The 56779-nt window shown below is 46.5% G+C and overlaps 1 long non-coding RNA gene across 1 annotated transcript; it reads right to left on the reverse strand.

Annotated features, from left to right (window-relative positions):
- Positions 1-1911: 1911 nt before the first annotated feature.
- Positions 1912-16960, reverse strand: LOC112547336 (uncharacterized). The gene is made up of 3 exons (XR_012896539.1): positions 16449-16960; positions 3167-5005; positions 1912-2926 (listed from the first exon to the last, which is right to left on the reverse strand). It is a non-coding gene; the product is annotated as an uncharacterized LOC112547336 (long non-coding RNA).
- Positions 16961-56779: the final 39819 nt, after the last annotated feature.

The raw sequence follows: 56779 nt of genomic DNA on the forward strand, positions 1-56779 counted from the left end.
AAGACATATCAGGGGACATTTCTAAGGCACAGATAGCAGTTAGGCTGGTAACAGCCAATGGCTTTCAATAGAAATTAGGCACCTAACTCATTTGTGCATTTGCAAATCTTACCTATAACCCCCCAGAGGGCACTTATGCCACATAACAGAGTCATTAGCACAGCTGGGGCTGCTAGACAAGTGATGCAGAGTGTTAAAAAGAACCAGACACATCTTCACGCATGGCAAGCAGTCTTGGCATCCAAAACTGGGCCTATAATTTTGTGGCTACAAGTTCAGTGAGTGTCTTTTTTCACCATTGGTGAAGTGGAAAGTTGGATTTGCACATGCAAATTGGGTAAGGTTGTTTGCGCAGCTGCAGATTCCATGCACTAATCCTTGATGATTTGTACAAATATTTAATTGCATGCCAGATGAAAAAATGTCGGGTGCAAAAAGGTAGATGCAGCTTTAGAGACCGTTTTTCAAAAAACTGGCTCACATAATCTAGTTTATTTCCCATTGGGCCTTGTAGGAGTCCCATTTGTGTGGTTTGTAATTAAGAAGAGATTCCAGGCTAGCAGGTGATGGGGAGGTGATCAATTCTTATTATAATGTTTCCCACTCTGATACATCAATGACTCTTGAAACTGGAATAATACGGCAACCAATAGTTCTCTGGTTTTAGAGTACGCTAGGGTCACTTCTACTTTTTTTTAATGATTTAGGCTGTATACCCCTTTCCAAATAATGTAGTCTATTGTGTACTCCTGAAACAGAGTTATAACATACCTATGATTAGATTGCCAAGTTTTACTAAATAAAACATGCTGTCTGCCATTACAGGATTTTTCTTGTATACCCCCTGACAAGCCCTTGCATACTCTTACTGGGTACATTTACCCCAGTTTGAAAACCACTGATCTATCCAGCTAGATTTTTACAGGCTACCCACTGCCATTGTATTTGTGGCTACGTCTAGACTGCACGCCTTTTCTGACAGAGGCTTTTTCTAAAGTATCTTTCGAAAAAGCCTCTGTTGAAAAAGAGCGTCTAGATTGCATTACGCGGATCAAAAAAATCGATCTGCTTTTTCAAAAAACAGCATCCAGACTGCTGGATGCGCTTTTGAAAAAAAAAAAAAAAAAAAAAAGGCACCTGGATGTGCTTCTGGCAGGGCATGGGGGCAGCCTTTATTTCCAGGTGCTGCTGCATGCCCTTTGCAGAGATGCGTGCTTAAAGGGATGCCCCTGGACAGCCATGGCTCTGCTCCTACTTCTGGCTTGCCTACCTCCTAGAGGGAAAGCAAAGCTGTTGCAGTTCTTTCTCTGGTTGTCCTGCTTCCTCGGCCAGCACAGCAGTTTATTCGCAGGGTTTTTTTTGCTGCTTTTTACCGTGTTTTTGGCCACGGAGCCTGAGCTGCCCCTGGTCAGGCGATGGCCCCATACTGCAGCTTCTGCTGCATCTGCATAACTCTGTCATGAATCTCCTGCCCCATATGGACCTGGACCGCACTGAGGAGACTCTCCTCCAGGCTGCAGGAGCTCTGACCTTGCCCCCAAACTCTTTTGGGGACAGGCAGATTTGGAGGCACGAGACAAGTTTGGGACCGGTTCGTCATGCAGCTCTGTGATGACGACCACTGGCTCCGCAACTTCTGGACGTGGAAGGCCATATTCCTGGAGCTGTGTTCCTGGATCGCCTCCTGCTCTGGAACACCAGGACACCCACCTGCGGCCCGCCATCCCCCTGCAGAAGCAGCTCGCAATCGCCCTGTGGAAGCTGGCCATCCCCGACAGCAACCGTTCTGTGGGACACCAGTTTGGTGTCGGGAGATCTACCGTCGGGGCCGTCTTGATGGAGGTAAGTCACTTTCGGGGGACAGGCCCTGCTGAGTGGGGGTGTTGAGAAAGGGGGACTGCCAGGCAAGGGCAAGGGAGAGTGGGGGATGGAGTGGCAGTTGGAGGCTGCTCCTCGGCCACCCCTGCACTGATGCGGGGGCAGGGGATGTCCTGACGAGGCCTTCCTGCCGGGGTGGTGCACAGGTGCTGATGGCGAGGAGAGGCAATTTCTGCAGCCCCGGACGGCTGCCATCCGCCAGGCTCACCAGGTTGGTGTCCAAATCTGAGAGGCCCTGAGGGAAAGATTCTCAGAAGGAGCCCACTGACTCTCCCTAGGGCCTGCTCTACCTTTCCCTCCACAACCCTCGCTCTCTTCCCTTTGAGAAGACATTGACCCGGGTTTGTTTGAAAACAGAATTTTTTTATTATTAGACACACTAGGAGTAAAGAAAATGTGCTCACTGTGTATAAAACACCTTTCTCTTGTTACCGTTGAACTGCTTATAAACAAAGTAAACCTGTCAGTCAAAAATAAAGATTTTGTAACATAACTGAAATGTCCTTTAACTGGGATGGTAGGGGGCTGAAAACCTGGAGGGGGGAGGGGACTCAAGTAGGCCGCTGATTCCCTGATCACAGGCCACCTTCCTGCCTCCTTGCACCGCCGCGGCCTTGGGATCGGGTGGAGCAAAAGCCAGTCCTGGCCTGGGCAGGAGCGGGGGCAGCTGTTGGGCCTGTGAGGGCTCGGGAGCAGGAGGGGCTGGGGGGGGGAAAGGGGAGGCTGGAGGGGCTGGAGGAGAAAGGGGGGCTGGAGGAGCAAGGGCCTGGCGTGCAGGAGGAGCGGTGCCCTAGAGGGGCAGGCAAAGCAAGGACCTCCTGCATTGTGGTACAGATGACAGTGCGTTGCTGGACTAGCTCGTACAGCAGCCTGTTGCAACACTCGGCCTCTGCTGCCGTCCTCTGCTAGAGGGTCCTGTTGAGGTCCCACAGGGCCACTACGTGCTCTCTCAACAGGTCCGTGTAGACATGCCAGTGCCTGTGGGTGCCACGGGTCTGGGATGGTGGTGGGGCGGCTGTGGTGCACCCCTGTTGAGTAGAGAGTCTGGCTGTGGAGGAACAGATGAGGAGACAATCAATGTCTGTGTGCACCCCTGCTGTCCCGGGGGCATGCCGTGGCTGTCAAGGGCTCTTCTTTGCACAGGAGACCCAGGGGTGTTACATGTGACACCGTATGTGAGTTGGGCAGTGGCCTGAAAGCCTCACAGGGGCCCCACAGTGGCAATGGGACTAGATGGCCCCCCACACTGCCAACCTACCCATGTGTGGTGACCCCTCAAAGCACTCACCTGATGTTCCCTCCCCAATGTCCACGGACGCCTGGGAGGCCTCTGGGGTCTGGAGGACTGGCTCCTGGGAGAGGGCCCCTGCTACCTCCTCTTCCTCCTCCTCCAGGTGCGCCTCTCCTGCCTCTCCTGCCTGGTTGTCCTCTGTCAGGTGTCGGTCCACGATGTGGTGGGATAACCCGGAATCCACCACACACAGTGGAGTCTGGGCTTCCCCACCGCCCAGGATCTGCTCCAACTCCTGGTAGTAAGGGCAGCTCTATGGGGCTGCCCCAGAGCAGGAGCTCTGGTCCCAGGCCTTGGCATATCCCTGCTGCAGTTCTTTTACTTTGGCCCTCACTTGGTCCACAATGTGGGGGTGATGCCCTTTGTTGGCCAGTCCCTGGACCATGCACTCATAGATGCCCGCATTCCTGCGGCGTGTCTGCAGGGCCTACAGGGCTTCTTCCTGGGACCAGAGCTCCAGTAGGTTTTTAATTTCTAGCTCTGACCAGGCTGGTGCCCATCTTTTGGTGCCCCTGGGTGGGTTCTCCTCAGGAGTGGCCCTAGACAAGCTGCCGGCAACTGGCACCCTAGGTAAAATGCGCGATCAGCGCACAATCGGCACCCCCGCCTCCAAAGTCCTCAACGGCTGTTTATCTTGGTACCCTAGGCGACCGCCTAGGTCGCCTGTATTGACGGGGTGCCACTGGTTCTCATCACTGTCCCAAGATGGGCCAGGGGGGCCTTGATGCTGGGACATGGCTAGCACGGGTGCTCTGGCTAGCTTCCTGGCAGCAAGGCCTGTCTGGGTACCTGTGCTTTTAAGAGGCTGCGGCCAGGGACCACAGAGGTGCTCTACATGTGAAGGCTAGACTGCCCACCAGGGCTTCTTCCTGGAGGCCTTTTTTTTCAACAGAACTGGCTCCCTGCATCCACACATGCCTTTTTTCAACAGATCTCTGTGGAAAAAGGCGTTCTTCCTCGTAAAACGAAGTTTACCGCTGTCAACAAAACTACCGCGTTCTGTCGACAGAACATGGAGGTAGTCTAGACGCACCCTGTGTGTCTCAGCATTACAAAATGTACACACATTTCCACTCTCTCAGCCCGTAGTAGCTGGATTTTGGGGTTGGTTTACTGTTTAAGTTTCAGGGAGGTTTCCTGGGTGTGTGTGAGGGGTGGGTAGGTGATAGTTATAGATAGGCTATTAGAAACAATTTATGTATTTGGCTGTTAAGGCAGCACTTAATTCCATTCATGAGCCAGTCCCTAATAAAGTGCTTGTGTCATGCCCAGATGTTGTGTCATGCCCAGGTGAGCCTCTCCTGAGGGGGGTGTTCCCTTGTTCCTGAGGAGCACAGCTGGAGCGGGGGGAGGGGAGGGGGAAAGGGGGACGTGTCATTATCACACAAGGATTTAGATCAAATCTCAGCAGGGCTGTTGAGGCTGAGGACCAAGTCTTTGCCTATGATTCAGTACTACCCGGGGAGATGGTGCAGTGAGCAGAGCAGGGGCCTGACAACGGTTTGTGGCCTGAGTTGCTGAGGAGATGCACTGAACCAACTGCTGCTTTTCCAAGTTTGGTTATTTCAAACCCCGTTCAGAGAATGGCCCTACGCTAACTCAGCGGTCCTGCAGGTAGAGATCACTACAGCTAAAGCTGAAGGTAAGAGGAGGCACTAAGGTCCCCGCTTTCTTCTGCGCAGCCTGCACCAGAGGACAAGATGGGGCTGGGGAGACAATTAAATTACCGTGCTTGGTTATAATGAAGAAACTGCAACCTCTCTTTCTTCAGTGTGTCTTGATTCTTTCCTTCACTTCTCCCAATAGAATCCTCATTACGGTATTGCCATAATGGACCTTAATGAGATTAAATTGCAGACGTGAAGAGGCAGCCGGAGCCAGATTCGTCAGACTCTTTTAGCTTCTGGGGTATTTGTAACAAAAGCGTGTGCGTGGGTTTTCTTTAGTAGCCACCAAAGGAAACAGCGGCTGTAACTGTCTCCAAGGGTTTCCTGGTGCCACATCATTACCTTGTTTTATACAAGCGGCTTTTTGCCTCTGGAACAATCAAGGGCTTTGAGCCTGGTGTTTCTTTAGAAAATGCTTTAAAGCAGTGATGGGCAACTAGGCTAGTGAGTGGGCCTCATGAGTGGCCCGTCTTCCTCTCAGTGGGCTGCAAGATTGTCAAAGGGTAGTTTTGCTAACTGTGCTTGCATGCCTGGAATTTGCGGGATGTGAAGATTGAACTCTAGCAGTGCTTCAACTGGACACAGAGGGAGGGCACGGCTCTCACAATCCTGTATACAATCAGTACACACCTCACTTCATGTGCCCTCGTGTGTGTCACTTTAGTAATACTAGTAGGGAAAAAAATTAAGCGGATGGAAACCAGTGGAATCTGACACCCTGCATATCTCATGGGCCGCATATAACCTGGGGCTGCCAGTTGCCCATCACTGCTTTAAACTCAGTCTCTCCTGTGTTTGCAAATCAAAGAAACTTCCATGCTCCCTTTGAGTAGCAGAACCTGTCTGGAGCCAATGACGGGAGCAATAGAGAAGAGAACAGAAGATTTCTTTCAAACTAGAAACCATACCACTAGCATTCTGAGGTCTACTAAGCACTTTTCCTAGTAGTCCTTGGGTTAGAATGGACCCTTCTCTTTTCAGCTAATGCCTAACAACGATATGTTTCACACAGTCCAAGTTCTTTTTGTACCTTATCATGAGGCTATGTCTGCACTGGGAAGACTTGGCTACAAAAGTGCTGTGGACATGCAAATGTTGCCCAAAGTGAAAACCGGTCAAACCAGTTTTTCTGTCTCCCATTGTTGACATGTCATGGTCATATTGCTAGATCCCCTGTTGACAGACAGAGCAAAGCAATGTGAGTAAGCACAGTGCAGTATTGTGGGAAGGCAGAGCTGATCCCTGCACTTCTTGGCATTCCGTTTTAGCCCTGTGAGCTCTCCGGAATGAAGAATGCTGAGAAATGTCAAAGCAGCACAGCAATCTCTCCAGCCTTCCCCCTGAAGCAGCAGTCTGCCCACTGCTGTGTTCCTAGCAGGGCAGAATAGGAATATTCCGGTGATTTGTCCTTTGTTCCCCAAATGGAGATACTGACAGATACTTCTCAGAGCTTTGAAGGGGGGAGGAGGGGCATGCCTGCAGGGCACCAGAGAACACAAAACACTGAGCACTGCCATCAGGATAGGCATTGTGGGATACTGGAGGATGCCAGTTCTCTCCACAAAACAAAGAGTAGAGTCTGCACTGGCTCTTTGTCAACAATAAAGGGAGGCAAGAAAAACAAAATTTTCACACAGAGATGGATTTTTTTTGTTGCCAAACCGGTTTTTCCCAGCAGAAGTCGCATTGTAGTGTAAACGCTCTCACTGTTTTGTCACCAAAAGGCAGGTTTTAGTGACAAAACATGCCAGTGTAGACAAGGCCTTAGTCTGAACAAACGTATAGATTCTGTCTCTGTCCCCTAACACAAGAAGGTGTAGTTGCCATAGGACCTGCAGGGGAGATTTCTGTAGAAGGGGTGAGTAGAGGATGAAGATGGTGCAATGGTCAGTTCAGAGGGTACATGGCAAGTGGAAAGTAGAGGCACAGGAAGAGAATGTATAAATTTAGAAATGGCACAAGTCTCAAAATTCAGATGTGGATTATGACACTTGACGCAAGCCTAGGAGGATGTTTGGATCTATGGCGATGTTTCTCATGTGATCCATGGACCCACTCTGAGGCTATATCTACACTGCACGCTTATTTTGAAATAGCAAAGAGTGCGTCTACACAGCAAGCCCATTATTTTGAAATAATTTCAAAATAACGGGCTTCTTAGTCCAACTTCTGTAACCTTCATTTCACGAGGAGTAAGGGAAGTCAGAGGGAGAGTGTTCTTCCTTCGACTCCCTGTTGTATAGACAGCTCCTAAAGCTGAGTTAAGCTACTTCGACTTGAGCTATGCAATGAACATAGCTGAAGTGGCATATCTTAACTCGACTTTAGCCTGCAGTGTTGGGAGTTGGAAAAGTCAAAAAGTCTGGCAAGGTTTTCAGAGGACAAGGGAGCAGATACTAAATGATGCATTGCAGAAGAATCTTGAGAAGAGAAGAGAAGAGAAGAGAAGAGAAGAGAAGAGAAGAGAAGAGAAGAGAAGAGAAGAGAAGAGGAGACGATCATTGCAAACACTTGTGACTCTTGGTAGCACTGCCACCTCGTGTCCCTGCCAAAATTTTAGTGGCTAAACAGGGTGCCCACCACTTACTGCAAATAGAGAATTAGATATCCCTTTTGCAAGGAGGCATTAGAGTTTCAGCTCTGAAACAGACTGCATTACAAAGGGTGGGGCCCGGATAACTACAGGCATAACATAAAACTATATTTGTTCGAATCAACTTCATTTGTCTTTGCTGACGTTACATTGAGCTGCTGAGACAACAAAACCAGAAACCAACTTTAAAAGGCCTTGCTGGATGCCAACCAGCATGTTCACCGAGCTGGATCAGATCCAGGCCAAGAGTCTTTGCTGTTGTAATTTGGAGCAGCTCCATTGACCATAAGGAAGCTGTACCAGTTTCTACTAGCAGAGAGTCTGACGCCCAGGATCTGCATAAGGCTGACCTTTCTTCCTGTTATATGAACAGCAGCTATCCTCATTCTGTCAATCAGTGTCAGCTGAAGCAGCAACTTCTATTTTTCTGCCACTAAATTAGGGATGGGACCAGATCTCAAACCCAATTCACTATGTTTTTGTTCATTTCAAACCTATATGGTACATTGCCCCCCCCCCCCCCCCCGGGTTTTATTTATCTTCCTTTGTGTTAAATGCCACCTACCAAACAGCAATATTAATTTTCAATTTTTGTCTTAACTAAAATGTAAGTATAACCTCCTTGAGCTCAAAATTTTGCTTGTAATTATATAGCTGAAGTAAAGTATGCAGGCAAGCACCATAATCTATCTGGGCATAGAATCATGCCAAGGATGGTGAGAGTTTTATCTGAGTAAGATCCAGCTCACATTCTTGCAGGAAATTGCCATTAGCTGAATGTATCCATTTTGCTCCATCATTGTACAGCTGCCCAGTTTATTTTTCACTGGTGTGCCTTGATATTACTTAACTTGCGCTGTGCATCAGCCAGAAATGCCTGGACTTCTTGGTTGTTTGGTAGAGGCTAACCAAACACCCAAGAAGAGCCTCTCTCCTTCACTTTTTTCAGCAAAAATTCCCACCTCCTTTGGCTGCAATTTACTAGGCCAGTGTTTCTCAAACTGTGCTCCGCGGAGCCCCAGGGCTCTGCGAGACATCTCCAGGGGCTCCGCAAGGTTGACAAACCGAAAACATCGATAAGTACAACACAAATAATCAGTGGATCGCTGGGGCGCCGCATAAGTTTTTACGCATGTACAATTTTTGGGCTCTGGAGCCCAAAAAGTTTGAGAACCACTGCCCTAGGCCATGCAGGAGGAGACTCAGGGTATGTCTACACTACAAAGTTAATTCAAAATAACAGCAGTTATTTCAAATTAACTTTAATAGTGTCTACACAGGCAAACTGCTATTTCGAAATAAATTCGAAATAGTGGAGCCCTTATTTCGAATTTGGTAAACCTCATTCTACGAGAAGTAACACCAAATTCGAAATAGCTATTTCAAATTAAGTGCTGTGTAGACACTTAATTCGAAATAGGGGGCCTCCAGCCCTTCCCAGGGAGCCCTGGTGGCCACTCTGGGCACAACCAGGAAAGCTTACTCTCCTCTCCCCAAGCCCAGGAGCCATTAAAGGGGTAGACCCTGGCCACAGTGCCTGTGCCAGCTCCAAGCCTGGCAGCCCAGAGCCAGCAGTGGCCATGTGATCCCTGACATAGTGCTCCCAAAACATGTCAGCAAGCCACTGGCAGCCAGCCCTCCACCGCTCCCCAGGAGCAGTCTGCCAGCTCCCAGGAGCCTGACAGGGGCTGGAGAAGGTGGGCGCCTTCCTGGTTCAGGTTGGAGATCATGGACCTTATTCAGGTTTGGGGGGGGATGCCCCCAACGTTCATGATCTCTGCACTAGATGGAGGAACGTGGCCGTCTATGGCAGGATAGCTGCCAGCCTGGCCACCAAAGGCCACATGCGAACGCAGGAGCAAGTTAGCATGAAAGTCAAGTTGGTCTGGTGAGACCCCCAACCCTGAGCCCTGAGCTTCCCCTCCCGCTTCTTCCCCTTGCTTCCAGCTTTCCCCCTCCCCTCTTCTACCCTCTCTCTTCCCCTCTCCCACCTCCTTTTCCCAGTCTCCCCAGAGGTTCATTCCCTCTCCCCCCAGTTTTGTTCAATAAACCCAGTTTCTATTTTTGAACATGCGTGTCTTTTATTTGACATCAGGAAGGGGGGCTAGGGAGGGGAAAGTGGAAGGATATGAGGGAGGAATGGGGCATGAGCCCCCAGTGGGGAGGACTGGGGAGGCTCTGAGGGTTCCTTGGGGTGGATGCTCTCCTTCAGGGCCTCCTGGATTCTGACAGCCCCCCCCCAATGGACCCCCCAGATGGCAGCCTGCAGCAAGTGCAGCTGGGCTGATGGCAACAACCCCACGAGACGCACCAGCATGCCCAGGGGCAGCTCTGGGCCATGTGGCCGAGTGCTGTGGTGTTCCGAGTGCGGGCACTCAGGACACTCCAAGCCAGGACTGCTTTGCTGTCCCTCATGGAGGTAGACAAGCAAGCGGGGAACCCTAAGAACTGTCTGTCCGGGGTGGGGGCAAGGTCCCTTTAAGCACGGAGCTCAGTTAGCCTCACACAGCAGCCCCACACACTAAGTCCTAACCTGATGCCCTGCCAGCACTGGTTCCGGCCAGCCTTAATTTCGGTTCAGTGTCCACTCAGTGTGGACGCGCTATTTCGAAATAGCAAAACGCTATTTCGAAAGTTTTTGTGTATAGATGTGTTATTTCGAATTAGCTTAATTCGAATTAACTATTTCGAATTAAGTTAATTCAAAATAGTGCTGTAGTGTAGACATACCCTCAGTGATCACCTTTCAGTTGGGTGAGTAAGGCTTTCCCCTGGCACCTAACAATGACATCTGTCCATCACGACTGTCCCTAACACAATAAATGTGTTAAAGTAACTTTCAGTTCACAATAACTTTTTTCCACTAAGGACTAACCCTAAGAACTTTGGCACTTTAAGGACTAACACATTTATGAGGGCACAAGCATTCATGACATACAACTTACTTCTGGAGATACTTGAAGAGCAAAGAAATGAAAACAAGAAAGGGATACAGAGATTTCTTTTCCTTTTCCAGCATTGGAAGAAGTGAGTTGTATCTCATGAAAGCTTATACCCTGATAGATTTGTTAGTTTTAACATTTAAAAGTGCCACCAGACTCCTTGTCTGTTTCAGCAAAAACAACTAACACGGCTACCCCTCTGGAACCTATGAACTTTGTACATCTAGACAGTGGAATTCAACAAAGCAATACGACTGATGTGGCTAATCAAATCTTTTGCTATCAGAAAGAATATAATATGCCTCAGGCATCCCTATTACCATAGTTTCTGAGCTTCTCTCAGTCTTAAATGCATTTATGCTCATCATAGGCCTGCATTGTTGGGAAGTGCGGTTATCCTACTTGCAGATGGGGAATTGAGACAGAATAAGTGACTTGCCCAATGTTACCCAAGAAGTCTTCCAGAGGTCAGGGACGTGAACACTGATCACCCTAATCATAGGCTGGTACTGTTACCATGGACTCATGAAACCATCTGAGATCAGACATATCTATTGCATGGGAAATATCCATCTTGCAAGAGATCAAGTTCTACTACTACAGATAATAAATAGACAGTGGCAGAGCAGCCAAATTATTACTGGCTTTCATTAGCACAGGCAAAGATGGTGACCTCCTTTACTTGTAGCTGAGTGGTACTTGCAAAGGGAGAGATTCTTTCCTGTTTTTTGACACCATCAAGGAGTATCAAACAAATTTCTTTCTGCCTGATCCTTAAAACCTAAATTCCCCACTGATCAGTCAGGGCCAGTGACTAAACACAACAGCTGGAAATGGCTTTTGGCAAGTGACTTTATCCTTACAGCTGAAAGACGCAGAGGGGTAGTTTGTCTGAGTTAGTCTGTAACTGGAAAAGCCTTCCAGCTGAAAGATGGTATTAAGTGAAAATCAAAAGCACAAAAATTCCCCTGCAGTGAGCCCTGATTTCCTCCCAGCGAAGCAAAGCAGGGACTCTGGTTGAGATGAACTAGTCTGCTGCCCACACATAGCTTACAGCTTAATTGCACAACATTTATGTGACGTTTGATTAACAAGCAGATTCTCCTAAGGCTTGGTCAGTATTTAAAAACTTTCACAATGGCAGTGACTCAGAGTCAGGGTCGGATAAGTGGTAGCATGTCATGATCAGGACATTCTGAGTCAAAGGAAAATGACTTGACTAAGTAAGTGGAACACAAGACACGTCAAAGGCCTCGCAAGAGCTGGACAACTTCTTGTAGCCAGGTGGGGAGTTCCCCTCCGAGCCAGCTGATACCAGAGCCCTTTCCTCTCGACAGAATAAGAATCACACAATGAGCCTACAAGCTGAGATTTCTCACTCACATTTCAGTGGAATTTTATTTATTAACTTTGGAGCAGAGTGTAATGCGGAAAAGCTGCACTGAGATCAATGGAGCCGAACCAATTTACAACAGCCAAGGATCTGCACTTTCTTGAAAATAACGATAACACCCATTGTGCTTTGCAAGCATTGTACAGACACTGACGCCCCCTTCCCCAGCCAGGCAGGTGTAATTCCCATTTCACAGACAGGGTGAGACAGAGCAGTGAAGTGGTTTGCCAGTGTCAACCTGCAGAGCTGGACCTAAAACAGAGTGAAAGCACAAGGATCCCAGGAGTACTGCACAGAGAGGGTGATATCTCCCTGTTTGGAGGGCTTACACCAATTTATTACTCCACTGGTTCACAGGGTGTGTAGACTCTGTATAGGAGTCGGCGAACAGGATACTGGTTTAGATGGAACTTTGGTCTGACCCAGTCTGGCCATTCTTATGTGAGCCACCACATCGGGGGTAGTGTCAGCCCACGAGGTCAGGGAGTGGGAAATCATAGAACACTAGAACTGGAAGAGACCTTGGGAGGTCATCGAGTCCAGTCCCTGGCCCCCATGGCAGGACCAAATAAGCCAACTGACCAGCAGTAAATGGCTTCCCTTTTATCAGAATGTTAACAAATCAGTAATTACTACAGAGAATTATTTCCCCAGGGATTGGTGAGTTTTGCTAAAATACTTATGATCTGACTGACCCCATGTTTGGGGATGGGAAGGAATTTTCAATGGCTCAGATTTGCAGAGATGTTGGGGGCTGAGTGGGCAAGGTTGCCTTCCTCTGCAGGATGGGGCATGGGTCACTTGCTGGTTTCACCTAGAGGAACTGGTGGATTCTCCATAACTTGATATCTTTAAATCATAATTGGGAGACTTTGGTAACTCAGTCACAGAGGGTATGTCTAGACAATATGCCTCTGTCAACAGGCATGTAAAATAGGCTACCTGACATAGTCAATGAAGCCGGGATTTAAATATCCCCGGCTTCATTAAAATAAAAATGGCTGCTGCACTGTGCTGGCTCAGCTGATCATTGGTACAGCTCGTGAGTCAAGACGCGGATCGGTCGACAGGGAACGCCTTTGTTGACCACTCCTGTAAACCTCGTTTCACGAGGCATAAGGGAGTGGTCGACAAAGGCTTCCCTTGTTGATCGATCCGCGTCTTGACTCGCGCGCTGTGCCGATGATCAGCTGGGCTGGCACAGCGTGGCATCCTTTTTTATTTCAATGAAGCCGGGGATATTTAAATCCCGGCTTCATTGACTATGTCGGGTAGCCTATTTTACATGCCTGTTGACAGAGGCATATTGTCTAGACATATTCAGACTGTGGCTCTATTACAAGAGTGGATGGATGAGGCTCTGTGGGCGGCAACATGCAGGACGTCAGACCAGATGAATGTGGTGGACCCTTCTGCTTTTAAAGTCTGAGTCAATGAGACCTGCCTTTTGATTTGCTCTTGAACTCCTGACCCCAGCTATGACCCATGTCTCTGACTGCCTACTGTTCTAACTACTAGGTATGACTGCCCAAGCTATGAGTCTAAGAGGGCTTTGTTTGGGGAGATGGTGCTGTTATGCTAACAAAAAAACCTCCTTCTGTGTGTGTGGGCTGAATCTTAGTTAGGAGGTTCTGCTGGCGCTGCTATGTCAACATAGGCTCTGGAGTGTAGCTGTACCCTCAGCTTTCATGTAAAAAGTGTTTCAGGTCCTCAGGGCTGCTGAAAACATGACCTGAGTGTGTCCTCAAGGCTGAGAAAGCAAAGACACATAGAAAGACCCCAACTTGAATTATTTGTATAATTCTCTTTAATCTCGTTTTCAGGCAGTCTCATGTTTTTTTATCTCCTGATGTTGGTCCACCTGAGGTTGGCTCTGCTCCCAGGACAAAGAATTTTGCATTGACATAGCATCTTGGGGGCTAATTTTTGTTTTTGCTATTCCAGAGGAGGCACCAGGCAGCAGGAGACTACTGAGTTAGTAAACGGTTGTATACCTTGTGGCCGATACGAAGTGGCATATAGACACAATCTTTTTATTCTTGGGTAAGGAACAGGTTTCTTTATACAAAGAAATATATGGCCTATCAAGGTTGTTCCCCATTCTGGCACTTCAAGTGCAGAAGGTGGAGGCCTACAGGAGATTTTAAAAATACCTTGCCTCTACCTTCTGCTTAAAAACTCCCCAAGGTCAGAGATTCCCTGACCGGGGCTGGGATGCTGCCACCACCCATGTGCAAAACCTTTTTCTGAATCCAGGAAGACTCACTTGGGAACTTCTTCCCCTGGGGTATCCCAGCCCTTTTACCCTCCCTCAGGAGAGAGATTGAAAATGACATGTCATTTCAAATAGCTGACATCTCAGTCATAGGCATATGTACACAGACCAGTGTTCCCTCTAAGCTACAGCAGCAGAGCTTCACAGGTGATTCATCCGCTCTGCCCAATCAGACAGCTCAGTGCATGGAGCCCTGAGCCTCTGACTGGGCAGGGCTGTTTAATCATCTGTGAAGCTGTGCTGCCCTGTAGCTTAGAGGACACAGGACTGAGATCATCCCCTTAAAAAAGTGATTTTATGAACAAAACCAAAAGGATATACTTGGTAAAGCATCCTTAGTTGTCAGGTGTTACAGAGTAACTGAGAAAACAGATTAAAACCCAGAGAATTGCTTCCTTGAGATTTAGCTTCAGTTACAGCGTATGGGGTAGAGGGCACAGGGACTCAACACAGAGCCCTGGTCTACACTAGGGTGTTATTTCAAAATAACAAACCTTATTTCAAAATAACAAGTGGAGCATCCACACTACCATAGTCAACACAGCTACCCCTCTGATACTTAAGAGTTTGATTTACCAGAAGATCGACAGCGGCAATGTTAATCTTTTGTGCAGTGTAGACGTGCCTAGCAGCCTGCTGACCAGAGTTCCTGTCTCCCGCCTGCTCACACCTCTTGAGCAGCCCTGCTGGACTACTTCCCTGCCCTTTGATCCTCCCAGCTGTTGTTAGCCTGCTAATCAGCAGTGATGGGCAATGCCTGGATTAGCCCTTTGGTTTCTGAGCTAGCGTATGGGCAGCTACACCCCATTACAGACTCCCTTCCTCAGGAGCAGGTTCTGCAGGGGCTGTGGGATGGGATCCTGCTGCCCCACACATGCTTTCTTGGGGCAGAAAGCCCATTGTGGAGGTTCTACATCCCATCAAAGGCACTCTAAAATATTCAGCTCCTGCAGAGCTGCGGGCACCTGGTGACAGGATCAGATGGAGTGGAACTGATGTATCACCATGGCCTCCTGTCTCAAGAAAACAAGGGCATGTCAGAGACTTGGATGCCCTTAGGAATAAGGGAGAATTAATGGCAACTGGCACCATGGGATGGACTCATGTTGCTTTCTAGTGACTTCCAGTGCCAGATCCCCCTCCCCTCCCATTGTGGGAGGATCTCCTGCCTCCATTCCCTCCATCTCTCTATGACAGCTGTTCCTTAGCAGCTTCTCACTGTCAGATTTCTCTGTCTGAGGCTGTCTCTACACTATGGAGTTTTTTCCAGGATACTGGACCGTCTCTGCTCCGCTTTTTTTGCGGAAGAGCAGATGTGCCCTTTCGGAAGCCGTGTCCTCTTCCTCCCATGAGGAATAAGGGCTCTTCTGAAAGAGGAGGATTTTACGAAATTCTGGAAAAGCTTCATTCAAAAAAAACTCAAAAAAAGGTAAATCATTTCCAATAAATCATTGTAGGGTAGGAATAGCCTGGGTTTTGGTGGCTGTGTTCTTCCATTCCCACTGGATTGCATCTCTGGCCCCAGAGAATTGCTATAGACTCCATACAGTGGATATATTATCCTTGGTACCTAGGAAGAGGGGTTGATCCTAAATGGAATAGGAGCGAGACAGACTCATCCTCCAGCTGGGGCCAGTCTCAGAGGATTTGGTGAGTTTCAGCAGGGCTCTCTTTACCTCATGTGGACAGTCTCAGATAGGAGGTGGATCATTTCTTTAGGGGACTGTCAGGGGATACACCCCTAACAGGGGTTGCAGCCCCCTTCTACAGGCCCATGTCTCAGTCCAGACCCTTCTCTCAGGGCATTTACAGTACCCAAAGTCCCCAAGAGTCTCAGCCCCTCTCTCAGGGCAAATATGGTATTCCCCAAATTAACAGCCAGTCCAGGCCCCTCTATCAGGGCATATATGGTACCTGCAGCCTAACTCTGGAAAAAGCCTCTCCTGGCCGGCACATTTGCCCTGGTTGCAGAAAGAGGTGGTAGGGGGACCCAGGCCCTCCCTCTCCACCAGGTCCCAGCCCAGGGCCCCGTAGGCAGGGGTTCTTACTCCTGCCTGCTCAGTGGGGAATCCAGCCAATACACACCAAGCAGAGTTTGCAAGTACTTGCCCTGGGCTGCTGCCTACCACTCAGGCTTCAGCTGTCACAGAAACACCATGGCTGCAACCTGGACCCTCCTGCTCTCAGACTGCTTCCTCCCTTGCCATGCTCCCTCAGCCTTTATATACTGGCTCTGCTGGGAGCATGCCCAGCAGGGCCAGAAGGGCGGGGCCCTCTCAGCCAGCTGGGCCTGGGCTACTCCCAGCCCTGCAGTGCCGGGCCTGCTCACCCCCTCACAAGGACTCATTGCCTGGCTTCTGTCAGTGTCACTTTTCTATTAGGTCCTATTTCCCAGCTGGGTTTCCTTACCTCTGGCGTAGCGGCAGTTTGTAGAGCTGGTAAATCTCCCTGGCCAGATGGCTGATGTTTTTGGCTGCGTCACTGATGGATAGTTGAGCTAAGCCACCAAGATCTCTAGTTTGGGGAACTGTGCTGAGTTCTAATGGAAGGGAAAGAGGGATCCATCAGCATTCTCCTCTCAGCTCCCAGTCTCCTCAGCATCAGGGGTCTTGCTCCCCCAAGTCCCTCCGCTGGTGACACTAAGGGGGAGGAACTTGAGTTAGACCCTGAGCTCTTTCTGCCCCTCAAGGGGTTCTAGAGCAATGGGATGTGGGCAAGGCTTTCCATGAAGACTTGCACCCCCAGCTGCTTCAGTGGGACAAGAAGGGATGCAAAGCCAGGCCCAGGATCACCACTGAACCAGGAGAAGATGAACTTGATTCAGCCTATCTCATTCCCTGCTCTGACTCTGCCTTCCCAAGGGGAATACTGCTAATCTACAGCCCCTGCAGCTGTAGATACTATAGCCTGTCAGAGCCAGCCTGCTTATGCCTGGAGTCAAGAAGCAGGGTCAGAGGTCACTCACGCTAAATTCAAGAAGCAGGATGGCGAATCAGAACGGGGCTTTGCTGCTCCTTACGGTCGTGGTTCTCTCCTCAGACACTCTGGACCTTGATACACGAGGGGATCAGGATCAATAGACCCGTGTGCATGCTGTGCAAAGGAGCCCACCCTCATTGTCAGGACTGAGACATTTGCATGAAGCTGGCCGGCGCCATTTTTAAATGCCAGCTAGTTCGAACTCCGTGCCGCGCGGCTACACGTGGCACGGACTAGCTAGTTCGGATTAGGCTTCTAATCCAAACTAGCTGTACGCCCCATGGAACGAGGTGTACAGCTAGTTGGGATTAGAAGCCTAATCCGAACTAGCTAGTCCGTGCCACGTGTAGCCGCACGGCACGGAGTCCGACCTATTTGGAACAGCCTCCCACAAAGCCAGGAAGCGGGGAGCGGGGGGTGGGGGGAGATTGTCTCTGCCTTGTACCTCTGTCTTGCCTGGCTGATGTCAGGGTCTCTCTATGAAGTCACCACCATCCCTCCACTTTTCGCCAATAGGCCAAGGTCCTGCAACAGGTCTTTGTGATGTCACTGCCACATCCACCCCTCCCCTGCAAGGCTGGTGTCCTGACCCTGGGCAGCCGTTGGGACTCATTGACTGATCAGAATAAAATGCTCTCAAATGAGCTACAGACAACAATTGCTCAAAGTCATCATTCAGCAACTATTTCAGAAGAACTGGCAAGTTCGAGAATCAGGAACTGTGCAGAGACCATAATTGCAGAGAAGCAGCATGATCAATCACATACATGATGGTTTGTGACTTCTTAGTTTGATCTTAAAAGAGAACAAAAGCACCTGAGTCTTTCCTGTCAACAGCTACCTGCGCAGCCAGTCAGCATCGACAGCTGGGAGGTGGAGGGGTCTTAGCAGATGTCAAAAAGGATGGCCCATGTCACCCATGGAGGGGATCAGCCTTCCAGCCCCACTTCTTTGTGAGGGCTCACACAGTGACAGCAAACACCACACACACAGACATATACACACACTCTCTCTCTCTCCTTGATGGAGGCAGGGAGGAATGGAAAAGGGGGAAAAGAAGCAAGAGAAGAAGAGAAAGAGGGAGGGAAAGAGGAAAGAGAAAACCTAAAAGGACAAACTGCCAATGCTCCCAGTGATGCTAAAGGACAGAATCTTTGATAGGAAGTTAAATCTCGTTAGCCAAGTGATTTCTATGCCTAGAATTCAGCTGGTCCCAGATGGATCAGACCGAACAGGTTCCAAACCTCTCTGGGGCTGTTAACTTCTAAACAGGGGCTAGAAACTCAATAGTATGGAAGGAGAAAACGCCGATGAGGTTCCTCCCAATGATCAAATACATTACTCCTAATCCACTCGAGTGCTGAGGTCAGAAGAAAATGGTCTGTTCTCTTGCAGGGTGCGGGCCATTTGGCTGGCTGAGCTCTGCTGTACATGTTGGTTCCTTTGTGGGTAATTTGAAGGCTGCCAAATTGGAAGAATTGGTTCGGGCAGAAGCAGGTGGCAAGGATTCCTAGTGCTAGATCTTTCCTTTCGGAAAGGCCTAAAACAAATAATAACCCTACATATAGTGGGGTCGCTGGCTGCCCACGGGGAGCACATTCCAACCTCAGGCATCTGACTTGGACAGAAGAGCTCTCCATGCGCTTTGCTTGAGGCACTGCTGTAATGGTTTGCTAGCCTGCAGGAAATATGCCTTTGGAAAGGATTTCTAGTTCAGCTGACAACAAATCTTCCGCCCACATGAGGACCCTTTTCACTTTACTGCTATTAATTTGCTGTTTGGCTGCTACAAAAATGGTCGAAAAGTTTCACGACATTCAGTCTGCAAACCTTCATCATAGCAGCTTGCCTATTTATTGCTACAGCAAGTCTCATATTCCTTCATGTTAGGTTTTTTGTTTGTTTGTTTGGTCTCGTATGGCACATTGCAGCAGAACTAAAAGTGAGCTAGCAACTGGAAATCTTTCAAAACTTATGCTTTGCCTTTAGCCAGCGCTGTGGACAGACTTGCCAGACCTCAGTGCAAGGTGGGAGGGGGCCTGGCTGCATGCCCCCTTCAGGTAAATTGCAATGGACTTTGCAATTAATGAATCCTCATAACACTCTGAATAAGGGAATTGTTTTCCTATTTTGTAAAGAGGAAAATGAGGCACGAAGCAGTGAAAAAAATGACTTATTCCAAGTCACTGGTTGAGTTGTGAGTAAAGCCCAGGGCTCCTGACATTTGAAAGCCATTAGTGATAGACACCCCATAGAGGTTTATCTCTATATTTTTGGCATGGCAAACTAATGTATGAATGGCTAACGTGGGATGTTACCGACTCTGTTGTATCTACTCCAGCTTACTAAGCATTGTAAAAAGAGGCTGGCTGCTGTTATTGCACCTGGTTTGTGTTTAGAATGATACCGCTGTTCAGGGAAGAGCTGAGCAGGGCAGTTAGTTAATACTAGAAGACTTACCTGGCATTGCCCAGGTCTGGCCCAGGGGCTGAGAGGAGGCTGTGGAGACCTCTCACAGGCAGTTCTTGGTGGTGCTCTCTGGGCCTGGCCTGGGAGTAAGAGGGGGCTGTGCATGCTGGCTGGGTATGACCATGCTGGGTGGCCTGGCAGTCCTGGGGAGGGGGGCTGTGACTCCTCCAAAGGGAGGGAGAGGATAGAGGGGGTATGTGCTACCCAGCCTTGGTGTTGCTCCCAGGGAGGGGGGCACAAAAATGGGATCAGCGGGACTTTTCCCCCTGGTCTAGCACTGCAGCTGAAGGCTGGGGGGAGCAGTTTGGCTCAGGGGGGCCACTTACCTGGGCAGGTGGCCAGCAAGATGGCAAGCCCTGTGCCCAGCTGGCCACTCCCTTTCTTGTGCTTGCTGCCCCCAGGGGTCACTGTGCAGTATCACTGTCCTTCCAGTCAGCCCCCTCCCGTTCCATGTTATGGAAAACAATCCAGGCACATCCCATTTTCCTGGTACAATCAACCACTGACCTTGCCTAAATTAGAAAAGGAAGCAGACGCCAATTTCAAGGGTCCAGGGCTCTGTCTGCTACTGTTGCACTTGTAGCAGCAGTGGTGGCCAGGAGTCATCTTCCCTCTTACACCATGCTTTCTAGACTGCTACTCTTTATTGTTGCTCTCCTCTGAACTTTTTCCAAGTCATCCATATCGGTCCTAAAGCATGGTGCCCAACACTAGACACGCTACCTCTGTTGAAACGTGATCAGTGCTGAATAGAATGAAAAAAAACAACCCTTTTTATTTTGTGTTTATAACCAGAGAGTTGACAGCCAGGCAGGCCACTGGACAAAGTGTGGGGGGCCCCAGCTCTGTTTTCCTGGAAGGGGCAGGGCATTGGGTGGAACGGGTGGGGCTAGGGCAACCAGCCCTCAACCCTGCCTGGAGCAGGCCGTACTGTGCCCCCAGCCCTTAGCGCTGCTTGGAGTTCTGGTGGCAATTTAAAGGGCCCTGGGCTCCCTCTGCCCCCTTTACTGCCCCCTATTGGTGGGCCTGCTTACAACACTGCTGCTAATACATTCAAGTAGGAATAAGAGATCCTCCGGAGGATCGCGCCTGTCTAGATGCTTTTTTCCGGCTTTTCCCCAAGCCGGAAAAAAAGCGACGGACATGTTTATTTAAATCCCGCGGGGGATATTTAAATCCCCCGCGGATTTCCCTATTCTGACTTACCTGCTTTGCATGACTTTTCCGGAATTAGGGGCCAGTCTAGACGTAGCCAGGGTGCGTGTAAGACTACTTGGCTCCGTCGACATAGTCAATGAAGTTACTTGACTTAGTCAATGAAGAGGGGATTTAAATAATCCCCACTTTATTAAAATAAAAATGGCCGCCGCACTGTGCCGACAATCAGCTGATCTAGCACAGCACGGCAGTCTAGACAGGGCGCGGTCGACAAGGGAAGCCAGACAAGTGAAACGAGGTTTACCGGAGCGGTTGACAAAGGCTTCCCTTGTCGACCGTGTCATGTCTAGACTGCCGTGCTGTGCCAGATCAGCTGATTGTCGGCACAGCGCGGCAGACATTTTTATTTTAATGATGCGGGAATTATTTAAATATTTATAGTCATATAAATAGGAAAAAAAACAAAAAAAGAAGAAGTAGGACCGCTAATTACTAAGGATGGAGTGGAGGTTAAGGATAATCTAGGAATGGCCCAATATCTAAACAAATACTTTGCTTCAGTCTTTAATGAGGCTAATGAAGAGCTTAGGGATAATGGTAACATAACTTATGGGACTAAGGATGTGGAGGTAGATATTACCATATCTGAGGTAAAAGCCAAACTTGAACAGCTTAATGGGAGTAAATTGGGGGGCCCAGATAATCTTCATCCAAGAATATTAAAGGAACTGGCACATGAACTTGCAAGTCCATTAGCAAAATTTTTTAATAAATCTCTAAACTCAGGGGTTGTACCATTTGACTGGAGAATTGCTAATATAGTTCCTATTTTTAAGAAAGGAAAAAATAGCGACCCGGGTAACTATAGGCCTGTTAGTTTGACATCTGTAGTATGCAAGATCTTGGAAAAAATTTTGAAGGAAAAAGTAGTTAGAGACGTTGAGACTACTGGCAATTGGGACAAATTACAACATGGTTTTACAAAAGGTAGATCGTGCCAAACCAACCTGATCTCCTTTTTTGAGAAAGTAACAGATTTTTTAGATAAAGGAAATGCAGTGGATCTAATCTACCTTGACTTTAGTAAGGCATTTGATACAGTACCACATAGGGAATTATTGGTTAAATTGGAAAAGATAGGGATTAATATGAAAGTTGAGAGGTGGATAAGCAACTGGTTAAAGGGGAGACCACAGCGGGTCATATTGAACTGTCAGGTTGGAGGAAGGTTACTAGTGGAGTTCCTCAAGGATCAGTTTTGGGGCCAATTTTATTTAATCTTTTTATCGCTGACCTTGGCACCAAAAGTGGAAGTGTCCTGATAAAATCTGTAGATGACACAAAGTTGGGAGCTATTGCCAATTCAGAAAAGGATCGGGATATCATACAGGAAGATCTGGATGATCTTGTAAATTGGAGTGATAGCAATAGGATGCAATTTAATAGTGAGAAGTGTAAGGTTATGCATTTAGGGATTAATAACAAGAATTTTAGTTATAAGCTGGGGACACATCTGTTGGAAGTAACGGAGGAGGAGCAGGACCTCGGAGTCCTGGTTGATTATAGGATGACTATGAGCTGCCATTGTGACATGGTCGTGAAAAAGGCTAATACGGTCTTGGGATGTATTAGGCGAGGTATTTCCAGTAGGGATAAGGACGTGTTAGTGCCATTATACAAGGCATTGGTGAGACCCCATTTGGAATACTGTGTGCAGTTCTGGTCTCCCATGTTTAAGAAGGATGAATTCAAACTGGAACAGGTACAAAGAAGGGCCACTAGGATGATCTGAGGAATGGAAAACCTGTCTTATGAAAGGAGACTCAAGGAGCTTGGCTTGTTTACTTTAACCAAAAGAAGGCTGAGGGGGGACATGATTGCACTCTTTAAATATATTAGAGGGATAAATACCAGGGAGGGAGAGGAATTATTTAAGCTTAATACCAATGTGGACACAAGAACAAATGGATATAAGATGGCTAGTAGGAAGTTTAGACTTGAGATTAGACGAAGGTTTCTAACCATTAGAGGAGTGAAGTTCAGGAACGGCCTTCTAAGGGAGGTAGTGGGGGCAAAAGATCTATCTGGTTTCAAGATTAAACTAGATGGGTTTATGAAGGGGATGGTTTGATGAGATAACATGATCTTGGTAACTAATTGACCATTCATTATCAGTGGGTAATAGGTCAATGGAGTTACTATAGAGAACTTTCTGGGTGTCTGGCTGGTGAGTCTTGCCCACATGCTCAGGGTTTAGCTGATCGCCATATTTGGGGTCGGGAAATAATTTTCCTCCAGGGTAGATTGGCAGAGACCCTGGAGGTTTTTCGCCTTCCTCTGTAGCATGGGGCACAGATCACATCTTGGGGCCTTCAAACTATCTGAAGGCTTCAATATCTGAGATATAGGTGAGAGGATTATTCTAGGAGGGGTGGGTGAGATTCTGTGGCCTGCACTGTGCAGGGGGTCAGACTAGATGATCATAATGGTCCCTTCTGACCTTAAAGTCTATGGCTACGTCTACACTGGCCCCTTTTCCGGAAGGGGCATGTAAATTTCACCAGTCGTAGTAGGGAAATGCGCGGGGGATTTAAATATCCCCCGCGGCATTTAAATAAAAATGTCCGCCGCTTTTTTCCGGCTTTTAAAAAAGCCGGAAAAGAGCGTCTACACTGGCCCCGATCCTCCGGAAAAAGCGCCCTTTTCCGGAGGCTCTTTTTCCTACTTCAAAGTAGGAATAAGAGCCTCCGGAAAAGGGTGCTTTTTCCGGAGGATCGGGGCCAGTGTAGACGCTCTTTTCCGGCTTTTTTAAAAGCCGGAAAAAAGCGGCGGACATTTTTATTTAAATGCCGCGGGGGATATTTAAATCCCCCGCGCATTTCCCTACTACGACTGGTGAAATTTACATGCCCCTTCCGGAAAAGGGGCCAGTGTAGACGTAGCCTATGAGTCTATAAATCCCCATTTCATTGACTATGTCGAGTAAACTACTTTACATGGCTCTGTCAATGGAGCCATGTAGTCTAGAAGCACCCCTAATGAGGAAAACTGTGCACTGGGCTGGAGTACCCCAAACCCTCTCAGATCCCTTCAACCTCCCCAAAACAGATCTCCCCCTCCCCTGAACAAGACACATATACATAGTGTGGTGTGTTTTGTTAATTACACATCATTGCATTAACTGTCATAATAGAAATGTATTTGCGGCAAAAAGTATCTTTTAGAACAAACACATTATAATTAAAAACACAAAGAGGAACACAATGTCAGTTTTTTATTATTATCATCACCATCGATCTGTTTTAGGGACTCATGGCAGCTTAATAAAGCAAAGCACTTATTCAAATGTAAATTGCATACAGGAACAACACAGTATTTTTAGGTTTATGAATCATCAGCTGTTGATTAGATGATTCTTTCTATGGCATATTATTCCCCACTAAAGAGCGCTGTGATGCAAATCACTTCACACAGTCGATAGTGCCCAAAGTCCACTTATTGATTTTTAAATTCCCATATTTTTCTCATGTACAGTATTGTCAACTCATGTTCAGTGCTGACCATTAAAATGCCCATTCCTACTAAAAGAGCCAGCATTCTAAAACATGTCAAGTATTGTTAAGAAAACGAGAAGATGGGGGGAGAATGGCACAGACTTGGGGTCCAAGACATTCAGTCTGATTAATTGGTGTGTGTGTGTGTGTGTGTCCCTCCTCTTGAGGTGTTTTAGCAGGTTTTATGGCTCCCCTTTGGAGTTCTGTATATGTATATCTATATATCTATATCTCTTTATATATAGTTTTAAAAAATTTGGTGGGGTAAAAATATTTTAAATAAAATAATAAATAATAAACAATAATAATTCTCTTGCACTGTAGGCCAGAGATGTAAAGGTACTTAGGTGCCTAAAGCCGCAGACTGATGCTTAACAGGATTTTCATGATTGACTAGATGCCTATGTCTCACTAAAATCTAGGCACTTCTAGAAATTCCATTACGCACCCATCTGCACCATTTGACATCTAAGTACCTTTAAAAACTGTCCCTTTGCATTTAGGAAGCTGATAGGATTCAGCAAACCCCACTGTAGATGTACTGCAGCAGAGAAGTGGGCTTGTTCAAGTGCAAACTACCTTAAGGTATACAAGCCCAGACAGACTGAAAGGCCAGATCTGGAGACAAATTCCTCTTGAGAATGCCAGGGGTGCAGGTGACTGATTGGTAAGAGGATTTAACAAAACTCTTCAACCTCACTGTTGCAAGCAGGAATCCAATCCAGTGTGCTCGTTACTGTTGGATGACTGTTTGGTGCCCCAGTTCTCTGACAAGCCACAGAAAACTCATTGCTGGAAAGGACACCACAGCTGACAGTGTCAGGAGAGAGGCCAAGGCCTGACTGGGCCATGGCAACTGAGTGCAGGTTAGATTGGGGAAACCTGAACTGTCACTGCCCATTGCTGTACCTAGTCTCTAGGTAACAGAAAGGGCTTCATCCTTTGGCCCTCTCAGTCTTGTAAGTAATTAGAAGATAATGAGCTGATAGGCAACAGTCAACAAGGATTTGTCAAGAACAAATCATATTAAACCAACTTAGTATCCTTCTTGATAGACTAGACTTGTGGCTAGGGAAGAAGCAGTAGATGTGATATACTTTAACTTTAGTAAAGCCGTTGATACTTTTTTGCATGATTTTCCTATGAGCAAACTAGGGAAATATAGTCCAGAAGAACCTACAATAAAGTGACTGCATAACTGGTTGGAAAACCATACTCAGAGGCTACGTCTAGACTAGCATGATTTTCCGCAAATGCTTTTAACGGAAAAGTTTTCCGTTAAAAGCATTTGTGGAAAAGAGCATCTAGATTGATACGGACGCTTTTCCGCAAAAGCACTTTTTGTGGAAAAGTGTCCATGCCAATCTAGACGCGGTTTTGCGCAAAAAAAGCCCCGATCACCATTTTAGCCATCGGGGCTTTTTTGTGCAAAACAGTACTGTGCTGTCTACACTGGTCCTCTTGCGCAAATGATTTGCGCAAGAGGGCTTTTCCCCGAACAGGAGCAGCATAGTATTTCCGCAAGAACACTGACAATCTTACATGAGATCGTCAGTGTACTTGCGGAAATTCAAGCGGCCAGTGTAGACAGCTGGCCAGTTTTTCCGCAAAATCACCTGATTTTGCAGAAAAACTGGCCAGTCTAGACACAGCCAGAAAGTAGTTATCTATAGTTCACTGTCAAGATGAAAGGACATATTGTGAAGAGGCCCACAGGGATCTGTTCTGGGTCCTGATCTGTTCGATATCTTATTAAATTTGATTTGGACAATGGGATAGGGAGTATTCTTACAACATTTTCAGACAATACGAAGGTGGGAGGAACATGCATAACAGGTATAAAAGGCAGGGGAAGTCAGGGGTAGACATACCCTGACTGAATTGACCTTGTTATCTTTAACCTTACTCTTGATCAGTACTTTTTTCTTATGCCTGAATATTTATACCTGCCTCTGGAATTTCCACTCCATGCATCTGATAAAGTGGGTCTTTGCCCACGAAAGCTTATGCTCCAATAAATCTGTTAGTCTATAAGGTGCCACAAGACTCCTTGTCGCTTTTGCAGATTCAGACTAACACAGCTACCCCTCTGCTACTTCACACTAGGGCTGTTCTTGCGCAAAAACTTGCCTGATGTCTGCACTGCACAAGCGTTCTTGTGTAAGTAAATTTACAGTAGAGCATTGTAAAACAAGGCTTCTTCCAGAAGAATTATTCCTCTCCCCACAAGGAATAAACCCTCTTGTGCAAGAGCTCTTCCACAAGAGGGCAGTGTAGACAGGCAACACGAATTTCTTATACAAGAAGCCCCTATGGTTAAAATGGCCATGAGAGCTTTCTTGCACAAGAGAGCATCCACACTGCCATGGATGCTCTTGCGCAAAAGCACATCTCTAGCTCCAAAGGACATGTCAGTGTAGACGCTCTCTTGTGGAAGAGTTTTTGCGCAAGAAGCCGCCAGTGTAGACGTAGCTTTGGTGTGTGGGTTACAGTTACACAGCTACTGCAAAGTAACGCAACAATCAGCATAGGCACAGCAAGGCATATAAGAGTAACAGGCACTTGGAAATGCTTATGCCCATTTAGTCTGTGGGAAGTCCCGTTCCTGTCACCTCACACCTGGCCGCAGTGGGGTGGCTCCAGCTAGGGGGATTCAGGACACCTTCTGAGGTTCGGGTCTCTGGTGGAACTCACAGGACATGAGATTCCCTCCACTAGTTATATTACAGTTGTTTATCGGGTGTGCATGTACCTGGCTCAACGCCATTCTTACCACTTCCATGAACTGAGACCAAGGTCAAAGTTGCTTACTGCTCAGTAGTTTCCCAGCTCAAGGCATGGTAAAGCCCAGCTGTTGTTTGGGCTTGCAGCATCCTACACTATGCTACGCTGGATACAGCAGGGATAGAAACTTCCATCCTAGGCCTGCTAAGCTGCAGGACCCACATGACTTTGATGTGACAGTTCCCAATCATGAGGATTGGATTTTTAATTTCAAGAGATCAGGTGCAGGTAGTTTGTAGAAGAGGAAATCTCTGGGAAAGGCTCCTTGAAAGGCCACACCTGTGAGCTTTGCTAGAGGAGTTATGGTTGCCCAGTTGATGCAAGCATCCGGAACAGCATAATCCAGTGGATTGGCACTCTGGAGACCTAGGCTCCTGTTCCTGGTTGCCAATGTCTTGGTGCATGACCCTGTGCACATCACTTCCTGTCGCTGTGTCCTGCCTTCTCCCCTGACTGATTTGTCTACTTCAATGGTTAACGGAGGCAGGGCTGGTCTTGCACAGTATGTTTGTCAGGGCTTAACACAATGGAGCCTGGATTGCAGTGGGGTTTCAAGGGACGACTGCAATAATTAGCTCTGTTGATACTCATAGCAAGGCATGTGGGCTGACAAAATGGGCAAGTGCCATGTGCAGTCTCCAGGGCCCTCAATCACCCCTTTGGCACAAGGGGCGGGTGTTGAAAGGGCAGCTTATTTGGCAGCTTTAAGACAAAGCGGTGCCTTAGGACCTGGCGTACGCTCTTTGAGGACTTTCTGCAGGGAGGGCTTTTTAAATCAAGAGTCATCGGGCAAACATCACAAATAAGGAGCCGATGCTAAAAGGCGAAGCATTTGAAGGGATGTCAATTGAAATGAAAAGTGTCACAGCCCCAATGTGAAATCCTCTGGCTTTCATGAGACCCAGTACTCTGCGTTATTCCAGAGATTGCTCTTCTTTCTGCAGCTAAGGAACAAGTGAGGTCAAAACTGGGTCATTTAGCAGGCAGCCTGCTGGCAGCATCATGGATCGGCATGGGGAGAATTTCCAATGCTGTTGTTTTTCTGACCAAGGAGGGGGCTGGGAAAAGTGCCAGCAGAGATACGCCAACTCTGTTTCTTAATTTGGGAGACAACAAGACTGATGATACCCCATAGGCATGACTATCTCACCTGCATTCTGCGGCTAATCTCTGTCCTCTGTGTCTGTTTCTAGTATTCCAGACACCCAAGCAGCCGCAGAGAGCCATTTTGTGGTATATTTGACATATACGCATGTTCACACATAGCATTTGAACCATTAATTTGGAGAGGAGTCTAGAACATGCCAGCAGTATGAAAAATGTCCAGGGAACTGGTTCAGTCTAAATTGTCTCTTGTTTGTATTCTGGGACTTAATTTGATGGTGAAACATTCTGAGAGGTTTAGGCTGCCCACGTAATGAGCAACGTTGAGTGACATCTCGCTTCATATTGAGTTCTGCCTGATAAGCACATGACACACACTTACCACGCAGATGCTGAAATCCATATGCATCGTTTTCAACAAATGCGTTTACTTCTAAGACACAGAAAGTGCATCCACTCTCAAATTAAATGCAAACTCCTTTATAGTCCTTCTGTATTCATAGTGCCATTATGTGCATCACTTATAAAACTGCGACAGTGAGACTGTGTCCTAAGAGCCCAAAGGAAAAGATAAGAGTCTAGCATAATCATTTAATTAGTCCAGAGACTCCGCACAAAAGCAGGTGGAGGAAACAGCCAATTAGTCAGGCCGGTATTAATAAGAGGCAACACGAATTCACTAATGTAGTTGCAACCAGACTAATTTCAGAGTATTTAATTACAATTAAATCATAATATGGAATATGAGCACTTGAAAGCTTACTCCCTGAAAAGGGAATAGTGCATTCAGCACTTACCACATTAAGACTTGTTCAAGGAAAACAAAGCCTTCGTAATCCTTACAGTATCGATCTAGGAGTAAGTTCTAACAAGAGTCAATGGACCAAAAAACAAGAAATTCAGTTCGTACTTGAAAGATTGCATTGAAATAAAAAGCACACATTTTGTAGTTTGGAGATGGGATTATTGATCCAAAACTCAGAAAATAACTTATAATTCATCAGGGCAAGGAAAAATAACTAAAGCTTAATCAGCTTGTGCTAAAACCCCATGCAAGAGAACAGTGAAAATTAACAAACAAACAAAAATGGAAACAGCACTGAATACAATAACTCCTGAGATCAAATGAAGGATGTCTCATGGATCTGACCCAAATATGATCTAGTGAGTAGAGCAACTTATGAGTAGAGGAAGAACAATACATGTTTGGTTTGCTGTGAATTCAGGGGTGGGGGAGAACCACAACTTTTTAAAATTTTCAGCGACTCAAATACTATTTAACAATACTGGGTCAAATGTAACATTTTATGACAATATTACACTTCATTTCAACCATTTAAAGCACTGATTATTTAAAAATAAACAATGGAAATTTTGACAGAGTTTGGGTTCTAGATGCAGGCTGTGGGCTGGGGCAGGGGATTGGCATGCAGGAAGGGGTCAGACTCTAGGAGGGAGTTTGGGTACTGGGTGCAGGCTGGGGCAGGGGTGGGGGTTCCAGAGGGAATGAAGGGTGAAGGCTCTGGGAGGGAGCTTGGGGAGGATAGGGTGCAGGAGGGGGTGGGGGATGATGGGTGTGGCATTTACCTGGGGCACCCCCCCTTTCACCATGGCTCTGAGGTGGAATGGCAGGCCCATGCCCCCACTGTCCAAGAGGGCACTAGGGGCCTGGGAAACACACAGAGACATGTCCCGGGATGTGCTGGAAGCTGTGCACAGCATGGGAACAGGCCGGAAGCCACTTTAGCCTCACTGTGCTTACCTGGGGGCACTGCCCTCTGGCTCCAGCTCCTAGGCGGAGTGCCAGGAGGGTGTCTGTGTGCTGCTGCCCACAAGAACCATCCCTGCAGCTCCCGCTGGCCAAAGGGATACTCAGGATGTGGGCTGCACACAGAGATGCCTTGGGAAGTGCCGGCAGCTGTGGGACAGCAAGAGGAGGCTGGAAGCTGCTTTAGCCCCACTGCACTGTCAGCAGTGGTGTTGGTGTCTGCATGCCCCAGGGCCCTTTTAAATCTCCTGAGGGAAGCAGGGGATGCACCAGGGGAGGCACATGGGACTGAGGGAGACCCAGCCTTGAACTTTGCTGGAGCTGGGCCCCAGGCCAGGAATATTCCTGGAGCTTGGGTACCTTGGCTCCAAAGAACTCAACTCCACTGATGGGGGGGGGGGGGGGGGTGTAGACCCAATGAGGGAAGAAACACTAACGGGTTAGAAAAGGGAGCAAGTCCTTCTCCATCTGTAGTCTGTGAGCCAGCTAACAACAGCAGAGCTAAAATGCTGCTGCCCACCCTGTGGGCACATGACATAAAAGGGAAAAAAATCCTGTGACGTATGCCAAGTCCATTGAAAATATTGTTGTAATTCAAGGCCCCGAGAGGAAGAGCAAAGTGGGCTATTCAGAACTTTAACAGGTCATTGTGGGCTAAATAGTCATTTGTTTCTAATAAACAAATATAGGGATGGATTATGTGATACATGTAAGGTGCAAGGAACAATAGATTATCTCTTTTATAATGAATTGTAAAGGCTGCACCAATGAAAGGAAATTTTATATGGAAACACAGCCAGCTTGGTGTAACAAAGTTACAAAGTTCCCTTTGCAAAACCTATCCAGAATACCAGGAAAATGGAGCCCAATTTAAAAGCTGTTCTGCAGGATCGTTCTGTATGAACACTGGGAAAGGTGGCAGAGTTTAAGACATAACCTATTTACAAAACCCGGCGAAAGGCTGCCATAGACTCAGGAAGTGAGTCCTCAAAAGCTAAGAAGAACAGGACGAACAGGGTGGCTGTGGAAAAACAGAGAACCCCAAGGAAGGTCCAGAGGAAGCTGCGTAGAGAAACCAGTTTTCTGCCAGAAGTGATCAGAGATTGCCCACTAGGAGGTCCCTGAAAGGCCCAGGAGATAGGGAGCAGACTAGAGAAAGAGTAGACGGTTTAAACAAACAAGTCTCTGATTGCCTCATCCAGGGTCCCTGGGCTGGGATTCAGGGGAGAAGCCAGGCCTTTGCTACCCCTGTATGGGTAGGGATAGAGATTGCTAGGAAACCTGAGCTGAGGTGGCAACAATCAGAGCTGTCCTTTCCCCTATGCAGAATATGCAGCTGCATAGGGCGCCCGAAAATTTGGGGCACCATTGGGTCTTAATGTCCACCCACCTGCCTCTTCCTACTCCTGTTCCATGGCTCTGCTTCCTCTGGAGAGGATCCAGTTTACTTAAAAGTGAAAAAGCCTGTCACAGCTATTAGCAGAACACGGAACCTGTGAAAGAGCCGTTCGAGTGCTAATGAAGCCTTTTACCAGGCATTTGCCAACCCCAGGTCTATACCCTCTGTTTCTGAATTTACTATGTTAGTTGACAGGACCTTCATTTAAAATGTGTTTTAAAAATATTTCATTTGTGTGTTGCTGAAGATTATAACAACACAGCTCTAAAAAATTGCCCCCTGCCTCCTTGGCTGCTATCGGGCAGAGGGGCGCCCGTTTAATAGTACTATGTAGGACCCCATAAATCCTAGGGACATCCCTGGTAACAATAATAGGAATATCGGGCTTTGCCTTTGTGTTCCTGCTTTCACATATTTTATTTCTGCCCTGTTGAAGAGAGAGGGGAAGAAATCTGTCCAGGGAGTATCACCAGAACAGAGGTTAGGAAATGTTGTGAGATGGAGGCCCACACTTCTGGGACTATTGCGGGGCAGGTAAAATTTTGGAAGGGGCCAGACTCCTTTCCATCCCAACAGGGGTGACACCCAAGTGACCCAGCTGGCGGATTGGAGTTATGGACAAAGACAGACAGACACAAGTTCCATCCATGATCCAACAAAGGGAAACTGAGGCAGCGACAAATGTGGTTCTACAGCAGACTGCCTGGTGATGCTAATCCCTCAGTTACAGAAGAATTTGCTCACAATGTCTGTGCAAAGAAGACAGACGTGAAAATGATGCTTCAGGAGTGATATCAGAGGGATTTGATCAGTACCAAAAGAAGGGCATTTTAAGGTTTGGTATTATGAGGAAAACAATCTGGATTACCTATTGAGATTACCTACCTGGAGCTTTCTGCAGTAAATGGAATTGTGACAGGGTGCAGTCATAGAAATCCCCTTGGAATTATTCCCCAGTGTGTTGATCATGGCACTGACCTTCTTGCTCTCTGGGTCTCCCCACCACTTTGTCCTACTGGGCCAGAGCCTCTGGTCTCCTCCAGACAAGGCATAGAGATTGGCTAACTACCACCCTGCAGAGCAATGCAGATAATGAGTTACTTCAGCTCCTGGAGGACTCAGTTCTAAGGGCTCAGCACCCAGGAAACCAACCCTCAAATGGGACCCAAACCCCCCAAATAAATCTGTCTTACCCTGTGTAAAGAGAAAGCTCAGAGCTTAGCTCGTTTTTATCAATTAAAAGAGAAATATGCACAATGGTTGCTCCCACAGGTAACAATTATTCACACTGGGCCTGATAGTAAATGAAAGTGTCTTAATAAGTGCAAAAACTAGGATTTAAGTGGGTGCAAGTGAAAACAGACAGATCAAAGTAAATTCCTAAATTAAAATGAATAGAAAATGCAGAGCTAGTTCTAATTTATTAAGAAATTTGTTCCATGAAAATTCTGAGCCTAAACAGCTGTTCTTGCTTCAGGGATAAGCTTCAAGTCAGAGAGAAACTCTTTTGCTCTGACTTGGTTCTCCAGCCTTTCCGCATTCTTCAAGTATCCTCAAGGTGCAGCTACACAGCACAGTTATTTTGAAATAACAATGCAAGTCTCTCCACAGCAATTCTGTTATTTTGAAATAAATTCGAAATAATGGACAGCTTATTCTGACTCCTGTAAACCTCATTCCACGAGGAATAATGCCCATTCCAAAATAGCTATTTCAAAATAGCTGTAGTGTGGACGCTCCACTGCTGCTATTTCGAAAATCTCCTCGCCATGGCCATTCAAACTAATTATTTTGTTTAAAGCATCTTCGAGTTATGCATGTTCCTATGCACAAGCCAATTTTTATAAAGCATGGGGAGAGGAGTCACAGGAATAAATGTTCTCTCTTTATATAGTCCCCATGATGGCACTTCTCAGGATACTTTAGAAAAGTAACCATTGCTAGTAAAAAGTTAATATGATTAAATAAAAGTGATCACACATACATGGTGTGGAAGAGGGGCGATGAAGACCGGAGAAGGGCAAACATAGTACCTTGTTTAAAGATAGTGGACATGTGATCTAAATGAAATTACTATGAGGTGGGAACTTAACTGGATAAAAAAACATCATCAGAGAGTAGTTATCAATGGTTTGCTGTCAAACTTGGAGATTGTATCTAGTGGGATGTCACAGGAGTCAGTCTTGAGTTCAGTTGTGGAGTGGAGAGTATACTTATAGAATTTGCTGATGAGATCAAACTGGGAGGGGTTGCAAGCACTTTGGAGGACAGGATGCGGACGTTTACATAGCAACATTATTTCAAAATAACTAGTGTTATTTCGAAATAACTTAGTCCGTGTCTACGCAGCAAGCAGTTATTTTGAATTAATGTCTAAATACTGTCAAGCTGGAGGACTTCTTATTCTGACTCCTGTAACCTCATTGTAAGAGGAGCAAGGGAAGTCAGAGGAAGAGTACTCTATTTCAAAATAAATCCTGCGTAGACTCTCCCAAATTTGAAATACACTACGTAATTGACATAATTCAAGTTGCATAGCTTATTTTGAGTTAAGCTCTATTGTATAGATGCACCCAATTAGAATTCATCCTGACCTTCACAATTATGAGAATTGGTCTGACAAGTTGAAATTCAATTCAGACAAAGCAAAGTATGACCATTAAGAAGGAAAAATTCAACTGCACCACTACAAACGGGAATAACTGGCTAGGTGGTAGTTCTACAAAATAGGATCTGTGGGTTCTAGTGGACCACATCTGCATATGGGCTGCGGCTGCAAAAAGACTTATATCATTCTGGGGTGTATTAACAGGAGAGTCATATGTACGACGTGAGAGATAACTGTCCCGCTGTACTCCACCCGAATGAGGCTTTAGCTCAGTGGTTCCCAAACTTTTCGGCATCATGTCTCTTTTTGATTTTTGAGTAACCTTCATGCTCCCCCACCCACCCAAAAATAGCAGCAAAACTTGTTGACCAAAAAAAAAAAAAGGAACTGGGAAACAAAAACAACAACAAAAATTGGCCTTTTAAGAGCACAGCAGGCATTGTCCTTTAAAGGTGGCCATTTTGAAATCTGCCCCAGCCAGCCTGAGTGGACGGATGGCCTGGGCTCTTCCGGGGGGGGGGGGGGGGGAATTGATAGGGGGACTGGGTTACTTCATGCCCCCCCCCCGGAATTTCTTTGTGCCCTCCAGTTTGGGAACCCGTGCGTTAGCTGGAGTATTGTGTCCTGTTCTGGGCACCACATTTTAAAAAAAAGACGTAGACACATTGGAGAAAGTTCATAGGAGAGCAACAAAAATGAGAAAAGGTTTAGAAAAAACTGACCTATGAGGAAAGGTAAAACCATGCAAACAAACTGGATAACATTCGTCTTCAGAAAAGAAGATGGGAGAGAGGGGATACCTAAGAACAGTCATCAAATATTGTAAGAGCTGTTATAAAGAGAACAGTGATCCATGTCCACTGAAGGTAGGACAAGAAGTTGTGGGCTTAACCTCAGCCGTCTTGAGGTTTCTGTTCCATATTAGGAAAAGCTTTTTCACTATAAGGGTCATTGGGATCAAGAACAGACTTCCAAGGGAAGTTGTGGAATCCCTGTTCTTGGACGGTTTTAATAACAGGTTAGACAAACACCTGTCAGGGAGGGTCTGGGTATACTTGGTGCTGATTCTACACTGGGGGCTGGACTAAATGACCACTTGAGGTCCCCTCCAGTCCTACATTTCTGTGATTCTATAGTGTAGCCACTGACTCATTATAATTCCTCCAGTGCATATTTGCATCCAATTAATTCCTTCCTTAATTATAGCTCATTGATTATTTTCATGCTGCACATCAAAACCCTCTGTTTCAATACACAAGAAAAAAGTATACATGCCAGCTGTATGACATTGCCCTCAGAATTCGAGAAATTCATTAAACATTAATCCCCTTAATTAATCAAACAGTTTGTTCAATAAATCCTGGAAAATCCTTAGACGATGGCTCTTTCAAGTGTGAAGTGTGAAAACATTTCTGGCCCTGTTTTCCCATTCTAGGAGGGACACAATCAAGTGATTAACCTTTGCCTGTGGATGCTCTCACTTCCAGCCTTATGGCCCTCATGACCGGCCTTAGGGCTGGGCAAACTGGGCCTATGCCCAGGGCACTGTGGTCAGTGGTTGAAGGGCAACTGGCCATGGGCATTGTTGGGCAAAGGGGATGGAGGGTACTGGGCAGGGTGGGGCTGTGTGGCAGGACATGCTGGAAGTGCAGGGCTGGGAGGGAAGTGCAGGGGTTGTGATGAAGAGGGCATAATTCAGGGGCTAGAGGTAAAGAGAGCACAGGATATGGATGCAGGTATTGGGGAGCCCATGAGTGCTGGGGGGAATGGGTGGTGCTATGCACACAAGGGTCAGGGCACCAAAACACAGGTTCACTCAGGGCACCATTTCCCCTAAGGCCTGGCCTGCTCACATCAACTGAAGCCCAATTTCTATTGGTTTAGTTAGTGTCAGTAAAACTACAGGTACAAGCAAAACCATCCTACCTCATCTGAAATCAATGTAATTGCGTCCTCGTAAGGGGCTGCACGCCATCAGTTTCCAAACTGATTGAAATTAAATCAAGGCAACTTCCTTATGGAGCTATGCCCTAATTTAACCACACCCCCACAGTGCTGAAGGACCACACGCAATGGCATTGTGTTTCGCTAGTCAGAAAGAGAAATAAGCTAAAAGCACAGAGCAGATAGTCTCGTTTCATTGTGCAAACCTAGCGAGGACTAGAATGTTCTTTCAAATCCCTGCTCCTCCAGCACATTTAGCACCCCGGGTTAGCACTTATTCACAAGATTGATTTCAATCACACATGACTTCATCAGGACCACTTGTGTGCCATGGAAGTAGCGGCTCTACAATTAAGTCCCCGTGTCCCATGATATCATAGTCACAAAAATATAGACATTCAACAGCTTTGCTTTTAGTGTGTCTGTGGGAGCAGGAAAGATGTATCAGAGGAAATAACAACTCATCGGCTTGGCAACTGATAATAAGTCCTGATGTTCCTGCTGAAAAGTGCTGGAGTTGTTAGCATGGAAAGATGTGTATGTATCTGTCTATGAAGCAATTTCCCAAACTAACTTAACAGGAAGAAAGAGGAACAATTGAGAGAGAGGCCACCTAGGTTTCTATGGGGGAGCTTTTCCACAAAATGTTGTCAGCTGTATATAATATCTTACCTTGCTCAGAAATCTATCCCATTACTTTCTCCTACTTTATACTGGAGGATAGCCTGGCTTACCACTCTGTACTTAATGGTAGAGCATTGACAAATTTCTCTGACTTAATGACTGGGCAAATCCAATATAGGTGCACTGGTTTAGTAAATGGGATCAATACAAAGGCTTTATTAAGAGCTAAGGAATTTCCAGTTATTTCTTTCACATTTGTCTTTTAATTTATGCCCCTTGCAGAACTCTTGCCCATCCCTCCCCTCTGCTTCGTTTTTACTCAGCATGGATCCTTCTGTCTCATACACAGAAAATAATTTGGAGAAGCGGGTCACAATATGATGATACCTTTTGCAGCTTTTGGCTCCTGCTCTGTTATATGCAGGCATAGAAATGGATACCAGACTAAGGCAGGGGTGGAGAGAGAAAAGAATTCCTTAAGAATTGTCAGACTAAACAATAGTCGCTAGTAGGCTATTAGATGTAGAGCTGGGCAAAGGAACCATTCTGGCACAGACTTTAAGTCTTTAAAGCAAGGGTGGGGAACCTAAGGCCCGGGGACCAGATGCGGTCCCCGGTTTGCCTGATTCAGGCCCCAGACGTTCTGGGTCCTGCTCCAGCAATGGGGAGCTTGCACTGGTTCTCCACTTTTCACTCATGTGTGGCTCCCCAACTGATTTTTCTGTGGGTCAGTGGCCTCCAACCCCCAAAAGGTTCCCCAACCCAGCTTTAAAACTTTCCTTGATGAGGGCCACAGTATTTAGCTCTTGTAATCTTTTCCTCATCACTTAGCCCCTCCAGAACTCAGTTCTAAGAAAAAGTAGTTTCTCCTTCTTCCTCTTCTTCATTTTTCTCTTTGTCTTCCTCTTCTTAACTCCCACTGTCCAGTTAATGTCTTTCTGTTTTATACACACACACACACACACACACACACTTAATTTTCCAGTCCGCCAAGTCAGCTTGATGCCACAGGGTGCAAAATGGATTTAAAGCATCCAGAGATGGTCAGCAGAGGGTTCCCCAGGGAGACCTGACTAGTGGGTGGCTGGTGGAATTAGCTCCCCACTTCCTACACCAACCCCATCTCCAGCCTACGGAGGGAAAAGCGGGGCTGTCAGAGCATTGCATTGCAGGGGCAGAATGAGGCATTGAGGGTGCAGAGTTCTGTCATGCTGTGCCTTGTGCTCCATTGGTGTACATCACTTTCCTTGCAGCATTAACTTTCAACAGGGCAGCATAGTGCTGAATCAGGGAGCCACAATGGGCTTCCTGATGCCCCCCATGTCACTGCAAGGAGCTCACACACAGAAGAGCAACAGCCCTGAAGCCTCCAGAGTGGATTCTTCCATGTTTGCACCTCATGCCTCTGCAAAGAGAGTGAAAATGGGTGTAAAATGCCAGAGTATTCTCCCCCTATGGAAAACCGCTGCCTGATAATGGAGGACCCTGAAGTCCTGAGATGCAAATTGGCACACAAACAAAGCCTTTTGGCCAGTTTATGACACAGCCCTAACCCTAAATCTACCAGAGAAAATGCATTTTATATTTTCCCCAGGAAATAGTCATTAGTCATTTTAAATCCAGAATGCTTTTGGGGTGGGGGGGTTTTCATACAATCTAAGTTATGTGAATTGAAATGAAGAAGGTAATTATTATGGCCACCATACATTATTTTAAAAATACTTCTCAATATTTAATAGCATTTTGCACTTGTTTGTCAAGACCTCCTCTATTCCCATTGATGTCTAATGTGCTAAAATACTGCTAGGAAAAACCGCTAGAGAAGTCTGTCCTCAGAAACCTGCCTTCTTAGCTTAACAAATTAATGTAGCTAGTGCCTTTTTGTACGGATGACAGCTGAGTAATTAATAAGCTATGTGCTTGGTTGATGGGACTTACCTGGAGACCACAGATAGAGCTACATGCCAGGAGGAAGGAGCTCATTGACATGGTGAGGAAAGCTAAATGGGGATAATTATATCACTGAAGATTAGTGATAACATTTAACTTCTGCACTCAAAGATCTTCGTTCTTCCACTCTCCTGGCTTTTGAAAACGGAATTAATTGGGCTCTCATCAACACTGAAAAAGGAAAATAATATCTCACGGCTGTTTCAGTGATTTACATGTAATGAGTTGATGGGTCTCAGTCCGGTTCCTATTGGACACTTCTCTATGTCATACATTCCCTCCCCAACAATCACTACATGCATTCCATTGTAGCCAATGTAAGATTTAATTCTCCATTTTATCACCAGAGATCATCTTTCCAATGCAGGAGTGGGGCATCCATGGGCAATATTTGCATTACAGCTGTGGAATTCCAATAATAATAATAACATAGATCTCCTAGGTTGTCAGTCAGCACTATCATTCTATTGAACAGATAAGCCAAGATAGTGTGTTCCTTCTAATTTTTTCCATCCATGAATGGAATAAGTTGTGTTGTGTGCACCGAGTTGTGTGTGGATGGGCACCACCAATAGAAACACATGCTTCCATTTGTGGGTGGCTGTAAGACTCTGCTAATCAGCTGGGTGGCTGCCCAAGCGCTCAGATTACAGGGAATACTGGTCATGGAGCGCTGCCAAAAAGCCTCATGCCCATGAAGTCTGGGAGCTACTGGAATTTCTCAGAGTAGGGAGCTGATTCATTTGCTGCAGATTTTCCAGATTCACTTGAGTCTCAGATTCTGACAGACTGTGTCACTGGCAGTGCTAGCCCTTCTTTTGCTGCTGTATCTGGCATGGCTTATGTCCTGGTCAAAAGTCCCCAAATTGTTACCAATGCCATTTTAGTTCCCTCTTCATTAAAGAGGAAAATATTTGTGAAAAGTGTCTCTCTGTGGGAGAAGCTCTGTACGCTCTCTGTCATGTGAGGAGCCCACCGACTCTTACCTTGAGAAGAAGCTCACTAGGGTTAGCCCACTCAGCAGTAAATAAAAACCTGCTTTTACTGTCACCTAAATTGGCCAGTAGCATAATTCTACTCAACTGAAGCCAAGAGACGAACTAAAACTAAACCAAAATTAAAATACAAAATACCCTACAGGGAGCAATCCTGCCCCAGCAGAATGGGTCAGATATAAAATAATTTTATATTCAATCCATAATTTCTATAACTATGGGTACGTCTAAACTACATGCTTCCGTCGACGGAGGCATGTAGATTTGTGTATTCGAAAAAGGGAAATGAAGCCACGATTAAAATAATCGCGGCTTCATTTAAATTTACATGGCTGCCGCACTGAGCTGACAAACAGCTGATCAGCTGTTTGTCGGCTCCGGGCGCTAGTCTGGACGCTCCCCTGTCGAAATGAAAGCCTTTTATCGACATCCCCTGTAAACCTCATCCTACGAGGCATAAGGGGGATGTCGATAAAAGGCTTTCAGGTCGGCGCGGTGCATCCAGACTAGCGCGTGGAGCCGACAAACAGCTGATCAGCTGTTTGTCGGCTCAGCGCGGCAGCCATGTAAATTTAAATGAAGCCACGATTATTTAAATCGCGGCTTCATTTCCCTTTGCCTATCTGTCTAATCTACATGCCTCCATCGACAGAGGCATGTAGTCTAGACACACCTTATATGAAGAGCTCCACACACAGAAGCAATGAGAATGGCCTACAAAGAGAACTGTTGCTACCATTAACTATGCTACAACCGTGCCTGATTAGGAGCTGTAATCAAAGATCGGGGGCCACATTGCACAGGGCTCTGTACAGACAGGGAAAAACTGTAATATTTTATCAGCTCTTTCAGTTAAAGTTTCAATCTAAAGACAGTTTATTATGGGCATCATGGTAGCATTTAGAGGCTCCAATGTGCTCAGTACCATACTGAGAAACAGTCTTTGCTCTGAAGGGTTTGGCCAGGTCGATACTGGTGGGAAAAAATGATGCAAGATACGCAACTCTTGCATCATTTGATGCAAGACATGTGAATTTTCTGGGGCAGCCCCACAGTGGGAGGTCAATGGCAGACTTCCCGATGACTTCCCTTACTCTTCGCAACTGTGAGGAGTTCTGGAGTTGACAGGGGCACCCTCAGTGTTTGATTTAGGGTCCTTACCAGATCCACTAAATCGAATGCCATCAGATTGATCTCCAGAGCATCGATCCTCCATTGACAGACAAAGGGTGGGAGCAGAAACAGATATAGAAAGGAGGAAAGTTTCTGGCCCCCAGCAGGTCAGTAGCAACACCAGGGCTATGACACAAGTCTTCTAAGGCCAGTGGCGTAGCGAGGATATGATGTGCCTGGGGGCAAAGGCAAAGTTTGTTACTATGTATATGATATTTATTTCTAAGTCAGCAAAAATAAGAATGTAATTTAAAAAAAGAACAAAATTACAAAGTTTCTTCTGTAAGCTTCCGCATCTGTTGTCAGTCTTGTGTCCTGTTGCTTTCGGTGTTGAACTTTTCAGTCCAACATTTTGTCCAGCTTGCTCCAGACATTATCAGGGTAGTTCTACTATGATCTACTAACTGATCCCAGTATCAATGGATATTAGTAGGTCAGTTAGTAGATCATAGTAGTTACAGCACTTGCCCATGGTCTGGCAGTGGATCCCCTGCTGCTCTAGGGAGGCCCAAACTTTTCCTCATGTCTGAGTGCTCCAGAGGCTGGGCAGTGATGCCTGGGGGAGATGCTGCTGACTGACATAAGAACTCTGCTCGCATGCTCCTCAGCCAAGGTGGCAGGGAGTGGCTGGCGGCTGTGGTTGCCGGAGCCGTGTCGGTGATGGAGCACTGAGGGAGCCAGGAGCTCTCCTGCTTTGTTGCCGCTGCTGCCTGGAGACACCAGGAGGTGAAAGAGCAGGCTCAATGGTGCTCCAGGAGCAGCCTGGCCACCCCAAAGCAGTGGAGCAGCTGGGTGGTGGTGCCCGAGCGCAGGATTCACCACTGTGGAGCGAGCGTCAGGCTCGGCACTACCTGGGGAGCCCCCCGGATTCCCACACCCAACAAGAAGCTGAGAAACCAGCCCTACGTGCTACAGTCTAGCACCCTTCCAGCCGGGCTGGACCACAGTACCAACAGCCAGGAGTCCTTTGGCAGCTTTCGGCAGCTAAAAGTCTTTTGGCAACTAAATAGGTGCCCCCCTAGCATGGTGCTTGGGGGGCAGCTCCCCTCCCCCCTCGCTACACCACAGCCTAAGGCCCAGCATCATGCCATTTCATTCTCTGAAACTTTTGGTTGCTGCTTAGTTTTTCTGCAGGACTGGTCTAAGAGCCCAAAGCCAAAGATGCATGTTTCAACAGCTCGGAGCTAAGGTGTCACAATCTCCAGCGAAAGTCACTAAAGAAGCTGCAGATTTGAGACAGTACCACAGAAACAGGTGCCAACACTGCATTATCCTTCGATGTGCTCCTCGAGTTCTGCTGTAGGGGAAAATTAAGGTCTCTCCATTAGCAGATGATGAGAATGAGGTTCTATAAGCAGGTATGTTTTAGACTGCAAGAGACTTGCAAGGTGTGCTAAGACTGCACTGGGTCTCCTGACAGAAGAGTATAGAAGGCTGAGCTATTGCTCCTAACAGCATCCCTAGGGTGGTGTGTCAGGCACAAAGCTGAAGGGCCCCACTCCCAAAGCCAAGAAGAGCAGCATCTGAGCTCACAGCACATGCTGAGAGCGCAAGACCAGTCCAAGGCTGAGTGCATCTGCTGCAGCTCAGCAACAAAGTCATTGGGTGTGACAGTTCTTCTCATTAGTTTGGGAGATTATTCCTGTGACAGTGTAGAAATAGCACAAGTCAGCTGAGTCAGGGACAGCATCTGTCTGCATTGTTCCCTTGGACAAATGAGGTACCTCCCCATGGTTCTGGGTGGAGAGTGCAAATCCAGCAGCAAAACCTTGCCTCTTTAAACCAGCATAACCCTCCGAGAGAGAGATCACATCCATGAGTGCTCTAGAGCATCAGACCTGGCTCACTGCCCTTGCGGATGCCTCGGGGATACTGTCAGAACTGTGGCCATGGAGACATACTTGGAGATTTGCAGGGTGGAGATGCAGACACTCACAGTGCTCCTTCCAATTGTACGGGCTGGTTGGAGGGGTGTGGGCCCCCACATACCGAATCCTGCCGGGTCCGTTGGGAGGATGCGTATGGGATTGGGTGGTTCACCGAGACATCTGGGAGATTAAACCGCTTGGTATGCCCAGCCATTTTATAATTGGTGTTCCTGGAATAACACCTGATGTTTGGATAGGGAAAGGGACTCAATGGACACTTTGGCCTTTAGAACCCCTGCAGCTTCAGTGAGTACGAAAGCTGAAGCCTGGGGAAGTTGTCACTGTTCACGATAGAATTTGTTGGGAAGACAGGACACCTGCTCTTTCAAGCCAATAACAGCTGCATATATGTTGACACTACCACCTTGCAAGACATACACTTTAATCTCATCACTGCTGTGGGAAACCATATAATCTATTGGACAATAGACAAAATCCTACAAACAGCCTTTAGGTTCCAGATACCCTTTAACTGGACTTCCCTAGTACCTGACCGATTTCAAAATTTGCTTTCACTCTTGCCAGAGGTCCAGAAAATCTCTGAGCTACAAGGCCAAATTCATGTACTTCAAACTACCTATCAAATCAAGAGGCATGCTTTCCACACAGTCTATAGAGCATCTCTCCTGTATACCAGTTATGATATATCGTGTTATATAATCAACGCTATGAGGCAACCCCCTCACAGAATTATAGTGGGAATATTAATGATATTATTGCTTTTGCTTGTTTTAGGATTAGCTTATTGTTGTTACAAAGGATGCAATAATAGAAGTAGCTTTCATGTTTATACTAATCATGTATTACTGTTACAAACAACCAAAACCTGTGGGGCCGATTCCCTTGATATGAAAACAGAAATACAATGCCTAAAGAATATAGAAGTTTAGAAAGTTAATTGTGCTGGAAGCACAAAAGCAGGGAATGTGGAAGCCAAGGGATTTGTATGTAGCCATTTTGACCTTTTGGTTAGCCTAACTCATGCTAACTCTGAGATCTAACAATGCAGAGTACTGTGAGAGACGCTGTTTTCTCCTCTCGACTCTCTTGTGCTTGAGATAAGGATAGAATGCTGACTCTAGTGAAGATCTTGAGATAAGGTGGTGTCTGAAGGGAATTGTTATGGAAAGGGGAATAATTGTTTATTGTTATTATATATAAACAGACAGTATATATATATTGGCTTCTAATTGTTTTGTATTTGACAATGTGCCTAGCAGCAGCTTCTTCCCTTGCAATATTGCTCGAATAAACTGTCTCTGACTACTTGTTGCTCACAAACACAGAGTGAAGGCTTGTTTTCTTCCCCACGCTGCATGCCACCAACTGCTCACAAAAATAGAGAGGCTTCATAGCATGTTAGTTACAAAAGGGAACATGTTCAGGTTTCTTCAGACCAAGGTGGTAAAAAGGGAGAAGTGAAGGGAATGTCTATAGATAACAACCCACTGTCTCTTAGACCATGGTTGTGCCATTTTCAACATCTCTGTAGACCATGGGTTCCCAAACTGGGGGGGGGGCATAAAGAAATTCCAGGGGGGGGGCGCGAGGCGACCCAGCCACACACACCCCCATCAATCCCACCCCAAGTTTTACTGCTATTTTTTTGGGGAAGGGGGGGGCGTAAGGGTTTCTCAAAAATCAAAAAGGGGGCATGAAGCCAAAAAGCTTGGGAACCACTGCTGTAGACTGTAAGGGTACGTCTAAACTACATGGCTCCGTCGACGGAGCCATGTAGATTTGTTTGTTCAGCAAAGGGAAATGAAGCCGCGCTGAGCCGACAAACAGCTGATCAGCTGTTTGTCGGCTCAGTGCGCTAGTCTGGACGCTCCCCTGCCGACATGAAAGCCCTTTATAGACTTCCCCGGTAAACCTCATCCTATGAGGCATAACGGGGAGGTCGATAAAGGGCTTTCAGGTCGGCGCGGGAGTGTCCAGACTAGCGCGATGAGATGACAAACAGCTGATCAGCTGTTTGTCGGCTCAGCGCGGCAGCCATTTAAATGTAAATGAAGCCGCGATTATTTAAATTGCGGCTTCATTTCCCTTTGCCGATCAGCCTAATCTACATGGCTCCATCGATGGAGCCATGTAGTTTAGACACACCCTAACTGTGGCAGGATGAGACAGTGAGAGAGGCACCCTTCTGGTAGGGAGATACCAGAGTCAAAGCCAGTGAGGGGCAGCCTAGGCTAGTGAATGGCCATGGGCAGTTGGTACAGCTGGGGCTGGTGAAGGCAGGACCCCAGCCCCACCTCTAGCCCCGCCCCCTTTGCTAAGGCCCCGCTCCCACCACGGGGAGGGGAGGAGACAGAAGAGGTCAAGCATACATGAGCACCCAAACCTGCCTGGCCCCCAGAGCACTGGGGAGGAAGGAGGCTGTGCGGCTCCAGCCTGCCTGGCTCCTAGATCACAGGGAGGGCAGGCCCTGGGGGCAGCAACACTCCGCCCCAGAATGCCTAGGCTACCGGATGCCCATGTGAATGGCCTTCCTTCATCTCAGTCGGTCACAAGATTGTTGTAATCAAGACGATCTCCCACGATAGGGTTGTTTTGCTAACTGTGCTTGTCTACCTAGAATTTGTGGGGTGTGCCGGTTGAACCCTAGCAGTGCTTTGGTTGGCTAGTCCCTTTCAATGTCATGTGATCACTTTCCATTAATACAAGTTCCTGGAAAGCAAATGGCAAAGCGTGGTTGATGGGAATTATTTTAAAAGGTCATTGAATATTCATGAGACAAAGCTTTCCATGTTTCCATGTGCTATACAGGGATAGCTCTTATTTCATGAAGAAAGAGGGAGTGTCCTCCCAGTCCCGAAGAGGTACTCAAACTTTTCTGGACTTGTTTGGCTTTTCGTTGCTCTTTGACCACAGACATGTTCAGTGTTGCTAACCTAAAATATTCAAACACCACGAATCAAGCCTCCCCCCACAACCTCCAAGAAATTGGCTTCAAGGAATTGGGAAACTTTAAAAATTAATTAATTTTGGGTTCCTAGTTACCTGGATTTTGATCCTTTACGGTTCACATTTTCATACATTTCTCCACAATCATGAGGGCTAGTAATGTACTTTTTTGTTCATGAAAGCTGAAATGTTCAAACAATCACATCATTCCAGCATCTGGGGCTTTAAGAAAATCATCAAATGTCATGAGATTCTTGATACTGTTGTCAGAATTGGCAGCACTTTGAAAAAAAAATTGTGTCAAGAATAAGACTCTCAAAGACAGATTTTTCTAACTATTTCCAATGGCAAACCAGAAGTTTTAATGTCAGCCTGAGTCTTTCAGCAGCTGCTCTGAGAACAGGATCAATTTGCATTTCACCAACACAACAGTTCCTGTCATTGCAGATCTTTTGAATTGAGATTTCTACTTGAACTTTGATGTTTGGCTGTTGTGTAGCCAAAAGCTAGATCTGGGCTGTGGCCATTGGTGATGCATAATGTACACATCCTTTTGACCTTTTGAGGAAATGAAAGAAAGAGGAATAGCAACACACAGTCACATATTACACAATATTTAATAATAAACTGGGGCAGTTTTTTCAAAATTAGCTAATCACATATTTAGGTGCTTAAATAAGGAGCTTGTCCAAAGGGCTTAGCAGCTCTGCAGCTCCCATTGACTACAGTGGGAGGGCTTGGTGGTGCTGAGATGTTTTAAGAATCAGGCCAATTTCTAGGTGCATAGCAAAGGACTGAGGAGTCTAACTTTAGGCTCCCAGTTTTTTAAATCATGGCTCCGGTCTGCTGTTACAGCACCAGAGTGCATCAGGGACCTAAAATCTGCTGATTTGAGACTGTAAACTTGACTGTGTAATGTGGTCATGGCCTGGACTATTTTACAAGACCCTTTGATAACTTATGAATGATTAATGAAACGAGGAGTAACGGTAGTTCGGACTAGGAAGCCTAGTCCGAACTACCTAGTCAGTGCCACGTGTAGCCGCGCGGCACGGAGTCCGCACTAGCGGACATTTAAAAATGGCGGCGCCCGGTGAGATGCAAATGAAGCCCGGGAAATTCAAATCCCAGGCTTCATTTGCAACTCCGGTTGCCTACATTACCACCCTAGTTCGAACTAGAGTGGTAGTGTAGACATACCCTTAGGTATTACTTTGCAGCACAGTAACAAACTATTCAATCTTATTTGTGGACAGAGAGAGTGTAAACAGACTGGAGCAAGATCAAAGGTGGCTTTCTTTACTGAACGAAATACACACTTCTCCCCTTATTCATATGCTGTTGCTGTCTAACCCTTACATATAAATCACAGGCAGAATGTGCTCCACTACTCAAGGGAGAACAATTTCTCAGGATCGATAGCAAGCAGCTTTGTAGGTTTGTTTTCTCAGAGAGATTCTGAAAAGATAATTTAATTTGAGGGAAAATTCCACTTGAAAATAGGATGAAACTTCCCACGAGGGAGTCAGGGAAAGGCAGGAAAATTCTAGAGGAGAATTGAAAACCAAGATACTGGAGGAGAAATATCCACCATCAGGGCAGTGGACGGGGGGGGGGGGGGGGGGACAAAAAAGGGGCAGTTGCCCCAGGGCTGGGCTATTTAAAAGGCCTGTCATGGCTCCTTCCCCACTTTGGCATGATAAATGTAGAAGAAGGCACCCGCAAAATACCCCAAAATCTTATCTTTCCAGGCTTTGGTAAAAAACTTCCCCCCAAAATCTTAACAACCTAGATTTTGGGGATAAAACTGCACTGCCACCACCCCTTAGTTCCCAGGCTTCTGGCTAACCCCCATGATCATGACATGCCCCCCAAATCACAGACGGTGCTGGACAGTCTCTGGCCATACTGGCTGTGATTTCTTCTTGGAGGTCTGAGATAAAACATAGTAAATAAGTACATGCACACTTTACATTCCTTACAAAGATATGAGAGTTAAACAACCTCTAGCACATCTGTGGATTACTCTGACTCACATACAGAGAGTGTTCTAAGTAATTGAGTCTAGAAATGCCTCTTCGGGAGAGGGCGTCAGCCACCTTGTTAGAGGCTCCTGAAATGTGCTGTACATCAAAGTCAAAGTCTTGGAGTGCTCTACTCCACCAAAGGAGTTTCTTGTTGGTTGTTTTGACCGAATGAAGCATTTTCCGAAAGATCCCTTATTCCATTTTTTAAGAGGAATAAGGGATCTTTTGGAAAAGGCTTTATTTTCTGAAAGATCCCCGTCTAGACTTGCACTTTTTTCCGGCAAAGCTCTGAGCCAGAAAAAAGCGGCAGCCATGTTTATGCAAATGAAGCAGGGGGGATTTAAATCCCTGCTTCATTTGCAATTGCGATGTGTCTAATTTGCATCCCTTTTCCGTAAAAGGGATGCAGTCTAGACACAGCCCATGTGTATGAAAAACTCCATCTCTTTCTCAGTTAGAGGTCTGCCTGCCTTTAAGGCATAATCCCATATAGAAGGCACTGGTAAGGGGAAAGTAGGGTGGCTGCCGGCTGCTTCTGCCCCCTCAGGGTTATTTCCCCCTGGACTCACAGGGACATGCTCCTGTTTCCCTGTGGGTATGTCTACACTACCACTCTAGTTCGAACTAGGGTGGTAATGTAGGTAACCGGAGTTGCAAATGAAGCCCGGGATTTGAACTTCCCGGGCTTCATTTGCATCTCGCCAGGCGCCGCCATTTTTAAATGTCCGCTAGTGCGGATTCCGTGCTGTGCGGCTACACCCGGCATGGACTAGGTAGCTCATTTCACGAGGAGTAACGGTAGTTCGGACTAGGAAGCCTAGTCCGAACTACCTAGTCCGTGCCGCGTGTAGCGGACATTTAAAAATGTCGGCGCCCGGCTTTATGCAAATAAAGCCCGGGAAATTCAAATCCTGGGCTTCATTTGCAACTCCGGTTGCCTACATTACCACCCTAGTTCGAACTAGGGTGGTAGTGTAGAGATACCCTCAGGGAGGTATGAATCTTCTCTGAAGCTGCTTTGCTCTGAGGCTGTTTCTACCTCAGGGTGTTGTTTAGGAAGGGTTGGTTGCTCCCGGGCTACCTTGCCCGACCACAAAAGCATGCACTGGCTGTTTCCTTGCCCTAGTCTAGCCTAGCTGTCCAGTTGCCCTGAAAGCTAGTTAAAAAACAATTAGTTGAGTAGGATGGTGTGTGTTTGGCTTAAGCTTAACCTTCTGTCTGCCCCTCCCTGAGGCAGCACAGAAAACAAAAGACAAAAAAAAAACAAGAGGAAAAAACCCTGCAAAGCTTGCAACTCAAAAGAAAAACCTGTGTCCTTTTAAAAATCCTGGGTTCTCAAAATAATCCCACTGCTATCCACCATGTCATGGCTCCTTCTCCACTCTGGCACGATAAATGCAGAAGTGGGAGCCTGCAAAAGTACCCCAAAACCTTATCTTTCCAGGCTTTGATAAAAAAACTTCCCCCTAAAATCTTAACAACCTAGATTTTGGGGATAAAACTGCGCTGCCACCACCCAAGTAATGATAAAGAAACCAGGGAGAGACTACTTGGGAAATCTCACCCCTAAAGTACAAACCAGGACACAAAAATTAACCAATACCCTGTTAATAAACAGAAAAGAGAAATAACTTTTATTATCACCACAGTGTTCCTGTTGCAAGCATAATGACTAGATGGAAAAGTCACAAGTAATAATAAAAAACCTCATTGCAGGAGGAATAACAGGTATTTCGAAATAGGGCTTTATTTCAAAATACCATTTCACTGCCACGTGTAGACGCGGGCAGTTACTTTGGGCTTGTAAGTTTCAAAAAATGGCGCCCGGCCGGGAACATGCAAATCAAGTGTGGGATATTTAAATCCCGGGCTTGATTTGCAATTTCAAATGCCTACATTTGCAGCCCTATTTCGAAATAGGCTGCAAGTGTAGACATACCGGCTGTGTCTACATTGGCACCCTTTTCCGTAAAAGGGATGCTAATGAGACACTTCGGAATTGCAAATGCCACGGGGGATTTAAATATTCCACGCGGCATTTGCATGAACATGGCTGCCGCTTTTTTCCGGCTCGGGGTTTTGCCGGAGAAAAGCGCCAGTCTAGACGGGATCTTGTGGAAAATAAACCCTTTTCCGCAAGATCCCTTATTCCTACTTTAAAGTAGGAATAAGGGATCTTCCAGAAAAGGATTTATTTTCCTCAAGATCCCGTCTAGACTGGCGCTTTTCTCCGGCACATGTCTGGATAATTGAAATCCCCCATCACCAACAAATCATGTGCTTTGGATAATTTTGTGAGTTGTTTTAAAAAAGGCTCATCTATCTCTTTTGCCTGAGTAGGTGATCTGCAGTAGACCCCTAGCATGACAATCACCCTTGTTTTTTTACCGCTTTTAACCTAACCCAGAAACTCTCAACAAGTCTGTCTCCTACGTCCATCTCCACCTCAGTCCAAGTGTGTACATTTTTAATATATAAGTCAACACCTCCTCCCTTTTTCCCCTGCCTATCCTTCCTGAGCAAGCTGTACCCTTCTACACCAATATTTCAATCATGTGTATTATCCCACCAAGTTTCTGTGATACCAACTTTGTCATACTTGTGTTTATTTATTAGCACTTCAAGTTCTTCCTGTTTATTCCCCATACTTCTTGCATTTGTATATAGGCATCTAAGATACTGATTTGATTTTGCCCCCCAGTTCTGCCTTGTCCCTCCCTTATCTCTGCTATTATAGCCCATGCTCCCTCCCATTTCTGAGCCATCTTCCAGATCAGTTTTTCATCAGAAGCATTCATTTGTAACAGATGTTGACATTTTCACTCGGATGTCATCTCTGGCCTGATTTGTGTGTGGCAGACTAAGTTTTGCATTCAAATCTAGATTCTAGTACGAGCCAGAGCAAAGAAATAATAGCTGTGAGTTCCCATTCCTCAATAGCAATATTAATCAGCAATGTGTCTGGTATTATTGTACCAAAGTGCTTGTTGTAACAGTGTTAAAAGGTTGACACATGTTACAGGAACTGAAATCACCCATAATTACAATCTTGTTATCCTGCTAGGGGTTTCTTCTCTTGTAATATTGTATTTAATACTTGCATTAACCCTACTATTATCCCTTCAATACTCCAGTCTAATTGCTCAAACAGGTTGGTTATTATTTTCAGGAACTATTTCTAGCCTCCAAACTGCTATATTTTGACTTACCCTTTGAATTCTATTCCAGGACAGAAGCAGGGTTAGGTAATCCAATTCACATCCAGCCTGAACCATTATCCTAAGGATGAACCCCATGAACACACTGTGCTTAAAACTTTATTAAAGGCTATAAAGAGTTGATTAACTATTCACAGCTGTATTGTAGGTTCAATGAGCCTCTGAACCACCTCCATTTGGGTGGGATCAGAAGCAGAAATAGAGCAGGAAAAGGTGATTTCTATTGTATTTCTTGTCCCCAGTAAAAACAAGGGAGCATTGAAAGAGAGGCTGTCCACATACAAATTCCACTTTGGTTCCCTGACCAATGTGCTTTGGATAGATTTGAATGCACTTCAGAGAAGCCATTGGATGAATCTTTTGAGATTTGCCCATCACCCATTTGTCAGCCTCTTCTCTGGAAGATACACGTGGTCTCTTGAGTTGGCCAGATTTCCATTCTTCTTCAGCCAATCCAATGTTTTGAGAATTTAACTATGTAACAAAGAGATCAAACACAACTCCCCGGTTGCTCTTCCTTTCTAGCATCATCAGCTGTGTTTGGAGACTGGGGCATCAGTTGCTAGATATTTTTCTTAATCAAGGCTACACAAAAACATCTATCTTGGATGATCTTGATAGTGCCTGGTCCTGCTGTGAGGGCAGGGGACTGGACTTGATGACCTCTCAAAGTCCCTTACAGTTCTAGTATTTTATGAATCTGCAAAAAAGGATATCGGATGAACAATGGCATATTATTTCATTAACCATTCATAATTCATTTGGGGTACCAGATCTGATTTGCATTTGTTGGGACCATTTTTAGGGCTTTGATGAAGCAAAATATAGCTACTCCAAAGAGAGAAATAAATTTGACACACATTGTCAAATTTGGGTGCCCTACCCACGGTTACTAATGAATCACTGCTGTTATTTCACAACTTGTTAAATTCTCAGTAAGTGACCTTGGAAGCAGCAAAAAGAGAAGTGTGTACCACACAGTCACATAACAGACTACCGGTTCTTTTCAGAGGCTTGCAGCATTGTTTTCCATACAGGACAGGCATCATTATGTTTCCTGCCAACCACAATGTCTCCACAAGGTGCAAATCTAAAGCAGATTTTTCTTGGCTGATGAAGCACCACTGACAGTCATGAGAGTGGCTTGTGGAATTTGCTTTCTTTCCCTGGGTGGAGGCTTTTAGTAATAGAGGGTATGTCTACACTACAGCGCTAATTCGAACTAACTTAGTTCGAATTAGTTAATTCGAACTAAGCTAATTCGAACTAACGCATCCAGACTAAAAAACTAGTTTGAATTAGCATTTTGCTAATTCGAACTAGCATGTCCACACAGAGTGGACCCTGAACCGGGGTTAAGGATGGCCGGAAGCAGTGCCAGCAGGGTATCAGATGAGGACTTAGAGCATGGAGCTGCTGCCTCAGGCTAGCGGAGGGCTGTGCTTAAAGGGACCCGACCCCCACCCTGGACAGACAGTTCTCAGGGGTGCCCCGCTTGCAAAGCAGTCCTGTCTTGGAGTGCCCTGAGTGCCCACACTGGGCACATCACAGCACTCGGCCATCAGACCGGCTGCACTTGCCGCAGGCTGCCATCTGGGGAGAGGGGGCAATTGGGGGGCTGCAGGAGAGCGTCCACCTCCAGAAGCCCGCAGAGCCAGCCCAGTCCTCCCCATCGGGGGCTCGTACCCCATTCCTCCCTAACCTCCTTCCACTTACCCTTCCCTAGCCCCCCTTCCTGATGTACAAAATAAAGAAAACGTGTGGTCAAAAATAGAATCTCTCTTTATTGAACAAAACTCGGGGAGACTGGGAAAAGGAGGTGGGAGAGGGGAAGAGAGAGGCTGGGAGAGGGGAGGGCAACTAAAATGATCAGCAGTTTGGAAGAGGTCCAATATGAAGAGAGGCTAAAGAGACTGGGACTTTTCAGCTTAGAAAAGAGGAGACTGAGGGGGGGATAGGATAGAGGTCTATAAAAGCATGAGTGGGGTAGAGAGGGTGCATCAAGAAAAGTTCTTCATTAGTTCCCATAATAGAAGGACTAGAGGGCACCAAAGGAAAGGAATGGGTAGCAGGCTTCAAACTAGTAACAGAAAGTTGTTCTTCACAAAGCAAAGAGTCAACCTGTGGAACTCCTTGCTGCAGGAGGCTGTGAAGGCTACAACTAGAACAGAGTTTAAAGAGAAGTGAGATCAAGTGATGGAGGTTGGGTCCATGGAGTGGTATTAGCCAGGGGGTAGGAGTGGTGTCCCTGCCCAAAGTTTGTGGAAGGCTGGAGAGGGATGGCATGAGACAAATGGCTTGGTCACTGTCTTCGGTCCATCCCCTCCAGGGTCCCTAGGGTTGGCCGCTGTCGGCAGACAGGCTACTGGGCTAGATGGACCTTTGGTCTGACCCAGGACGGCCATTGTAAGATCAGGACTCAGGGTCGGGGGTCTCAGTGGACCACCTTGATTTTCATGCACACCTGCTTCTGGGTGGCCAGGCTGGCAGCTCTCCTGCCCTAGACGGCCACTTTCCTGTGCCTAGTGCGGAGGTCGTGGACGAGGTTCACGATGTCCGCACTAGCCCAGGCGGGTGTCCGCCTCTTGCGGTCCCGGGCAAGCTCCCGGGAGCCGCCATCGTGGTCCCGGGAAGAGGGGGAGGGCTGGGGGGCATCGGGTGGCTGGCTCGATCCGTGCCAGGTGCAGGGTCTGCTGGCTGGGTGCTGGCAGGCTTGCACCTAGCACGGGCACTGTAGCCAGCCCGTGTCCCTTTAAGGGGGCCGGGGCCGGGAGGGGGGCAATAAAGTTTCCCTGGTGTTGGCCAGAGTGGCCACCAGGGAAAGCTGGGGAGGGCTAGTAAGTTCGAACTAGGCTTAGTCCTCGTAGAATGAGGTTTACCTAGTTCGAACTAAGCGCTCCGCTAGTTCGAATTAACTTTGTAGTGTAGACATACCCAGACTTCCCCCACACAACCTTGCCACAGCAGAATAGAAAGGTGCCTCACACTTTTATATACCATGAAGGCAGCACATTGAAACTCCCTAGGTCAGGGGTAGCCAACCTGTGGCTCTAGAAAGAGCCACCTGAAGCTCTTCTGAAGTTAATATGTGGCTCCTTGCTCAGGCACTGACTCCAGGGCTGCAGCTACAGTTGCCAACTTTCCAGTGCTCAACTCCTGGCTCCATCTCCTCCTCCAAGTGTACTGCACCCTCGCTCCTTCTCTCCCCCACAGAGCCTCCTGAGTGCCATGAAACAGCTGATTGCAGTGGGCAGGAGGTGTGGGGAAGGAAGAGGAGGCACTGATCGGTGGGGCTGCTGGTGGGCAAAAGATACTGGAGATGGGAGAGGAGGCACCTGGTGAGGACTGCTGACAAATTATTGTAGGTTTTTGGCAATGTACATTGGTAAACTGTGGCTCCTTCTCAGACTCAGGTTGTCCTTAGGTGAAGGAGAACAGTGTGCAACTTTCATAAATAAAGCAGGAGAAAGTTTTATCTATAATCATGAAACACAAGCTAGACTCATTGAAACTGTAGGAGAAAATGTACCAAGGTATGATCTTAAATCTTGCTAAATATGATTACAGTTCAGGTTTGCTTAGAGTTATAGGGCCCAGTTCTCATTTACACTGAGGCCTGGTGCTTTGGCAATGTAACAGGGATCTGGAAGCTTGTTTAAACCTCACATCGAATGGAGCTAGGTAACAGCTGTGTGTGAGCCCCATGCAAACCAGACCCAGGCTTCACAAGGTATTTTCTAGGTATCGGGCATGGCAGCTGCACTCACGGCATTAATGGCCTGATTTGGGGTAGGGAAAGGGGGACAAAAAAGAGTGCATGTTACCAAGCATCTGAAATGTGCTCCAAAATCAGGTGCTTGTGCATATCAGTGGTCAGTTCTCTCTCTATCCCTGATGATTCTAGAGTATTCATTCATCACTTTAGCATGCAAATGCCTGCTTATAAGTGCCAGTCTCCAATATGCGCAGTCAATATGCTTAATGAAAATTGTACATATTCAACTGCAGTCACAAACTGGGACATCAAAATGTTTCCAGGAGGGACCCACAGCAGCACAGATCCAGATGATACATTTTCTTCAAGCTTTATTTCTTTCAAAACAGTGCAGTCTGTTATTTTTCCAGGCACAGAAATCAACTGTTTGCTTTCAGCCTGAATCATTTTTATTTTAGATTAAAAGAAAAAGCAAAACCAGGAAAGAACCGGGCAGAGGAAAAGAATGAAAGGATAGTGTGTCACTCCCTTGTGACAGGGTGTGCCAATTCTGTGTCACAGAAGTAAAGTGAAAATAAAGTCATAACAAGTAGCCTGTAGAGCACTCGTCTTCCTGATACTTGCAGAGGAGTATGGTTGTGACAGAAAGTTGTAAGCTGGTAGCAATAAGTGTATTTCCTTTAAAGACTACTCCACATTTGTGATAATATCTATTCAGTTTCCATTCCCGAATCCTCAAAAACTGAAGATTGGCCAGACACACAGTGCAATATTTATACGCTAATTGTTCTCTTGCTTCAAAACAGCATTTGGCAACAGCCACTGGGCATCTTCATTGGAAACCGGGACAATTGAGTGGGCATCTTCATTGGAAACAGATGACAGTTACCCCGGACAGCTGCTCATAGGTAGGATAGAAGTGTGGGAAAAGGTTATTTGCTGTTGGGTTGGTTTTTGTTTTTTAAGATTCAGGGGGTAGCCAAGTTAGTCTGTACAGGATAAACTTAAAAAACAACAAATGGTCTGGTAGCACTTTTTAGATTAACAAGATGTATAGATGGTATCATAAAAGTAATTTTAAAAATGTGTGTAAGACATTCGTGAGACTGAAGCTGAGAAGTGGGGTGGCTGCCAATTTGATTTCCAAACATGATGGGGTTTCATTGGAAAAGTGGAAACAATGTCAGTGTTGGGGCATTCTCCTACATGGCTGGAGCATGTCAAATGGGCCACAGCCAATCTTCAGCCAAATGGCTGAGCAATGCAGAAGAAAGGGATAGAGCACTCTGTACAGAAGATGCCAAAGCTTATTGCAAATGTTGGATTTAACTATATTATAGAGACACTGTACACAGACTGCTTAGCTCTTAACAAACTGTATAGCAATAGAAATTATAGGTATTGGAAAGAGGAAATTGGTATCCATAGAGCTACATAATACACCCTCATTCCTGAAGGTTATTCTGTTCAGTGCTGATTCATCTCAGTGTTTCAATTCATTAACGTGTTTTTAAAACCAGTCTGTAATATATTACTTGAACAAGTGCTTTTCTGAACTACACAGTGTGTTCATAGGATCTCAGTTATACCAGCAGTTCGTCAGCGACCATATCTAACATGGAGGATCCAGTGACTTGATCTATCCAAAGGCAGAGAACAATAGTTTGATTTCTGGATGCTCCTGGATATAGGAGACTGCATCAGTGATGCATTATAGCGATTTACACGTCTGCAGTGGACAGAGAACGTGAGAAAGTCGGGGGAGAAGAGGGACATCTGTCTGAAAGCTCTATTTAAAGCACGAAAAGGAGACTCAAAACAGGGTAATTTCTTTTTTGCCACTACAACTGACTAGTCAGTGACTCTGGAGCTAGACACCTCCTGTGGTTTTGTGTCAGATTAACACCTGCTACCTTCCTCTAATTAGAACAACATTTCTATTAAAAATTGATTTGGAGCAAAATCTGACTAATGTCTGTGTAGCAATTCGTGACTCACTCTCACAGCTCTTCCCACTGGTTACTTCGGGAATTAGCTCAGTTCAGCACTGGAGCGCCCTCTTCTGGCCAGTGTCTTGCCCACTGTTGCTTGCTATCCACCATCTTGTACAAGGACCTGTGTCCTTCTCAAACCATGGATCCCTTCCCTCAAGGGACTGCCCCGCTGCAGGGTCATCATACTCAAATGTCCTCATCCTCAGGGAACCCTCAACCCCTTATACCAACTTTGCCTTCATGATCCACTGCCAGTCATCATCTAGCCCCTGTCTTGGGGCAAACTTCAGTCTGACATGGCCACTCATCATAGGCAAGGAGGTGTCTTCTTCTGCCCTGGCTGCCCCCCTTGCAGCCCTAGTACCTTCTGGCCCTTGTGGCTGGACTCCATCTGGGATAATTAACTCTGGAACTCCCCTGGCTCACCCAGCTTTTCCCCAGC

The sequence above is a fragment of the Pelodiscus sinensis genome, chromosome 18, assembly GCF_049634645.1.
Source record: "Pelodiscus sinensis isolate JC-2024 chromosome 18, ASM4963464v1, whole genome shotgun sequence".
NCBI classification, from domain to species: domain Eukaryota; kingdom Metazoa; phylum Chordata; order Testudines; family Trionychidae; genus Pelodiscus; species Pelodiscus sinensis.